Source organism: Apium graveolens, chromosome 5 (assembly GCF_009905375.1).
Source record: "Apium graveolens cultivar Ventura chromosome 5, ASM990537v1, whole genome shotgun sequence".
NCBI classification, from domain to species: Eukaryota; Viridiplantae; Streptophyta; class Magnoliopsida; order Apiales; family Apiaceae; genus Apium; species Apium graveolens.
Genome location: NC_133651.1, coordinates 199809825 through 199881913, shown reverse-complemented (window position 1 = coordinate 199881913; position 72089 = coordinate 199809825). Strand labels below are relative to the sequence as shown.

The 72089-nt window shown below is 34.0% G+C and overlaps 1 pseudogene; it reads left to right on the top strand.

Annotated features, from left to right (window-relative positions):
- The first annotated feature begins 31292 nt into the window (after positions 1-31292).
- On the top strand, positions 31293-55834 carry LOC141660563 (uncharacterized; annotated as a pseudogene).
- Positions 55835-72089: the final 16255 nt, after the last annotated feature.

Here is a 72089-nt window from a genome sequence, read left to right as displayed (position 1 = left end):
AGGAATTAAGTCTACAGAAAAATGAGGTCCATCTATTTCTATGTCACACGCAGGACACACACGATCCACTAGAACTTGGTCGTCATTCGCTAATTTTATAATTAACGTTTCGCCCAACCATTCGATTTCGCAATGTAATTTATCAAGAAATTCTTTAGAAATAAATGAACGGGTAGCTCCAGAATCAATTAATACTTTTGAATCTACGGAGTTCACCAAAAGCGTACCTGCGATCACACTTGGACACTGTACTACTTCTTTCATTGTCATGTTAAAAGTCCTTGCTTTGGGTTAATTCGGCTGCGGCGGCGGAGGTAATGCCAATACTTTTGGAATACTGGCTGCCATTGCTAGTCCTTTACAATTCCTAGCGATATGACCTTTCTTTCCATATTGGTAGCAAATGATTTCTGTTGTTTTATCCTGTTGGACATTCATTAGAATAGTGCCCTTTTTGCTTGCATTTAAAACATGCCACATCTGCTTTAATACATACGCCGGTATGCTTGTGTCCACAAGTTCTGCAATACGACACTGAACCTTAACAATTCCCTGCTGCTTGGAGGCTTGTAAACGATTACCTGCTTTTTGTGTACCCTGTCCTATCCTTTTGAAATTCAAATTTGCCCGGGCTTGAAATCCCGGCTTCCTGTTGGAACGGTCTTGGAAACTTCCATGTCCTCTGTCTCGTTGAGATCTTTCACTTTCTCCTTCGATGATCAAGGATTTCTGGACTACAGCGGTATATGTTGTTAATTCAAAAACTACAACTTGTCCACGGATCCACGGTCGTAATCCCTCTTGAAACCTCTGAACTCGTTTCTCTTCAGTGTCCACCTGTTTTGGGACGAACCTACCCAACACATTAAATTTGGCTTCATATTCTGTCACGGACATACTTCCCTACTTCAGTTCCAAAAACTTTATTTGCATCTGATTCCTTACGTAGCGAGGAAAATGCTTCTCTAAAAACAACTCCTTAAACCTATCCCAAGAAATAACATCTTCACCCTCTAAATCCTTTTTGGATTCCCACCAGTAATTTGCCTCTCCCTTCAACAAGTAACTAGCAAAATTAGTCTTTTGGTCCTCACATATCTTCACTAGTGCAAACGCTTTCTCTATTTCTTTTAACCAGGTGGTGGCTTTAATAGGATCAGTAGACCCATCAAATTCTGAAGGTTTGAGTGCCTGAAATTTCTTAAAAGTAACAACAGGTAATGCTGGCGGTAATTGAAGCTTAGGACGAGGTGGCTGTTGTAACATTTGTTGGTGGATTTACTATTGTTGATGTTGCATCTGCTGCTGCATCATTACCATCTGTTGTTGCATCAGATGGAACATTTGGTTCATGGTCTCATTAGTCTGACCTTCGGAATTGTTGTTAGAGGTCTCAGCCCTAGTCTTTCTTTTCTTTTCTCTTTTTTTTTCAACAGGAATTATAATATGAAAAGCTGTAAATCAATGAAGTGAAAGTAAATGCTGTAAAACTGTAGAGACTGAAATTTAAATAAAAGAAATTTGGAAAAGTTCAGTTCATATATATGTGACACCAGCCTCAAGTGTAAATGCTTAATATAAAAAGTCTCATGCTACTGGTAATCACTACGTCTACAAGTCATACTACCTCTATAGGTTAAAATCCTACTACAGGTTACTCTACTAATACACGCATATACACTACTCACTAGGTTATACTATGCTGCCTCAATATATATCTGTACTCTGAAATCACTATTTCAAACTGTCCCTGTCTCAAAACCCAGGCGGAATACGCCTAAGCTCCTCTCTAAGTGCCTGGACTAAAGTCTGTGCCAAGCGGAATATCCCATAGAACTCTGCGAAAGAAGGTGGTCCCTCATGGGTCAAATCATCAAGCTCCCAAGTAGCGCTCATCAACACCGACTGCAATCTCTGTCTCATATAGTAATCCGGCTGTAGGGCCGCTAAAGGTCCTCTATCCCTCTGGTCAAACAGATGCATGATCTCTCGACACTGTGCCCGCCAATACTCCACATCATCCCTCATAACTCTATACTCATGGTATGGTACCATATACGGCTGAGCAACCTGACCTACTGACTCCTGTGAAGGAACCCTCGGTATACCTGCACCCTGTTGTGGTAATCCTAACTATAGATCCACCTCATGCTGTCCCATCCCCACGACTGGAGTCATCTGAAACACATCCGGCTCGGGGGCATGCACTGGTATAGGAGGTAGTAATGGTGGTGGTGGTAACTCCTGCTCAATACCCGGTATAAATTGATGCTCAACTGGTAAAGGAACCATCGGCTTAAAGAACTCAAAAGGATCAAACATCTCTATGGGGTCATGAACTATCCCCTGTACTGGTGGTACCGGCTCCTGTGGTAATGGTGGTGGAGGTGGTAGAGGAGGAAACATGTACTCAGATACTGGAGGTATAATTGGTGGTGCTGGCCCGGTGACTGTCCTCTCGGAAGACGCAGAATAACCAGAAGATGCCATCTGATAATATACCAAAGAAAAGAAAAGGTCACTAGACAATCCTAAGATTTATACTTCCCTATTCTAACCTGACCTAAATCCTAACACTATTCTTCCTATTTGACTATTCCTATCCTATGTGATCTCCCTATCTTATCTTAATCCTAATGTTCTTTTTTTCAGGGACCAAACTTATAGCTCTGATGTCAAACTGTAATGCCCTCCAAACCCGGGATATAAGTCTGGGGGTTACGAGCTAATCACTAAACCTGTACAATCTTATTAATAAATAATAAAGAAATGAAACTAAACCCCTTTAACACTAACCAGGACCTTTTTAGGTTGAAATATGAAAACAAGAACCACTAACTACTTTTATTACAAACCAACTTTCAAAATCTCACAAACTCTTTTTTTATTATAAACCATTGTCTAATTCATTTTAAACTAAGTTCATCTATTATTCAAACACACATACTATCTATCAACACTCCACCTGCTCGGGCAACTCAAAGCTTTCTTCCTGGATTGGGATCAGCACCTTGGGTATGAGAGGATCCCGAGTCTTGACCCGCTTCTTTACCCCTCGAGTCATGATGGGTTTCATATTCCTTCATAACTAAAAACAATAAGGTGAATAACAACAAAAGGGATGAGCCAAAAATTGCTCAACAAGTCCATAAAATATAAATAGTGTTAAAGCAATTTAAATGAATCTGTAACCCATGTATATCTGCAAAAATATAACCTCACGAGAATAGAAACAAGACCATTACTGGCGAATACAAACGAACTAAACTGGACTCAAGTTCACAGCTATACCCTGTTGATCAGCCAGGATACAGTGCAGATCTATATCTCATTATATAGATCTCGTCGGGCACCCAGGCACTACAACCTATCTCAAGGATCCGGTTTTGTTCCGGTCCTTAAGATTAAGTGAACTTAATCCCCAAAGTAGTATTATCCAATCCCTGAAATAGCAACCGGAACAATCGGTATGGTTTGATATATTCTAATCACCAGAATATATCAATAATTGTTTAATGACAACTGGAATATGAACAATGAAATCAAATGAAGAGAATACATCAAGAATCGAAATGGAATATGAATAAGAGAATTAAAAGAGTACAAGCGTAATAAAAATTTGAAATGTATATTACTATTCTGAAAGTAGAATAGGGGAGAAACTTGCCTTCTGCACGACTTACTGCAATTAAATCACTTTCGTCTATCACCTACTTGACCTGCCTTGCTGGCTTAGCTTCTGTTAGCAAAATAGACTGGTTAAGTCATTTTGTACTTCAATTGCATCTTGAATTGACTTCATTTCATTCCTGTTATCTACCCATGCGCTCATGACTGACTCTTATATTACATATAAGCAAGTAAGACTCGATTAACCACATAATACATATAAGCACATAAGCACATAATCAATTTTTTATAGTTAAAATAAATTTTAGAATCAAAATTGACTTGCTGATTACTCCGCTGATCACCTTTTGCCTCATTTCCCATTTTTTCCGAAATTCTTCGGACTCGTCTCGGCACGCATTTCGACTGATAATTAAGTAATTAATAAAGTCAACTAATTTCTAGAAGAAATTAGGTCTTCATATTATTTTTAATGAAAATAATTCATTTTTCTGAGTAAAATGGCTTTCGCTTCGCTCAATTCGGACTAACGGTTGAATTATTATCAATTAAACACTGATAATTCAATATAAGTAATTATTACAAATTTTTAAATCCTAAAATCATTATTTAAGAAAAATCAAAGTCAAAAATAATTTTTTTATAATTTTTGGAGTTAAAATGAATAAGTTATGATTTATTGAAAGTTATTTGATTAATTATCGGAATAATTAATCACTTTTAATGATTTAATAAATAAATAACTAATAAATAATTATTTAATAATTAAAACTAATTAATCCCTAATTATTAGGATTAATCACAATTTATTACAAATATTTACAACTTATCGTTATTTATTCGATTAGATCGATTTTTTATAAATAAATAATCGATATTATTAACTGGTACGTTAATTATTGAATAAATGAGTTATTATTCAAATCATATTTCAACTCAATGATCCACTACTCGTATTTCTATGAGTTATTCGCGTTTCTCGCATAATTATCGAAACATTACGGTTATTATTATAGTTTATGCGACTTAAATTAACTATATGTATTTAATTACCCGCTACGAGTAATTATTACGATATTTTACGAATAATTAACTATTGTCTGAATAATAATAATAATATTAATAATGGAACTTTTCGTTCAATTACTCTTATAATTACGAGTTATTCGTTTTATTCCCCTAATTATCGAATCTTTAATCATAATGTTCGATTAATTTTAATACTTAATTATTAAATAATTACTTAATTACTAAATAATAAATAAATAAATAAATAAATAAATAAATAAATACTTAATTAAATCACTAAATTCGAATTTATAAATTAAGAAAATAATTTAGGAATTATTAATAATATTTTTCAGAATTTAAAACTGATTTTTAATTGATTTTCAGAATTAATAAAACAATTTTTTTTTATAAAAATATAATTAAACAATTAAAAATCCAGAAACATTTGTCAGAAACCAACCATCTGATAAAACAGATCAAAACCGGGTCAACCACAAGGGTTAACCGGGTCACCATCCGGGTCATGAAGAACATGACCGGATTTTTTTCCAGAATCCGGCGACTTCACCGGATTCCGGTGAATCAATTACAGCCCCAAATCAACACCGTTTGATACGGTTCTTGGGTGCTTTTCATTGCAAATCAACACAACAATCTAATCATAATCAAAACATCCCGGAATCATCCCTGGAACAATCAAAGCCCTAACCTTTCAAGAACCAACGATTCACAGAAATCATCGAGTTATAATTTGAAAATTCGGTATAAATCCCAATAATCGAACTTTGCTATTTAGGTATCGTTTCATCAATTAAACACCATGAATCAACTATAAATCACATAACCAAGCTATATCAATCATCAAAACATCAAAATAACCCTGAAATCATAAAGGCCTAATTCGAACATAAACCCTAGAAATCAAAAATCAAAAACTACGAATTAAAACTTGAAATTGATGCTAGAAATGGAAAGAACAGATCAAAACCTTTGATTTGGTTACTGGAATCACACGATTTGATGAAGAAATCAGGTGGAAATCACGGTTTGATTCTCGACCCGATTCAAGTTCTCCCCGAACCGAATTTCAGGGAAAATTCTGATTTTTAATGATTTATTAATAATAATTAATTAATAATTAGGCTATTTTTAGTAGTAAAATTAATACTCCTAAATAAAATTAAGGGGCTAATTATACATCTAATAAAAATATTTGGCCCTAATTTTCATAATTTTTGGGTATTAAAATTTAATTTCTAATTATTTTATATATACAATATATATGTCAAAATTTCCCAAAAATTGTTAATAATTCAAAAATATAAAGAAATGGTATAAATAAAAGTCCTATAATTCTATAAAAATAAAAATGTGATTTTTATGGGATTTTTAACACCCAATGGGGCCCGGAAAAGTCATTTTTCGTAAAACGAGAAAATTTATAAAATATCTAGATGTTCAGAATAATGCGATTGTAAAAGCCGTTTAATGATAAATAAGGCCCATTATTTTATTTGAAATACTGGCGTTAAAATCATTGTTTGGGTCGTACAACGTTTGAAATGAAAGTTATGCATGTGAAATAAACTATCTGGAAAATACCTTAAAAATACAGAAATGACACGGAATACACGTAACACATAACAATTAGGATTTAACAGATAATCATACATAAATGACACATTAACATACCACATTGATTATAAATATAATATAATACAGACGTAAATTTCCCAGTCGTTACAACAAGAGCCTTGCCTTTATCACTCTTCCCTTTTCTGCAATCAGGAGATATGTGGCCTCTCTCACCATAGTTGTAGCATTTAACATTTGAGTAATCTCCTCTGTCAGACTTTCCTCCTTGGCCTTCAGATTTTCTGAAACCTTTCTTATCAGAACTTGCACCTTTCCTGGAAAACTTCTTTCCTCTCCTGAATTTCCTTTATGCAATCTTTGTGATTCCTTTCACCATAAGAGCACACAACTTCATCATCTCTTCATCAGGGTCCATTTCAGGTATACTTTCAGTTTCTGAGTCATCATCACTATTAGAACTTGATGACTCAGTATCAGACTTTGTGATGAGAGCCTTGCCCTTGCCTTTCTTTGAGGCAACAACTTTAGGACTTTCCTCCTCAGCCACAAAAGCAACTGTCCTTGAATTTCTTCCATTCCTCTTGTTTTTTTGTTCAATCTCAAGTTCATGAGTCTTGAGCATCCCTTAAATTTCATCAAGAGTTGTTTCATCAAGATTATAGTTGTCTCTTATTATTGTGGCTTTCAAATCCGATCTTTCAGGAAGAGCTAACAGGAATTTAAGATTTGAATCTTCAATATCATACTCTTTGTCAACTAGTGACAAATCATTCAAGAGTTTGACAAATCTGTCATATAAATCAGTTAATGACTCATCAGGCTTTGAGTCAAAGTGCTCATACTCTTGAGTGAGTATAGTCTTCCTGTTCTTCTTGATTGAATCAGTTCCCTGACACCTTGTTTCCAAAGTATCCCATATCTCTTTTGCAGTCTTGCATTAAATTACCCTGTTTGACATGACCTTATCAATGGCACTATGCAGCAAGTATTTTACCTTTGCATTCTTTGCAATCGATGAGATATCTTCCGCAGTGTAATCTCTTTTATCCTTTGGTACAGATTTTGCTGGCTAACCTGCAACTTCCACAGAGAGTTTGGTTGGCATATGTGGTCCTTCATTAATCCTGTCGAGATATTCTGGATCTGTAGCTTCCAGAAACATAGCCATCTTCATTTTCCATATGGAATACTCAGAAGGTTTCAACATGGGAACTCTTATAGTCTCATATCGACTATGGGTTATGGTTTTTGGAGGTTCATCAGTTTTGATGGGCTTGGTTGGAGTTTCTTCTTTAGACATGATTATTTATGGATCTTAAACTGTATGTGTGTTGAATACAGTGTCACACACACTGTAGAAGGGGGTTGAATACAGTGTTTACTACGATCAAATCGAATATAAGAACTCAAGTAACAGAAAATAGATTTTATTCAACACAATAAACTCTGTTACAATATGGAACTGTCCTCTCTCAGTGATGAACAAATAATCACGAGAGCTGCTACAGCTGCTACGGTTACGAAGAATAATAACTTCGATAATGATAACACTTATAGTGTAAACCCTATGCCTGTGTTTATATACTACACAGTTACAAGATAAATTATAATTGATATGGAATCTAATTCTGCTTCCTAAAATATATCAACTAGTTATCTTTTCTTCCAAGTATTCTATTCTTCATAGAATTCTTTCTTCATGCATATTTCTTTCTGTCCTAGTCTCGATCTTCTTTCCTTTCAATCAGCCGCCTGCCTTATCTGAAAGTCATCTTAAGTCCTGATATTATCTCCTGATAAATATCTTCTGATAACTTAAGTTCTAATAACTTATGTTCTGATATATTAAGTTCTGTCTTCAGTATAAGTGTTGATTTCGAGTTAAGTACTGATTTGCCTTGTTAGTTAAGATCTAAAAACTAAACACAAATCATATTACAGATGACATTATCAAATATTTCTAACATAATGATACAACGATAAGGATGTTAAGTTCTATATATATTAGTCATATATTAAAATTTTAGAAAAAAAAATAAATTTATTTGGTTTATTATTTTAACAGTCAACTAGTAGTTCGACTAGTACTTCTTAATACTGTTTAGTCACATATTAATATTATGTTTTTTTTTCAAAATAACTTATGAATGGTCCAACCGTAAGGATGTGAAGATCTATATATATTAGTGATATGATAAAAAATTTAGAAAACAATTATTTGGTTTGCTATTTTGACATTAAACTAGAAGTTTGACTAGTACTTTTTAGTACTGTTTAGTCGCATATTAATGTTATGAATTTTTTCAAAATAACTTATGAATGATCCTACTGTAAGGATTTGAATATTTATATATATATATATATATATATATTAGTGATATAATAAAAATTTTAGAAAACAAAATAAATTTATTTGGTTTGTTATTTTAACAGTCAACTAGTAGTTTGACTAGTACTTCCGAACACGGTTTAATCCCATATTAATGTTATGATTTTTTCAAAATAACTTATGAATGATCCAACTGTAAGGATGTGAAGATCTTTATATATTAGTGATATGATAAAATTTTTGGAAATAATATTCTAATAGTCAACTAGTAGTTTCACTTGTACTTCTTAATACTGTTTAGTCCCATATTAGTACTATGATTATTTATAAATAACTTTCCAATGATCCAACCATAAGGATGTGAAAACCTATATATATTAGTGATATGATAAATGTTTTAGAAAAAAATAAATTTAGTTGGTTTGCTATTTTAACAGTGAACTAGTAGTTTGACCAGTACTTCCTAATATTGTTTAATACCATATTAATGTTATGATTTTTTCAAAATAACTTATGAATGATCCAACCATAAGGATGTGAATATATATATATATATATATTAATGATATGATAATGTTTTTAAAAAAATAAATTTATTTGGTTTGCTATTTTAATAGTCAACTAGTAGTTTGACTAGTACTTCTTCGTAGTGTTTAGTCCAATATTAATGTTATGATTTTTTGAAAATAACTTATAAATGATCCAACTGTATGGATGTGAAGATATATATATATATATATAAGTGATAAAATAATTTTTTATGGTTTGCAATTTTTACAGCCAACTAGTAGTTTGACCGGTACTTCTTAGTATTGTTTAGTCCCATATTAATGTTATGATTTTTTTCAAATTAACTTATGAATGATCCAACAATAAGGATGTGAAGGTCTTTATATATTAGTGATATGATAAAAAATTTAGAAAAAAGTAAATTTATTTGTTCTGCTATTTTAACAGTCAACTAGTAGTTTTATCGGTACTTCTTATATTGTTTAGTACCATATTAGTGCTATGATTTTTTCAAAATAACTTATGAATGATCCAACCATAAGGATGTGAATATCTATATATATTAGTGATATGATAAAAAATTTAGAAACAAATAATTTTATTTGGTTTGCTATTTTAACAGTCAACTAGTAGTTTGACGAGTACTTCCTAATATTGTTTAATCCGATATTAACGTTATAATTTTTCAAAATAATTTATGAATTATCCAACCGTAAGGATGTGAGGATCTATATATATTAGTGATATGATTAATTTTTATAGAAAAAATAAATTTATTTGGTTTGCTATTTTAACAGTCAACTAGTAGTTTTACCAATACTTCTTCGCATTGTTTAGTCCCATATTAATGTTAAGAATTTTTCAAAATAACTTATGAATGATCCAACCGTATGGATATGAAGATCCATATATATATATATATAAGTGATATAATAAAAAAATTAGATAAAAATAATATTTTTTGTTTGCTATTTTAACAGACAACTAGTAGTTTGACGAGTACTTCTTAGTACTGTTTAGTCCCATATTAATGTTATGATTTTTTCAAAATAACTTATGAATGATCCAACCGTAAGGATGTGAAGATCTATATATATGTCAACTAGTAGTTTGACCATATTAATATTATGGTTTTTTTTGAAAATAACTTATGAATGATCCATGTATATGGATATGAAGATCTATATATATTAGTGATATGATAAAATTTTTAGAAAAAAATAAATTTATTTGGTTTGTTATTTTAACAGTCAACTAGTAGTTTGACTGGTACTTCTTAGTACTGTTTAGTCGCATATTAATGTTATGATTTTTTCAAAATAACTTATGAATGATCCAACGATAAGGATGTGAAGTTCTATATATATTAGTCATATAATGAAAATTTTAGAAAAAAAATAAATTTATTTGGTTTGTTATTTTAACAGTCAACTAGTAGTTTGACTAGTACTTCTTAATACTGTTTAGTCCCATATTAATATTTTGATTTTTTCCAAAATAACTTATGAATGATCCAACCGTAAGGATGTGAAGATCTATATATATTAGTGATATGATAAAAAATTTAGAAAAAAAATTATTTGGTTTGCTATTTTAACATTCAACTAGTAGTTTGACCGGTACTTTTTAGTACTGTTTAGTCGCATATTAATGCTATGATTTTTTTAAAATAACTTATGAATGATCCAACTGTAAGGATTTGAAGATTTATATATATTAGTGATATATTAAAAAATTTAAAAAAAATAAATTTATTTGGTTTGCTATTTTAAAATTCAACTAGTAGTTTGACCGGTACTTCTTAGTACTGTTTAGTAGCATATTAATGTTATGATTTTTTAAAAATAACTTATGAATGATCGAGCTATAAGGATGTGAAAATCTATATATATTAGTGATATAATAAACTTTTTAGAAAAAAACAAATTTGTTTGGTTTGTAATTTTAACATTCAACTAGTATTTTGACCAGTACTTCTTAATATTGTTTACTCTCATATTAATGTTATGATTTTTTCAAAATAACTTAAGACTGATCCAACCATAAGGATGTGAAGATCTATATATATAAATGATAAAATAAAAAGTTTAGAAAAAAATAATTTTTTTGGTTTGCTATTTTAACAGTCAACTAGTAGTTTGACCGGTACTTCTTAGTATTGTTTAGTCGCATATTAATGTTATGATTTTTTCAAAATAAGTTATGAATGATCCAACTATAAGGATGTTAAGATATATATATATTAGTGATATGATAAATATTTTAAAAAATAATACATTTATTTGGTTTGTTATTTTAATAGTCAACTAGTAGTTTGACGTACTTCTTAGTACTGTTTAGTCTCATATTAATATTATGATTTTTTCAAAATAACTTATTAATGATCCAACCATAAGAATGTGAAGATCTATATATATTAGTGATATGATAAAAATTTTAGAAAAAAAAAATTTATTTGATTTGTTATTTTAACAGTCTAACTAGTAGTTTGACTAGTACTTCCTAATACTGTTTAATCCCATATTAATGTTATGATTTTTTCAAAATAACTTATGAATGATCCAACCGTAAGGATGTGAAGATCTATATATATGTCAACTAGTAGTTTGACCATATTAATGTTATGGTTTTTTTGAAAATAACTTATGAATGATCCATGCGTAAAGATATGAAGATCTATATATATTAGTGATATGATAAAATTTTTAGAAAAAAATAAATTTATTTGGTTTGTTATTTTAACAGTCAACTAGTAGTTTGACTGGTACTTCTTAGTACTGTTTAGTCGCATATTAATGTTATGATTTTTTCAAAATAACTTATGAATGATCCAACGATAAGGATGTGAAGTTCTATATATATTAGTCATATAATGAAAATTTTAGAAAAAAAATAAATTTATTTGGTTTGTTATTTTAACAGTCAACTAGTAGTTTAACTAGTACTTCTTAATACTGTTTAGTCCCATATTAATATTTTGATTTTTTCCAAAATCACTTATGAATGATGCAACCGTAAGGATGTGAAGATCTATATATATTAGTGATATGATAAAAAATTTAGAAAAAAAATTATTTCGTTTGCTATTTTAACATTCAACTAGTAGTTTGACTAGTACTTTTTAGTACTGTTTAGTCGCATATTAATGCTATGATTTTTTTTTAAAAATAACTTATGAATGATCCAACTGTAAGGATTTGAAGATTTATATATATTAGTGATATATTAAATAATTTTAAAAAAATAAATTTATTTGGTTTGCTATTTTAAAATTCAACTAGTAGTTTGACCGGTACTTCTTAGTACTGTTTAGTCGCATATTAATGTTATGATTTTTTAAAAATAACTTATGAATGATCCAGCTATAAGCATGTGAAAATCTATATATATTAGTGATATAATAAAAATTTTAGAAAAAAACAAATTTGTTTGGTTTGTAATTTTAACATTCGACTAGTATTTTGACGAGTACTTCTTAATATTGTTTAGTCTCATATTAATGTTATGATTTTTTCAAAATAACTTAAGACTGATCCAACCATAAGGATGTGAAGATCTATATATATAAGTGATAAAATAAAAGTTTTAGAAAAAAATAATTTTTTTGGTTTGCTATTTTAACAGTCAACTAGTAGTTTGACCGGTACTTCTTAGTATTGTTTAGTCGCATATTAATGTTATGATTTTTTCAAAATAACTTATGAATGATCGAACTATAAGGATGTTAAGATATATATATATTAGTGATATGATAAATATTTTAGAAAAAAATACATTTATTTGGTTTGTTATTTTAATAGTCAACTAGTAGTTTGACTCGTACTTCTTAGTACTGTTTAGTCTCATATTAATATTATGATTTTTTCAAAATAACTTATTAATGATCCAACCATAAAATGTGAAGATCTATATATATTAGTGATATGATAAAAATTTTAGAAAAAAATAAATTTATTTGATTTGTTATTTTAACAGTCTAACTAGTAGTTTGACTAGTACTTCCTAATACTGTTTAATCCCATATTAATGTTATGATTTTTTCAAAATAACTTATGAATGATCCAACCGTAAGGATGTGAAGATCTATATATATGTCAACTAGTAGTTTGACCATATTAATGTTATGGTTTTTTTGAAAATAACTTATGAATGATCCATCCGTAAAGATATGAAGATCTATATATATTAGTGATATGATAAAATTTTTAGAAAAAAATAAATTTATTTGGTTTGTTATTTTAACAGTCTACTAGTAGTTTGACTGGTACTTCTTAGTACTGTTTAGTCGCATATTAATGTTATGATTTTTTCAAAATAACTTATGAATGATCCAACGATAAGGATGTGAAGTTCTATATATATTAGTCATATAATGAAAATTTTAGAAAAAAAATAAATTTATTTGGTTTGTTATTTTAACAGTCAACTAGTAGTTTAACTAGTACTTCTTAATACTGTTTAGTCCCATATTAATATTTTGATTTTTTCCAAAATAACTTATGAATGATGCAACCGTAAGGATGTGAAGATCTATATATATTAGTGATATGATAAAAAATTTAGAAAAAAAATTATTTGGTTTGCTATTTTAACATTCAACTAGTAATTTGACCAGTACTTTTTAGTACTGTTTAGTCGCATATTAATGCTATGATTTTTTTTTAAAATAACTTATGAATGATCCAACTGTAAGGATTTGAAGATTTATATATATTAGTGATATATTAAAAAATTTTAAAAAAATAAATTTATTTGGTTTGCTATTTTAAAATTCAACTAGTAGTTTGACCGGTAGTTCTTAGTACTGTTTAGTCGCATATTAATGTTATGATTTTTTAAAAATAACTTATGAATGATCCAGCTATAAGCATGTGAAAATCTATATATATTAGTGATATAATAAAAATTTTAGAAAAAAACAAATTTGTTTGGTTTGTAATTTTAACATTCGACTAGTATTTTGACGAGTACTTCTTAATATTGTTTAGTCTCATATTAATGTTATGATTTTTTCAAAATAACTTAAGACTGATCCAACCATAAGGATGTGAAGATCTATATATATAAGTGATAAAATAAAAGTTTTAGAAAAAAATAATTTTTTTGGTTTGCTATTTTAACAGTCAACTAGTAGTTTGACCGGTACTTCTTAGTATTGTTTAGTCGCATATTAATGTTATGATTTTTTCAAAATAACTTATGAATGATTGAACTATAAGGATGTTAAGATATATATATATTAGTGATATGATAAATATTTTAGAAAAAAATACATTTATTTGGTTTGTTATTTTAATAGTCAACTAGTAGTTTGACTCGTACTTCTTAGTACTGTTTAGTCTCATATTAATATTATGATTTTTTCAAAATAACTTATTAATGATCCAACCATAAAATGTGAAGATCTATATATATTAGTGATATGATAAAAATTTTAGAAAAAAATAAATTTATTTGATTTATTATTTTAACAGTCTAACTAGTAGTTTGACTAGTACTTCCTAATACTGTTTAATCCCATATTAATGTTATGATTTTTTCAAAATAACTTATGAATGATCCAACCGTAAGGATGTGAAGATCTATATATATGTCAACTAGTAGTTTGACCATATTAATGTTATGGTTTTTTTGAAAATAACTTATTAATGATCCATCCGTAAAGATATGAAGATCTATATATATTAGTGATATGATAAAATTTTTAGAAAAAAATAAATTTATTTGGTTTGTTATTTTAACAGTCTACTAGTAGTTTGACTGGTACTTCTTAGTACTGTTTAGTCGCATATTAATGTTATGATTTTTTCAAAATAACTTATGAATGATCCAACGATAAGGATGTGAAGTTCTATATATATTAGTCATATAATGAAAATTTTAGAAAAAAAATAAATTTATTTGGTTTGTTATTTTAACAGTCAACTAGTAGTTTAACTAGTACTTCTTAATACTGTTTAGTCCCATATTAATATTTTGATTTTTTCCAAAATAACTTATGAATGATGCAACCGTAAGGATGTGAAGATCTATATATATTAGTGATATGATAAAAAATTTAGAAAAAAAATTATTTGGTTTGCTATTTTAACATTCAACTAGTAGTTTGACCAGTACTTTTTAGTACTGTTTAGTCGCATATTAATGCTATGATTTTTTTTTAAAATAACTTATGAATGATCCAACTGTAAGGATTTGAAGATTTATATATATTAGTGATATATTAAAAAATTTTAAAAAAATAAATTTATTTGGTTTGCTATTTTAAAATTCAACTAGTAGTTTGACCGGTAGTTCTTAGTACTGTTTAGTCGCATATTAATGTTATGATTTTTTAAAAATAACTTATGAATGATCCAGCTATAAGCATGTGAAAATCTATATATATTAGTGATATAATAAAAATTTTAGAAAAAAACAAATTTGTTTGGTTTGTAATTTTAACATTCAACTAGTATTTTGACGAGTACTTCTTAATATTGTTTAGTCTCATATTAATGTTATGATTTTTTCAAAATAACTTAAGACTGATCCAACCATAAGGATGTGAAGATCTATATATATAAGTGATAAAATAAAAATTTTAGAAAAAAATAATTTTTTTGGTTTGCTATTTTAACAGTCAACTAGTAGTTTGACCGGTACTTCTTAGTATTGTTTAGTCGCATATTAATGTTATGATTTTTTCAAAATAACTTATGAATGATCCAACTATAAGGATGTTAAGATATATATATTAGTGATATGGTAAATATTTTAGAAAAAAATACATTTATTTGGTTTGTTATTTTAATAGTCAACTAGTAGTTTGACTCGTACTTCTTAGTACTGTTTAGTCTCATATTAATATTATGATTTTTTCAAAATAACTTATTAATGATCCAACCATAAGAATGTGAATATCTATATATATTAGTGATATGATAAAAATTTTAGAAAAAAATAAATTTATTTGATTTGTTATTTTAACAGTCTAACTAGTAGTTTGACTAGTACTTCCTAATACTGTTTAATCCCATATTAATGTTATTATTTTTTCAAAATAACTTATGAATGATCCAACCATAAGGATGTAAATATCTATATATATTAATGATATGATAATTTTTTTAGAAAAAAATAAATTTATTTGGTTTGCTATTTTAACAGTTAACTAGTAGTTTGACCAGTACTTCTTAATACTGTTTAGTCCCATATTAATATTATGATTTTTTTCAAATAAATTATGAATGATCCAACCATAAGGATGTGAAGATCTATATATATTAGTGATATGATAAAAATTTTAGAAAAAAATAAATTTATTTGGTTGGTTATTTTAACATTCAACTAGTAGTTTGACCAGTACTTTTTAGTACTGTTTAGTCGTATATAAATGTTATTATTTTTTTCAAAATAACTTTTGACTGATCCAACTGTAAGGATGTGAATATTTATATATATTAGTGATATAATAAAAAATTTAGAAAAAAAATAAATTTATTTGGTTTGATATTTTAACAGTCAACTAGTAGGTTGACCATTACTTCTTAGTATTGTTTAGTCCCATATTAATATTATGATTTTTTTAAAATAACTTATGAATGATCCAACCATAAGGATGTAGGATGCCTCTCCTAAGTCTTTTATGGAGAAATTGATCCCTAACCAAGTCTTAACAACCTTTAGAGAAGGTATGTCATTCCCCATTAGTAGTATATCATCAACATATAGTACTATAAATGCCACATAGCTCCCACTAACCTTCTTGTAAACACACGGTTCATCTTCGTTTTGAACAAAGCCATACTCTGTGACTATTTCATCAAAATGGATATTCCATCTCCTAGAGGATTGCTTCAATCCATAAATGGATTGACGCAATTTACATACCTTGCCAGCATTCCTTGGATCGACAAAACCCTCAGGTTGTGTCATGTACACATCCTCTTCAAGGCTTCCATTAATGAAGGTTGTTGTGACTTCCATTTGCCAGATTTCATAATATGGGAATGCTGTAATGGCAAGTAAAATCCTTATAGACATGACCATAGCCACTAGTGAGAAAGTTTCATCATAGTCAATACCATGAATATGTTTGAAACCTTTTGCAACCAGCCTAGCTTTATAGGTCTGAACATTTCCATCCATGCATTTTTTTCTTCTTAAAAGCCCATTTGCACCCTATGGGTTTTACCCCTTCAGGTGGATCAACCAAAGTCCATACTTGGTTTTCGTACATGGAATCTATCTCGGATTTCATGGCTTCAAGCCATGTCTTAGAGTCTGGACTATTCATAGCATCTTGGTATGTAAGAGGCTCATCTTCATCTATGAGCATCAAATCCATACCGAGTCAAGAGAAATCCATATCTTTCGTACATAAAATCTATCTCGGATTTCATGGCTTCTTCCATGTCTTAGAGTCTGGACTGTTCATAGTATCTTGGTATGTAAGAGGCTCATCTTCATCTATGAGCATCAAATCCACACTGAGTCAAGAGAAATCCATATCTATCTGGCTCATGGAGAATTCTACCAGATCTACGAACAACCTGTGTTTGTTGAGCATTATCATTATTTTGCTCTTGTTCCACTTCAGGTTCAATGTTATTTTGTGGTTCTCGATCTTCATTGAGATATATAGTTCTCCCACTGTTTCTTACGAAAATAAAATCTCTTTCCATGAAGACAGCATCTCGAGCAATAAACACTTTCTGCTCAGAAGGACTATAAAAATAATACGCTTTTGTTTCATTAGGGTATCCCATAAAAATGCACTCTTCGGATTTAGGTCCAAGCTTGTCAGATTCTTGACGTTTCACAAATGCCTTACATCCCCAAACTTTCATAAAGTCATGCCTGACCGTTTCTCCTTACATATCTCATATGGAGTCTTTTGAACCTTCTTAGTAGGAACACAGTTAAGTGTGAAAGTCGCTGTTTCTAGAGCGTAACCCCAGAAACTTATTAGAAGATCTGCATGACTCATCATAGATCGCACCATGTCCAAGAAGGTGTGATTTCTCCTCTCTGAAACTCCATTCCATTGAGGTATTCCTGGAGGAGTGAGTTGTGATACAATACCACACTCTTTGAAATACTCTCTAAATTCAGTGCTTAAGTATTCACCCCCATGATTGGATCGTAAGATCTTAATACTTGCATCTCCCACTACGCCAATAATGGCTTTCTGCAACATTCCAAATAAGTTGCCAGAGGCCGAATAAATGTTGCAAAAGATTAAAAAAAATTAACGGCAACACTTTTCTGATGTTAGTATTTTTGATGTTGCCTTAGGGTTCAAAGGCAATATTTTCTAATTTAGGGCAACACCAAAAATTATGTTGCCAAAAACTGTGATTTTGCAAAAAAATGGTCCCACATGACATGTGGATTGTCATGTGGACGGCCATGTAGCTGGACACGTGGCTTGACACGTGGAGAGGTGGGTCCCGCTGATGGGGGACCGCATGACCACGTGGACTGACACGTCAGCATGTGGGACCCACATAGCCACATCATCATGTGAGTGGGTGTTAGAAAGGCAAAAGATATAATTTTATATAGATATCTCAATCAGTGCTAAAAAATCAGTAACATCATTTCACAGATCGATTCTTCAGTGTATGATATAACTTTGCTTTAGCAAACAATATATTCATTTACACAATTACAACAAATATATAGTACAGAAAATATGCATCATTTTTCACAAGAACTGTGTAGATATGATTATGTAACTTTGACAACAATTATATAAATAAAATTATGCACAAAGAACCCTAGCTTGAAATTTGAAACACCTACAACGTACAACTTTGAAATTATCAAAAGCATATTTCTTAACAACCAACTGTTAATTCAGCATGCGGCATCATATCTGGATTGGAGGAGTTTGTGAATGAGTCATTGTCCTAAACATGATTCTCTTCAGTTCCAACATCTGAACAATCCTTATCTTCGGAGGGGTTGAAGGGCTGTTTATTATTTTCTTCGACAAGTACTGCTCAATCTTTCTCGTTTGTAGGCTTCTGTGTTTACCTGTGTTCCTTGGGTTTTCTAGTTAATCCAAAAGCAGCAGCCTACAGATATTGGGATTCAATTAGAAACCCCAAACAAGAAAAAAGAACGCTCGATGATCAAGAAAGAGAGAAATTAGTCAGATAAATATACGCACCTTGCTCCTTGATGTGAGAGTTAATGTAAAAGTCTGGCCCTTCTTCTTTACAGACCTTTCAGTGGCCTTCTACCTGTTCAAATGTTTGTTCTCTCTATCTACCTCTTCGGTGTCTGGACTAATTATAATTATATCTTCAGACCTCGGCTTGGCAGTGACTTTCTTTTGATGACCAACAACCCTTTGTTTCTGTAAGTTAAACAATAATTGTGAACACAAGATTCGACTTATAAATGAATTAACAAGAATAGCTGTACTAATTAGTAAGTACCTACCTTGTTGTTTTCAACAACTCCTGCTTGTGCATTAGCAACTAATTGGGCACAAAACCCCCTAAAACAAAAATATAACCACAATCAATATAAACCATTCAAAAAGTTCATTGCAATATTAAAATGTACAGGTATGTTTGTGTGTTCCTCTTATACCTTGTGACAGGGCGGGAGACTTGAGGGATTTGGTGCTGCTTTCCCTCGATTCCATGGCCAGTAAAAAGATTTCCGATATCACCAAGCGCACATCGATTCCTCCCTTCTACAGCCTCCATGTTCATCTGCCTTATGGCTGCTCCTTCTCCTAATGCATCTGCTGCAACACATCAAATCAGCACCAGATAAAAAAACCCCCAAAATAGTAACTAATACTAGGTGTCACGAAATACCAGACCCGATCTCTAGACCTGCACCAAACTACCAGAAACTTGCTCGAACTTCATAGGAGCTACACTCGAAGAAAAAAGAAATCGCATCTGTAACTTCACTCGCCCCACCTTGATTCCACTCGAATAAATCCTCATACAACTCACCCTAGCCACCAAAAACATCGACTTAAAACCCCTCCAGACACAACAGAGCTCCCCTGTAAATTCGACCCCCCCAACACATAAACCATCTCGGGAAAAACCGAGAAAAGAATACAATCTCTCAAAAAAACCAAACACACCCGAAGGAACAGCTCCTTACCCTTCTGACATAAAACTCCTAAACCACCTCGCATAGAAACAAACACACCCCTCAAAATTCCAAAACTAAGAAACTCTTCCATAAATTCCAAAACTCAACCACACCAACAGACCCAACGGAGACATGAAAAACCCAGATTCGCGTTTCAAAATTTTAAAAAACCCAACAAAACTTTAAAATCAGAAAGACACAACACCTTTTCAACAAACCAAAATTAATCCCAGCCTCCTTAAACCACCACCCATAACGCAAACCATACCTCCAGACAAAACCAAGCATATCCAACCAAAACCATATTTTCCTAGACCCATAAAACCCCAAGCCAAATCATCCATCAGAAAATACTCCTCAAACAACGCAAAACACCACCCCTCCAACAAAATCAAACCAAGGAATCAACCCCAAACCATCTGTCAAAATTAACAACACCATCCTTTGAATTAAAATTCCAAACCTCACAAGGACCCTCAATTCTACCACAACTATGCACCCCAATCTCAACTAAAGCCCTAACTCAAAAACTGACCACCAAAACGATAATAATAATAATCAAAACATCGATTCAATACTTGTTTGAGAGAAAGAGAGAGAGAGGACATGTAGAGAGATCGAGAGAGGAGAAAGTGGAGAGGGCTTGAGAATCAATACTTGTTGGATTGTAAACGTGTATGTAGATTTTTGAGTTTATATGAACCAACGGTGAGGATTTACCCAAATTGCTTTTCTTTAAACTGATTAGACGGTCAAGATTAAAACTGAAGGTGGTGATCTGCGTGATGTATTCACCAGCCAATACTTTTTTGCCACATGGCGATCAAGTGGCTGATTTTCTATATTTTATTTACTTAATTAAAGACTAATTAAAAATTAATATAAAATAACATGAAAATTTTAAAAATTCCATAAATATTACTATAGACTCAAACAATTGTCTAGATAATTATAAAAATAAAAAATCATATTTGTATTATTTTTCCCCATTTTTTCAATATCTGTAAAAAAAATCTAATATATAATTAAAATATTTAGAGAATAAATTATATATAAATTATAAATATTTAGAGAATAATGGTACACCCCTAAAATCGAGAGTTTCTAAAATCTGTACAGATGGATTGTCGAAATTTTATCTTATAAGAATCGATACTTCATTGGGAACAATAGTACATACAGGGATTAGTTTATTCTCACTGCTTTGACCGCTATATTATCTGACAAAATAAATTAATAAAATCCTAAAAATGATGGTACACCCTTAAAATTGATAGTCCCTAACATCTGTACGGACGGATCGCCGAAATTTTAATTTAAAAGAATCGATACTTCATTCGGGATAGTAGCGCATACAGGGCATAATCTATTATGACTGCTTTGATGGCTATATTATCTGATAAAATAAATAAATAAAATCCTAATAATCAATGATGGTACACCCCTAAAATCGATAGTTCCTAACATCCGTATGAACGGATTGTCGAAAATTTAATTTAAAAGAATCGGTACTTCATTCGGGACAGTAGCGCATACAGGGCATAGTGTATTCTGATGGCTTTGACTACTATATTATCCCACAAAATAAATAAATAAAATCTTAATAATGATGGTACACCCCTAAAATCTATAGTTTCTAACATCCGTACGGATGGATCATCGAAATTTTAATTTAAAATAATCGATACTTCATTCGGGACGCATACAGGGCATAGTGTATTCTGACTGCTTTGAATGCTATATTATCCCACAAAATAAATAAATAAAATCCTAATAATGATGGTACACCCATAAAATCGATAGTTTCTAACATCCGTATGGACAGATCGTCAAAATTTTAATGTAAAATAATCGATACTTAATTCGGGACGCATACAAGGCATAGTGTATTCTGACTGCTTTCACTGCTATATTATCCCATAAAATAAATAAATAAAATCCTAATAATGATGGTACACCTCTAAAATCGATAGTTTTTAACATCCGTATAGACGGGTCGTCGAAATTTTAATTTAAAATAATCGATACTTTAGTCGGGAAAGTAGCGCTTACATGGCATAGTGTATTCTGACTGCTTTGACTGTTATATTATCCCACAAAATAAATAAATAAAATCCTAATAATGATGGTACACCTCTAAAATTGATAGTTTCTAACATCCATATGGATGGATCGTCGAAATTTAATTTCAAATAATCGATACTTCATTCGGGACAGTAGCGCTTACATGGCACAGTGTATTTTGACTGCTTTGACTGCTATATTATCCAACAAAATAAATAAATAAAATCCTAATAATGATGGTACACCTCTAAAATGATAGTTTCTAACATCGGTATGGACATATCGTCGAAATTTTAATTTAAAGTAATCGATACTTCATTCGGGACAGTAGAGCTTACAGGGCATAGTGTATTCTGGATGCTTTGACTAATATAAAATCTCATAAAATAAATATAAAAATCATAATAATGATGGTACACCCCTAAAATAAATTTATTTTAACATCCGTACGGACGGATCGTCGAAATTTTATTTTAAAAGCATTGATACTTCATTTGGGACAGCAACACAAACATACCTTGGTCTATTATGACTGCTTTGACTGAAATAAAATCTCGCAAAATAAATATAAAAAAACATAATAATGATGGTACACCCCTAAAATCGATTATTTTTAACATCTGTACAGACGGATCATCGAAATTTTAATTTAAAATAATCGATACTTCATTCGGGGCAGTAGCACAAACAAGGCTTGGTCTGTTTTGACTACTTTGATTGATATAAAATCTTGCAAAATAAATATAAAAAAATTATAATAATGATGGTACACACCTAAAATCGATTGTTTTTAACATCCGTATGGATGGATCGTCAAAATTTTATTTTAAAATAATTAAAGGAGTTAAAAGAGCCTTTACTTTAAGTAGAAATGAATTATTTCTATAAGGTTTTATTTAAATAATGTGGAATAAAACACATTCTCTTCCTTGGTGTAGTGGTTTGCACTCAACTTTGTTCTATAGGAGGTCTGGGTAGTGCAAAATTTTTGAAATTTTTTTATAATACTTCACCACTGCCACATCAGCAAGGGACCACTACCACATCAGCAAGGGACCACCGCCACGTTAGCAGAGTGGGGCCCACATGGGGGACCCCCTGCCACGTCAGCAGGGTCCCACTTCCACGTCATGGGGGACCCCCTTCCACGTCATCGGGGTCCCACTGCCACGTCAGCAGAATGGGGCCCACATGGGGACCCCCGACATGTTAGTAGGGCCCCTGCCACGTTAGCAGGGTGGGGCCCACATAGGGGACGTCAGCAGGGTCCACCTGCCACGTCAGCAGTGTGGGGACCCAGCTCTGCCACATCAGCATTTATTTATTTATTTTTTAATAAAAAATTTAATATTTTTATTAATATATGTATTGGCAACACTTTATGAGACCTATGCTAACATAATTAAAACATGTTATAGTATGGTACATTATCATATAGCTACTGCAACATTATATACGGCAACATCACGTAATTATGTGGTAGAAGGCCGTTTATGGCGTATCCGCCAATTTGCTTATCTACTTCAACCTTGTATTCTTTAAATTTTTCAAAAGAATAAGATTTGTTCTTCATAAGATATACATATCCATATCTATTGAAATTATCAGTAAATGTTATGAAGTAGTAGTAGCCTCCTCTAGCTATCACATGCATTGGGCCACATACATCACTATGTATTAGCCCCAGACGTTTAGTGGCCCTTTGACCCTTACCAGTGAAAGGGGCTTTAGTCATCTTACCAAGCAAACAAGATTCGCATTCTTGGTATGATTTAAAATCAAACTTATCCAAGTATCCATCCTTATGCAATTTGGATATGCGTTCCTCATTTATGTGGCCTAGATGACAATGCCAGAGGTATGTTTGATTTAAGTCATTCATTTTAAGTCGTTTGTTTTCTATATTATAGACAGGATTATCTAAATCAAGAACATATAAACCATTAAATAAATGCGCAACACCATAGGATAAATCATTCAAAGCAAAAGAGCAACTGTTGTTCTTTATTGTAAACGAAAAACCTTTCTTGTCCAAACAAGAAACCGAAATAATATTTCTGCGAATCGCAGACACGTAAAAACAATCTTCTAGTTCTAAAACAATCCCAGAGGGCAAAGATAAATAATAAGTCCCTACAGCTAAAGCAGCAACTTTTACTCCATTGCCTACTCTTAGGTCCACTACTCCCTTAGCCAATGTCCTACTTCTCTGCAAGCCCTGCACATTTATACAGATGTGAGAAGAACATCCAGTATCAAATACCCAAGATGTACAAATAGACAAATTAACTTCTATAACATAAATACCTGATTCAGAAATCTGAAATGCTTTCATTTTCTTCAAATCCTCCAACTAAATTGGACAGTTTCTCTTCCAGTGGCCAGCTTTCTTACAGTAGTGACATTCACCCTTGGCCACACCACCTTTAGGCTTTAAAGCCTGTTTCGGACCTGTCTTTGGCTTGGGTGTAGAATCAGATCCAATCTTCTTCTTACCCTTCCACTTGCCTTTCCCTTTGGCCTTACCTTTATTTCCCACCATCAGTATGGGAGTAGGTTCAGCTGTCTTCATGTTGGTCTCATATGTTCTCAACATATGCAACAATTCAGTAGGTGTTTTGTCAAATTCATTCATATTGTAGTTCATAACAAACTGAGTGAATTTGTTGTTCAAAGAATTCATGATTAGGTCAATACCAGTTTCCGGACCAATCGGGAAACCCAAAGTTTCAAGGTCCTCAATGTAACCAATCATCTTCAGAACATGTGGGCCAACTGGTTCACTTGCCCTTTGTTTGTAATTAAAAAGTGACTTACTCGTGTTGAACCTTTCTTGACGAGTTTGGCTTACAAACATGCTTTTCCAGTGCTCATTGATAGTATATGCATCCATATGCACATGCTGTCATAGTTCTCAACATAAGACATGCAACATCATTTGCATCATTCTCATCCCTTGTGCGTGTTGCTCGTTCATCAGCAGTAGCACCCTCAGGAAGGGGGCCTGGAGGAGGAATATCAATGACATGAAGCTTACGCTCCTGCTTGAGGACAATCCTCAAATTCCTCTGCCAGTCTAGGAAGTTGTTTCCTCCTGTCAGCTTGTCCTTTTCAAGGACTGAACGTACGGATAGTGTGTTTGTGTTGTTTACCATTAATCAATATCTACAATAATAAAAGCAGAAAATAAACATTAGATTATCTGAGTTAAAATTTTATGTTCATATGATTATGATATATTCATAATATATCTCCCACTATTTCTTATCAAATTAATAGCCCTAAATATTAATTCAGTAAATATATCCCATAAATCTTTCTAGTGAGCCAAGATCCATATTTCGTCATGTCCCAAGTCAACCACTGGTAGTCCTCAAAACATGATTATTTAGGTAGACAACAGTTGTCAATTATATCATATATAATTTTTGGATAGTTTGGTGAACAACAATTGATCTTATCTATCTAATAGATTTTTAACCAAACTCTATGCTTCAAAGTTCATAATAGTTGAATATAACTGTTTATATTCACCTTATTATGATGACTCAGTTAAGTTAGACCTAATGATACAACGTCCGAATATAATCGTTTATATTCGCCGCATTTCACCACGATAGATAGGAGTCCCCTGCCACTAACAACCCTTCCCCTTATCGATCTAGGATTCAATGAGTGTTCATTCATCGGAAAACATCTGATTAAAACTTAATATTTTTAGTTAGGGATTTTTAATTTAGAATGATCATGATCCCATCATAAAGAGATTCCCAATTTTTCCTTGAATAAAGTACTTCAAATCAATACTCGTCAATGGTTTGATTTCCAGGTAGTGGAGGAGTCATATCGGTCTCGCTTAAAACCCACAGCCTTACAAGTTCTATGAACCCGTTGTTGACAAAATCACCCCCTGTCAGAAATAAAGATAATTCGTATTTTATTCCGTGTTTCATAAACACGAGAATCTCATGATCGTTTGTTAATTTTAAATCTTGAGTCGTTATAGATTTTATCTTGTTTAAAGGCATGGCATGGGTGATGTATCTAATATATACATGCATCATTAATATAATTAAAACATGCATTTTCTACTCTACACATACTATTTATACATCATATGAAAAGTGCGTAAAGTAAATGTGCAATATTTATGGCCCAATCCTATGTGATCTTTTCAGGCTAATGAAAAGATCAAGGTCAATCTATGGTGTAAAAAATAACTATTACATATGTCTTCTCTATTACTTCCATTGTCTCTTTGGCCTCCATAGGATGCCTCCTTGTTCCCTTGTCCTTCTTGGATGTTACATTAAGAATTATACTAATGAACTTACAAAAGAACTCGAGTTACATTCGAGATAAAACAACTACAAATAGAAAACGACATGCAAGTCGTATTTATTACAAACCAAAAGAATAAACCATTACAACTAAGGTCTTAAGGCCATAACTATGCACCATGCTCAAGTAACCATTAAAGAACATGATAGATCATATAAAGATGACATACTATTTATAACTTTTCATGATCCAATCAAGAATAATAAATAAGTAAAGCATATGTCATAAGCATAAATTAAAACGAAACCCTAAACCGCAGCGAGCCCCCCGATGGCAGAAATTTTTACAAAATCAAGTATCAGAATACTAGCAAAACATGTATCATAATACTATTCCAGAAACATGTATTAGTATACACACGACCCATATCCCAGTTACCAAAAACATGTATCAGTATACATATTATAAAAAATCGCATATATATGAGTTATGGCAGATCTTAAACATAATAGTATGATCATATAGATCATTAACAGATTCATCATATCATTCATATAATATAACTGCTATCATGGAAAACTCATATAACATAACTGTTATCATGGTAGACTCATCACACATGCATACTTGTAAAAATACAATAAACACGTAACCAAATCAGCCCCTTATACACGTAGCTCTGATACCATTGTTGGGTTCCGAGGCAAAAAATGCAGCGGATAAACGTAAATAAAACAAAAAAATTTCGAAACCCAAGAACAGGTTCCATGTATAATTGTGGGCAGATTATGGAGATAACGAATCATACCTTTCAAGAGCTTAACTTTCACGAACTCAATGGAGATCCTAGCTATCACACTTTGTGTCTACCTCTCAGAGAAACACCTCTATGGTATCCACACGAGCACCTCCAAGAACGTCTCATGAACTTGACTATGGAATGGATGTACTAGCCTCCTTCTTGATGATCCGAATTGCCTCTGCCTCTCTTTGCTGCTAGGGTTTTCTCCAAAATGTTACAAGCCTCTTTAATCTATCATTATCTATTTATAATGACTGGTTAAAAGGCCCATAACAGCAAAGCCCAACCCTAGTAGGTATATGATTAAATAATAAAAATGAATTTCTATTGTTTAATTAATAACTAAGTCATACTTAATTATTATAGGCAAAAACATTCCCTTTAATTCGAATTTATATTATCTAAATTAAGTTTTACTTAATTATAATAAAATTCAAATAATCATCAATTAATTTAAATCCATAATTTAAATTAACTATTGCATTAAGTGCTCTATTTGTGTTACCCTATAGGGTATTATTTAATTGGCAATAATTTTATTCTCTAATAAAATTATAAACAATGAGAGGTATCTAGTAATAATTAAATCGTGATTAGATAAAACCTTTCGTGATTAATGTTTTTCGTGTAATATAATCCCTTTAACCATACATATTATATATTAAACTCGAGGCATGTAATTAGTCATCCTCTTCAATATTTAATCCGGGTTTACTTGATCCATGAGTAGACTATCAAGACAAATCATTATTTGAGCATCACCATGCTTTTTATAATCTCACTCAATCAAGAGGCCAATAATATCTCTCCTAATTATAGGAGGGTTAAATCCTTTATCTATCATTCATATTTCTCATACGAATGGTGATATACCCGATGCCCACTTTTATCATCACCCGATCAAAAGTAACTTTTAATGTAGTCAAAGTATATTAATCCTCGTATAGAAATATAATGATTTCAAGTCAAAGGATCGTTACACCATTATCACTGTGAGTCTTTCTTATGACTTTATTAAACATGAAGAATCTCACTGTGGGTCTGTCCAGTACCATGTACTTTCACATGTACCTATGTATTGACTTTAGTATCCCCATACTTATAACCAATGAGATGTTGTTATCTTGTCAAACAACATACTAGTCTATATATGTATTATTATTGTCCTATATAATAATACTCGGCTAGGGACCTTTAAGAATATGATATATTATATAATCTCAAGTTCAAGTCATGTACTTGAACTATACAATGTGTATCATGATTCTAAGGACATTTATTATGCTAACAAAATATCACAGTAATTAAGGTCATAATAAATACATTTATTGAATGATCAACTGACATAAAGATTTAAAAGAATAATGTATTGCCTCTAGGGCACCTACACTAACATAACAAGAGTATAAAATTAGTATATCGAAATGAGTTATTTAATCAAGTCTCCAATCATTATATTTTATAGATATATTAAAACAAATATCAAAGTAAATATATAGTAAGACACTCCATGTAAATAAATAAACTCTACCTCAATACTTGATGTTATGAAGACTTAAACAAATGCATCTCTAGCTCAAGTGGTTGTTATGAAAAATTTACAAATAGTTGACATGGGTTCGAACAGTTTTTAATATTTAGTAGAATATATGGGTAAAATAGTAATTATTAATAAAATATTTCTCCAAAACCTTGATGTTGTAGTATTGTATATATAACATATCATACGCTCATTGAGAACATGTTTCATAAATATGGTATTTGATAAATATTTGATAACTTTTAAAAATTCTTTTTAGTTTGGAATGACTCCCTTAAGCATAGAATTTGAATATATATATATATATTCTTATTTACATACTTTATATTTTTCGGGACCATGATATTCTACTCTAATCTTGAAAATACATAGTATAAATATTTAATTATACTATATGTTAAGAATGAGAATTGAATCTTAAACGTTATTTTAGTAAATATATAATATGAACATGAAATTACATTGTTGACACTAGTCAATAAAGACTATTTATTTAATATTACATGTAGATGTCTCATTTATCTATTTTTTTTATCGTAGGTAACCCGCAGCCGCTACCCTTCGGGTGCGCACTGGGTAAACCCTACGGGCTCACGCAATAGCCTGCAAACCACGTGAACCAAGGTAAACCGCATTTAAGCGACATGCTCTGACTCACGAGGCATAATCACAAATTCTCCTCCCGTGGGATTCGAACCTATGACCAAGAGGACAATTGTCATCACTTTAACCAACTGAGCCAACCCTTACGGGCCTCATTTATCTATTTTAGAATATAATGATAATTATTTATTATATCAACCAACAACCAACCAACTAACAAATTAATTATTTATGATATTGTTCTCAAATTAATTAATTTTGGTTGAAATTAGTTTTTATCTTGTGACAAATTTTTTTTATCTTGTGACAAAAAAAGGAACTTACTACTTGATCAAGAACGACGATTTTTTTCCATCGTAAATGGCTTAATTACGTCGATTTCAGTTCAAAAAAAGCTTCGTAAATGGCCAGATTCATTGTAGTGTGGAAATATTTTAGAATTTTATGGTGATGCTTTAGATGCTCAATTTATTATATCTAATTGTAGAACTCATACGGATTTTTATTTATGGATTAACAAATTTTTTTCATCTACTTGGACCACAAAAAATAGAAATTGACTAATTTTTACTTATGAAAAAAATCTTTATTAAAAAAAATGTTAAATTAAATTATTGAAATATAACTTTTGTACTTGAATAAGATTTTGTTAATGACACAAATAATTTTCAATTTTAGATCCAAAAATCTCACGTATTGATTTCGGGTATAATCTTCGATATTCTTTTATATAGACTATAAAACAGAGTGTAATATCATATAAATTGTTAATTTATGTATTAAATATTAATTATGATATATCATAAATCTTTGATTATATCTTTAAAATTAGTATTATTAGAATCTAATTGTAGTTTGGGGTTAATCTAAGCATAAAAAATATTTTATTATAAATTTATTGTAGCATTGTTTGTATAGAGGGTAAATATAAATAAAAATGATGAATACATTATATAATAAATAGGGGTATCTATAATTCTTGTATTCTAGCATGAGAATTGACTTTAATTTGTAAAATGTAACTGTTGTTGATATTGGTATACAATGTCAACTCTTTTTCACATAAAAGACATTTTCTCCGGTTGTCTTCCTCGACTATACTTTTCCATTTGACTCTATAAACTTCATATTTTCATTGTTCTTATTTTATATTAGTATACTTCATTGTTGAAATAGATTTCTGTTGAATTCTCTCCCTTAAGCTGAACTCATCTGAGCCCTCTGGTATGCATGTTATCCCTTATTTTACCAACTTCATATATATATATATATATGTATGAGAGATTATGACGTGTGCAAAAGAACTGTCCATTACTTGACTAGTTGAATACATCACTGTGATAATCATTGTGAAAATCATCCTATATCATTGTTACATAATTTTTTTATATTTTTCATAAATTTTATATATGATAAGTTGTGTTCCAATTCAAGATCTGTGATAAAAAATCCTTAATTTTTGTGCGAATGTCCAAAATTTCAAAATTTTTGCCTCTGCATGACCTTTAATTCCCATTTTTTACAATTTTTACCCATTCTTTTTAAGGTTTTTTTCCTCACTTATTAAATTGTTTTTGCTATACTACCCACTTGACTGTGGTCCTCTGTTTCCATTAAGCATGAGGTACACTTAGTCACCTATATTTGCCGGTAATTTTCTGCATTAACATATAAAAAAGATGAATTTGTTTTGTGGCATGTACTTTTAATTTTGAAGTATTTTATTTGTAAACTTTTTTGCACTACAATGTTGAAATGAAGAGTTTGATGGTAGAATAAGAATCTAATAAGCTTTTGATTTGAACAGATATCAAATGGAGAACAAGCACCAACAGATATTCTACAACACCAATGTTAACACCAATCGATCATTATCACCACCATTTCCCAGACAACAAATCATCAATCCACCAACTCATCAAGCTTCATCATCAGATATATTTGACATATCATTTAATACTGAGAGTTTTGGTTTAGCAGAAATGTTAAGAAATCGAGATTTTTATCTTCCTTACAAATACATCGATTTTCGATGTTGGAGCTCCATCGTCGGTTGTGCAGCTTCCTGGTGCACTTCAACCTCAACCAGAACCTTTTGTACCAGCTCCAGCGCTGGGAGTCATATCGCAGATTATTAATACCCCTACAACTCCTGATAGTTCCTCGATGAATTCTTCTTCTTCGAATGAAACAGTGATAGGGGATCAGATCAGTAAACAGATTTCTCAAGGCCTTAAAGAGGAGAAGGTCCAGGACAAGAATAAGAAACTGTAAGTTTATTTAACTGTACATAATTTTTTGTTTATGTTTTTCTTTTTCGGGTATTTACAAATTCAAAGCTCGATTTGATTTACAGACATGTTGCTCAGAATTTTACTTAGTGTGCATGTCTACTAATTTACTGAATTTATGTTTAATGAATGTCGTTGTCTTTGGGGTATGTTGATATGCAGGCTTAAGGCCAAGAATATGAGCACCAGAAAGCAAAAAGAGCATAAATTTTTTTTCCTAACTAGGACTGATATCGATAACATGGACGATGGATTTAGATGGAGGAAATATGGCCAAAAAGCTGTGAAACACACCCCTTTCCCAAGATTTAGAATCTAGATTTTGTGTCGGTCATGCAAATAATTTTTGTTTTGGAATAAACAGGAACTACTATCGTTGCACTAGTGATGGATGTGGTGTGAAGAACAGGGTGGAAAGGTCAACAGACGATCCTTCCACTATCATCACCACTTATGAAGGTACTCACAATCATGTCCGCCCGGTGATTGCACCACGTGAAGACATGGGAAACTATTTGAAAAGTAGTTATGTTTTTTTTCAATCAAGTAGTACTATTGTTGGTGGTAGAATTGGTGGTGGTAATTTTACTAGTCCAATGGGCGGCACTAGTTGATAGTACATATGGCTCCTGGGAGGCCTACTCCTAAGCTCCTAACTCCATACAGCTCCTGGGAGGCCTACTCCTAAGCTCCTAACTCCATACAGCTCCTGGGACGCCTACTCCTAGGCTCATAACTCCACGCAGCTCCTTGAGGGAGTAGTCCCGTACACCACCACTCCTGACCAGCCCGGTCCCGCAAGCAGAGCCTTGATAAACCCCGACACGTGAGACGTTGGCCCAAGCACGTGACGGGAACAACTGTCACACATCAATCATGGGAATAATCAGGGCATGTGTCAGAGGATCCTCAGAACATTCCTCGACCAGACCCGCGCCGACACGTGTTAAGCATCCGCTCCAGCCAGGTGCCCTCCGCTCCCAGAACCAATGGCTACGATTCAAAGGTACCAACCCCAAAACCCTATGCTTGAGCTATAAGTAGCCCAAGAAGGTGAGGTTTTGGGGATAATCATTCTCATACACTCATACACACACACAGCCACCCTGCATCCATATCCATCTTCATCTTCCCAAAAAGCTAGTTCTTACTCTCACGCCGGAGGCACCGCGGGACCATACCCCCCTTCCGGTGTTGTTTTGTAGGAGCCCCACAGGAGCTACACCACCACAACAGCGAAGGATCCAGGCACGGTGACGAAGGAGCAGCCCCGCCACCAGGAGTTATCATTTGGCGCTAGAAGGAGGGGCTCTTCATCCTTGGGTCTCGGTGCCCCTGGATTCACCTTCATCAACAAATTCTTCAAAGAGTCCATTTATTCAAACTTGTAAGAACTCAAGCAACCAACCTTTTCCGTAAGCATGAATGTTGTTTATATCGGCCACGTTTGTATGTGCTCGTTACTTTAGGCCACGTTTGTGTGAGCCCGTTTTGTTGATTTAAGCCACGTTTGTGTGAGCTATCGTTAGTTTTAATCATTATTGTTCTAGTTTGAATATAACATTTGCGTTGTACTTCATCGTTGAATAGTCCCATAAAATCGTTTGAGCTGCTCCCAGGAAGCTATTTGTTAGTATTTGTTGTTATTTTGGGTAGTTTCTGCAAATTTCATAAAGCAACCTTAGACCGATATTCTCTGTGCCATATTATTATTATTTGTTGTTGGTATTGTTGAGAAATGGCAAGACCAGGAAATAATACCTCTGGGAGGCCATCTGCTAGTGCTCAGGTCCAGGAGCCGGGCCACTCCCAGGCTCTTGACCCAGGAGCCGAGAGAGAAACATTCCAGGAGCAACCACTACACACTCCTGTAATGGAGAGAATTATAAACACAAGGGATGCCAGGACCCTCATTGAGCTCAATCAATACAAGTACACCAATGTCCCGGTAGCCGAAGAGCACATGGCTAACCTCACAAGTGATGAACTAGCAGAAGCAATCAGACTATACAGACATGAGCAGACCCGCCTCCAAGAAGAGGCAGAACTAGAGGAGGAGCCGGAGGAGTCCGGGGACTCCCAACAATCAAAGAGGTCTGTATTCGACCGCATTGGAGCCAAAGGAAAGAAAAGCAAAAAAGACCAAGGCAAGAAAGAAGCGGAAGCTTCTAAACAGAGAAAGTTCGAAGAAGTCCGGGAGCAAATCAGGAAAGAAGAAGAAGCAAAGCTCGAGCTAAAGATCCAAAAGAGAATGCAATTAGAAGAAGAGAAGCTGCTGACCAAGTCTAGGAGCAAAAGAGCCCAGAGAGACCCTACTCCGGAGCTAATTTCTGATGATGAAGAAGAAGAGTAGCAGAAGGACCTAAAAGACATGATCTATGAATTGCAGAGGAAGATGGACAGAGACTCAGGAGTGGAGATTGGAGAAACACTCACTCCTTTCAGCCACTCCTTAGAAGCTATCCCCCGGCAGCGGAACTTGAAGAATTACAACTTCGACTCCTTCGATGGTCTGGGAGACCCGGAGGAGCACTTGAACTACTTTGAGCAGATAGCGCAGATATACTACTACAATGACTTAACGAAATCAAAGTTCTTCGCTTCAACCCTTAAGGGAGGGGCCCAGAGATGGTTCAGCAGAATCCCCTCCCGCAGCATCCACTCATGGAAGGGATTTCGAGCCTCTTTCCTTAGGAGATTTCGGGCGAACAAAACGCACGAAATGCACATGTGTCACCTGGAGACAATCCGGCAGCACGACAATGAATCCCTCTCTGCATACATGCGCCGGTTCCAGGAAGCAATCAATAAAGTTTCAAATCTGGATGAGAGGGAAGCTTTAAGCATCTTTAGAAGAAACCTGGACGCGGAGCACAACGAAAGGTATATTGTGGAGCTAATCAATAAGGAGCCGCAAAGTCTGGCAGCAGCCTATTCCATGGCTGCCAGATTCATTAAGGAAACAGATGTGCTCCAGGCAATGAGAATGACCCAGAATGGGGGGTCCAGAAGTAAAAACACTGATGACTGACCGAAAGGGGGTTACCATCAGGACAAGAAATTCAAGCAAAGCAACTAAATCCAAGAAAGGCAAGCAAACCCGGTTTTCCAAAGACTTGGTCCTAAGCAGGAGTCGAACAGTGACCCAGGACCCGTGAAGCAAGCTCGGGAGCCGAAGCAGGAGCCAGACTGGACTCCTCTCAACATGACCCGGGAGGAAATCTTGAAAGAAGTCAAAGACAAGCCTTTCTATTATCCTCCGAAGCCGATGCAAACTCCTCCGGAGAGCAGGCCCTACAATAGCCAGTGTGATTATCACGAGACCCATGGCCACAAGACAGAGAATTGCTTATCACTCAAGTACTTCATTGAGGACCAAGTGAAAAAGGGGAATATGAACAAGTACTTGGTTCGGGACAACAGCAGAGGGGAAGCGCAGAAGAAAGGAAAGAATGTAGTCAATGTGGTCCTAGGCGGATCCTACTCCCCACCCCGGAACCCGGACTTCGGCGAAGAAGTACTTTCAATCCAATCACTCCCAGACCTGGTGATATCCTTCAGCAGCAAGGACTATGAAGGAGTCAACCATCATCATAATGCAGCTTTGGTTGTCACTCTAGATATTTTTGATAATGAAGTAAGAAGGATGCTCAAAGACAATGGCTCTTCAGTAAACATCCTCTTCAAGCACACAGTGGATAGAATGCAGTTAGGAAACGTCCACTCAAATTAATGTCGAGAAGACCCACTCTATGGCTTCGGCCACAACTTAGTCCCGATCCAAAGAACTTTATATCTGCCAGTCATCTTTGGATCTGCTCCTAACCAAGTGACTCATGTCATCAAGTTTTATGTGATCAACGCTCCTTCCTCATACAACGGAATTATTGGCAGATCAGCTCTAACCATGATGCAAGCAATAACTTCAATCTCCCATCTCAAGATTAAGTTCCCAACCCCGACGGGAGTCGGGGAGATTAAAGGAGATTACGGAGTTGCTGAAACATGCTACAACCAGGGGTTAGTTATGGCAGAAACCCATCAAGACAATAAGAGGAAGGCTACGGTCCTTTGCAAGCAACAAAGCATGAAGAAGCACTGACCCTGGACAAGGGAAGAAGCAAGCAAAACAAGTCCAGAAGAACTGGCAAGCAACCAAGTCATGGTAGTGGACAAGACAAATCGAGTCCTAGACCAACCTTGTCCTACCATGCAAGTAACCGAAGAACCTGAGAAAGCAAACAACTATCTAAAGAAGAACTCTGAAGCCCGAATTCATCAAATGATTTCAAACAAAGAACAAGCAAAAATTGAAGCAGCAGTCGAAACAGAAGAAGTCGAAGTAGATGAAAGCAATTCATGCAAAAAAGTGAGGATTGGGTCAGGACTCGAGGAGTCCTTCAAGGAGAGATTAGTATCCCTGCTCCGGGGGTATAAAGATGTTTTTGCCTGGAGTCCAAGGGACATGCCAGGACTACATGAGCCCATAGCAATGCACAGCTTGGTTGTCAACCCCAACAGAAAACCAGTAAAATAGAAGAGAAGAAACTTTGCTCCGGAGAGGCAGAGAGCCATTGACGAAGAAGTAGAAAAGCTACTTAAAGCAGGAATCATCAAAGAAATCAAATATCCGGAGTGGCTAGCTAATGTGGTCATGGTTAAGAAGTCCAACGACAAATGGAGAATGTGTGTGGACTACACTGACCTAAATGATGCATGCCCGAAGGACCCGTATCCTCTTCCAAACATTGATCAACTGATAGATGCCACCTCAGGACATGTAATGCTAAGTTTCATGGATGCTTTCTCCGGGTACAACCAAATAAAGATGAACCCGAAGGACATCCCTAAGACAGCATTCATAACTCACAGAGCAGTCTACGCTTATGTGATGCTACCCTTCGGGCTTACCAGCGCGGGATCCACTTACCAAAGAGCCATGAACAAGATATTCAAGTCCCAGATTGGGAGAAACTTAGAATGCTATGTCGATGACATGATTTCTAAATCAACAACTATACCAGGGCACGTGGAAGATCTGAAGGAGTGCTTTGAAAATCTAAGGAAGAACCAACTCAAGCTAAACCCGGAGAAATGCACCTTCGGAGTAGGAGCAGGCAAGTTCCTAGGATTCATGATCAGCAACAGAGGTATAGAAGCCAATCCGCAGAAAATTAAAGCAATCCAGGAGATGAAAGCTCCCAAGACCCAAAAAGATGTGCAGAAACTAGCAGGATCACTAGCAGCACTCAGGAGATTTGTCTCAAGACTAGCAGAGAGGTGCTTACCTTTCTTTGATTTACTCAAAGGAGCAACCAACAAGAAAGAGGTAAACTGGAGCCCAGAGTGCCAGAAAGCATTCGAGGAAATCAAATCCTACCTCTCTCACCCACCAGTCCTAACTAAAGCTAAGCCAGAAGAGCCTCTCTACTTATACTTGTCAGCAGGAGTACAAGCCGTAGGAGCTGCCCTAATCAGGGAAGAGAATGGAACACAGCAACCAGTCTACTATGTAAGCCAGGTCTTAAAAGATGCAGAAACAAGATACCCAAGATTGGAAAAGTTTGCCTTTGCTTTGGTTACAACATCAAGGAAACTCAGACACTACTTCCAAGGGAGGGAGATCAGAGTAGTGACAAATCAACCACTAAGGAAAATACTCCACAAGCCAGATATCTCGGGAAGACTTGTTAATTGGGCTTTGGAATTGAGCCAGTTCAACCTAAGCTTCATTCCCAGGACTGCAATCAAAGCTCAAGCTCTAGCAGATTTCATAATCGAATGCAACTTCCCGGAAGAAGACCAAGAGCCAATGGACACGGATCAGGAGCCAAAAAAGGAAATTAGTCTGGGAGCCTGGACCTTAAAGGTAGATGGTTCTTCAACAACCGAGAGGTCAGGAGCCGGACTCATACTCAGGAGCCCAGAAGGATTCAAGATTCAGACAGCTATATCCTTCAGCTTCCCAGTAACAAACAATCAAGCAGAATATGAGGCGTTGATCGCAGGACTAAAGCTCTCCCGGACTCTAAGGGTCCAGGACTTAAAAATCTACAGCGACTCCCAGATAGTGGTCAAGCAAATAAACAGAGAATACATAGCGAAAGACCCTACTCTGGCGAAGTACCAAGCGCTGGTTCAGAGCTACTTAGCCTCAATCCCAAGCCACCAAGTCCTCCAGATATGCCGAGAAGAAAATGAAGAAGCGGATATCCTATCCAAATTAGTCCGGAATTCATCAGATCTGGACTGCTCAGTCTACTTCGAAGAACTCCACAAACCATCCATTGACTCCGGGGACGTCTTGGAAATAGAAAGCACTGAAAATTGGATGACTCCCTTCATAAATTACTTGGACAAAGGGGAGCTCCCAGAAGATAAAGGAAAAGCTCAAAGATTGAAAGTAAAAGCAGCCAAGTTCTTCCTCGAAGAAGGAGTACTCTACCGCAGGACCTTCTCATCTCCAATCCTGAAATGCATCAGCCCAGAAGAAGCAAAGTACTGCTTGACAGAAGTACATGAAGGAATATGCGGAGACCACATGTCTGCCAAAGCCCTAGCTCATAAGATCGTAAGAAAAGGTTACTACTGGCCAACAATTCATCAGGATGCAATAGAATTCGTCAAGAAGTGCAAGGAGTGCCAGCTCTTCGGCACTGTGTCCCGGATAAGCCCAGTCCTACCATCCTCAGTCCTGTCACCTATCCCCTTCGCTGTTTGGGGTATTGAAATCATGGGACCCTTCCCTCGAGCAAAAGGAGACCTCAGGTACCTACTAGTCACCATTCATTACATGACAAAATGGGTTAAAGCAAAAGCAATGAGGACAATCAATCTGCAAGACTGCATAAAGTTTATGGACAACATTTTGATGAGATTCGGGATACCACGAGTCCTAGTATCAGACAATGGGCCCCAATTCATCGGATCAGAGTTCGAGTCTTACCTCCAAGAGCGCGGGATCAAGCACAAAAAATCATCAGTGGCATATCCCCAAGGAAATGGCCAAGTAGAAGTAACCAACAGAATCCTACTCCGAGGTATCGAGAAAAGACTCAAAGAAAGCAAAAGCAAGTGGTCAGAAGAACTACAAAGCGTACTTTGGTCCAACAGGACAAGCCCAAGGACAAGCACAGGAGAAACTCCATTCAAACTAGCTTACGGAACAGAAGCAATGCTGCCCATTGAAGTGGGTTCTCCTTCCCACAGAGCAATACACTTCGAAGAAAAAGCAAATGAAGAAGGACTCAAAACAAACATGGAACTAATTGACGAGGTCCGGGACCAAGCTGTGGAAAGAATGGAGAAATACAAGGAGAAAACAAGAGAGCATTTCAGTAGGAAGTCAAGAGTCAAAAACTTCCAAGTTGGAGACCTAGTCCTTCGAGACACTAATGCATCAGACCCCACAAACACCGGAAAGTTAATGCCCAAATGGGATGGACCATACAAGATCAAAGAAGTCCTCAGGCCAGGAACCTACAAGCTGTTGAACATGGATGCCTCAGAAATCCCAAACACTTGGCATGGACTAAGGCTAAGGAAATTCTATCAGTAGTAAAGCAAACAAAGCAACCAAAACACTTGTAGCCAATATTGGCAAGCAACCAAAATGTTTCTCATTCTATATTGTATGAATGATCAATGAAAAGCTTTCTCTTTAACTTGCATATTTTTAGAAATCCATCACTACTCAGGACAGCCTATTAAGTCAGGACTAGAGCAACCAAATTTTACTTAGAATTAATTTTCTAACTAAAAGCAACCACTAGTCCGGACGAGCCATTAGTCAGGACTAGAGCAAACAAATTTTACTTAGAATTAATTTTCTAACTAAAAGCAACCACTAGTCCGGACAAGGCATTAGTCAGGACTAGAGCATCCAACTTTTACTTAGAATTAATTTTCTAACTAAAAGCATCCACTAGTCCGGACAACCTATTAGTCAGGACTAGAGCCACAAACTTTTACTTAGAATTAATTTTCTATCTTAAAGCAACCACTAGTCCGGACATGCTATTAGTAAGGACTAGAGCAATCAACTTTTACTTAGAACCAATTTTCTAACTAAAAGCAGCCACTAGTCCGGACAAGATGATTAGTCAGGACTAACCAGCAAAATTATACTTGGAAAAATATTCTAAGGCAAAAACAAACTACAGAAACAAAATAAAATAGCATCAAGGAAAGAATTCATTACAAATTCACCGGACTCAACCAAGTCCGGAGCAAAGTACGAATATTACATACATCAAACGTATCAAAAAGTCTTTAACAAATAGAAAGTCAAGCGTCCGGAGCACTGGGAGGAATGAATCTGGGACAGGGGCCGTCAAATGGCTCCGGTTCCCCCAATCCGAGCTCAATGTCTTCCTTAGCCTTGATAAACTCGGAGACGAAGCTATCCCAATCGGCCTCCGGATTAGTCTTGATGTGTCACTCAGCAACCAGCCAGCAGCGAGCTATCTCCGGAGCACCAGCATTGGCAAGGGCCCTATCGTACTCCTCGGATCTTTTAAACTCATCTATAACCTCAGCCTCCGGACGAACAACAGATATTTGCCTCCGGAGCTCTGCCAATTCGGATTTTAAATCAGAAACCTCCCTCTCCGCTTTATCAGCCCGGATAGTCACTTCGTTCAGATTCTTGTTCAACCCGGACAAAGAGTTATCCTTCTCAATTATTTGGTCCCGGAGCCGACTAATCTCAGCATCCTTATCAGCAACAGCGCTCCAGAAACCTTTAATCTCATTATAAGCAAGAGAGGCGGATCCGGCCATATATCCACCAAGCTACAAAAGACAGAAAAACTTAGAAAAATATTCTAAGTCAAAATTACACAATAAACAAGAAGCAAGAACTGAAAAAAAATACCTGACCCAAGAGCCGGGAACACTCCTTCATTGTGGCATCGAATCCGGACCCATTCATCTTACCCCACTGAGTTTGAGTCAGAATCCCAGCCATGAAGCGAGCCACCCTCTCCTCCAGCACCGGACCATCTTCATCCGGACTATCAACATCAACTGCTTTCCCTTTGCCAGCTCCGGACCCAGAGCCAACTTCATAGTTTTCAGCCCTAGGAGGTTTCGACCCAAGAGTCCGGAGCCTCTTCCTCCTCCGCCCAGAATCAGCACCCGGAGCCTCCCCAATAGGACCTAAATTCTCAAGATTGTCAAACTCATTACCCATATCCAACTCAACATTGCGCTCCGGAGTGGATTGGTTCACAGGAACTTCGGGCCCCCGATTGGGGACGACATTACTCTGCGATCCCTCCTCAGCCGAGGCGTTCGATCCGGAGCCAGCAACAGCATTCTTCTTGGGCAACTTGAAAGCCTTGCCCAAACCTTTCAGAGCATCACTGTACGCTGAAGACGACATGTCCGGATTGTAATGGGGCAAACCTGCAAAGAAAACAAAAAACACAAGTCAAAATTAGTACAGAATCAAGGCAAATAAAGAAATACAAGAAACATATAGAAGGTCCGGACAAAAAGAAACTACTTACACCCTATTCTATGCATAGTCCTATACATCATAAACGTATCCCGGGTCATTTGAAAACCCAAGCATTCACAAAATGCAAAAATCATCCGGAGCGCATCTCCCCGGAGAACATCCCTTCGAAAACTAGTACGGACTCCTTCAGCAGCTATGTAGGGAAGATAAAACAAATCCAAGCCCCTCAGCATGATAAGCTCTCCATTCCAATGCTTCAGAGAAGACTGCTGAATCACTGGCCTATAAGAACCCCCATAACCGCACTCAGCAGCCCGGAACCGAAGCTCATAAAGAGGGGTCTGACCGGACCAGACCAAATGAAATAAGTGATGCCATAGTTTAAAAGTGGGCTGAACTTTAAACTTATTATAGGTGGCAATAAACCAAGTCATCCATTTTATTCCATTGAGCGTAATCTGCATCGGAGAAACCTTATATACATATTTGCACAAGTGCTTGAGAAACAAGTGCCAGTGCGGGTTCCACCCGGACCGAAGATGCTCCAGCCATACCGGAACAAACCCATCAGACGGCCTATGATAAATCCTTTCATCCGGAGTCGGCCACCTCCACTCAATCCATCGATCTAGTTGAAAGGCTGCCCGGACTGAAGAGTCCTGCGCCTCATGGTCCAAAGCGGCGTATTCCTCCTTCAACTCATAGGGCTCCTTAGCCACTATGCTCCGAACAAATTTCCTATCCAACTCTTCCTGATTGTAAGGCCCCAGAGCCGCGTTCTGCTGCCTAGCATATCCGGACCTAATGCTCCTATAGTAAAAGCTATCCTCAATTTCCTCACTCTTAGTCACAAAATACCAGAGATTATCAACCCACAGCCCCTCCGGACTACACGGTACCTTCCTGCAGGAGATCTTAGCAACCGAAAGCTTCGTTATGGCCTCGGAGTCCGAAGTAGAAGCTTTCTTACCCATTTCAACCCGCTCAGAATCACCAGAATACTCAGAATCCGAGCTAGATGGCCCCGGATAGCAAGTTATGTAGGCCTTGGCAAGAGCTTTAGTCCGGACCATAAACCTAAAATAAGTGACAAAGGTTAGTCTATAACCCTACAGTTTATTTATTTTCAAAGCTAGATGGTCCGGACTACCCTATTATCAATTTTATTACAAGTCAAACGTAGACAGTCCAGAGACCCAATCCAAAAGAAAACAAAACTCCAAAACTCAACAGGAGCTCCGGACTGCGAGAACCCCGAAGTTAAACACCCAAAACTAGCCTAAGACTCCGAAATCAAATGACACATTAACACAAAAACAACAACCAATTACGAGCTCCAAATCCTACCCTATCAGCCCGGACTAGTTATCCAAGTCCGGACCCAAACAGAAAACCCTAATTCCAGAAACACTATCAAAACAGAATCAAACACCAAATTATAGACAAAAACACACACATATACACATACATACAAGAACATCCAACAAAAACCAAACACAATAGCACAAATAAAGAATTCAATACACCAGCAAAATAAAAGAATGGAACAAAAAGCAGAAAAACAGGGGAAAAAGCTTACAAAGAAGAGATAACGGAGACGACCAAGAACCAACCACTGGCTAAACTACAGTGACAGGCGGCGACGGCAAGAACGGCAAAGCAAAACTCCAGAGAAAGAAAGAGGAATAGAAAAATTGAAGAAACAATAAAAACAAAATAAAGACCACAACACCTCCTTTTATAGGGGGTGAAAAACTAAACAGCCACACCACGTGGCACGATCCTAGCCGCCCATCACGAGCGGTCATTATTGGAGAGTCATTATTACAGCACGTCTTTTGAAAAAGATAACTGTAACAATTCAAATAATTGAGGGGAAATTCCCCAAAACCGTTTCAACTTCCAGGTCCGGACTATGCAACTCAAGTTAATCCGGACTGGGGGCAGAAAAGCTCAACTCCTGCTAAGGACAACCACCTTAGTCCTGATTCGCCGAACTCAACGAACTACGGACTGGAGGCAAGAAAAGCTCAACTCCTGCTAAGGACAACAACCTTAGTCCTGATTCGCCGAACTCAACGAACTCCGGACTGGGGGCAGAAAAGCTCAACTCCTGCTAAGGACAACCACCTTAGTCCTGATTCGCCGAACTCAACGAACTCCGGACTGGGGGCAAGAAAAGCTCAACTCCTGCTAAGGACAACCACCTTAGTCCTGATTCGCCGAACTCAACGAACTCCGGACTGGGGGCAGAAAAGCTCAACTCCTGCTAAGGACAACCACCTTAGTCCTGATTCCCCGAACTCAACGAACTCCGGACTGGGGGCAGAAAAGCTCAACTCCTGCTAAGGACAACCACCTTAGTCCTGATTCGTCGAACTTAACGAACTCCGGACTGGGTCAGAAAAGCTCAACTCCTGCTAATAACAACCATCTTAGTCCTGATTCGCCGAACCCAACCAACTCCGGACTAGGGGGAAAGCAAAGCTCAAATCCCGCTAATGACAACCACCTTAGTCCTGATTCACCGAACTCAACGAACTCCGGACCGGGGGCAGAAAAGCTCAACTCCTTCAAACAAAACAATAAGAAACTCATGTTCTAAAACAAACAAAAATAACACTCCCCCATCCAGAAAATCTACAAAAGGGAGTGGGGGGCACATGATAGTACATATGGCTCCTGGGAGGCCTACTCCTAAGCTCCTAACTCCATACAGCTCCTGGGAGGCCTACTCCTAAGCTCCTAACTCCATACAGCTCCTGGGACGCCTACTCCTAGGCTCATAACTCCACGCAACTCCTGGAGGGAGTAGTCCCGTACACCACCACTCCTGACCAGCCCGGTCCCGCAAGCAGAGCCTTGATAAACCCCGACACGTGAGACGTTGGCCCAAGCACGTGATGGGAACAACTGTCACACATCAATCATGGGAATAATCAGGGCACGTGTCAGAGGATCCTCAGAACATTCCTCGACCAGTCCCGCGCCGACACGTGTTAAGCATCCACTCCAGCCAGGTGTCCTCCGCTCCCAGAACCAATGGCTACGATTCAAAGGTACCAACCCCAAAACCCTATCCTTGAGCTATAAGTAGCCCAAGAAGGTGAGGTTTTGGGGTTAATTATTCTCACACACTCATACACACACAGCCACCCTGCATTCATATCCATCTTCATCTTCCCAAAAAGCTAGTTCTTACTCTCACGCCGAAGGCGCCGCGGGACCATACCCCCCTTCCGGTGTTGTTTTGCAGGAGCCCCACAGCAGCTACACCACCACAACAGCGAAGGATCCAGGCACGGCGACGAAGGAGCAGCCCCGCCACCAGGAGTTATCACTAGTAATCTAAGTAATGGAATTAGTGGTGGCATTGTTGGTGGCGGAGTTCATGCTAATTTAAGAGTCGTTGGTGGCATCGATAGTAATGACATCAATGGTGGTAGCATTGGTGGTAAATTGGGTAGGCTTAGTAGTGGCATTGGTGGTAGCATGGCTAGGAGTTTTAGTGGTGGAATTTGTGGCACCGGTAGCAGTGACCTTAGTAGCCGAATTGATGGTATTGGCGGTGGTGATAATAGTAGTACAATTGGTGGAATTGGTGTCAGTAATCTTAGTAGGGGATTTGGTGGTAGAGTTGTTGGTGTTGGCGGTGGAATTCGTGTTAACTTAAGTAGTGCCACTGGTGGCAACTTTAATAATGGAATTAGAGGTAGTAGCAATTTTGGTAGCTTTAGTCGTGGCATGGCAGGTAGCTTTAATGGTTGCATTGGCGGTGGAATCCTTTTTAAGGGGGTATATATGTAATATCCGTATTTTTATTTTAATTATTATCTATTTAATATTTGTATTAGTTAGAAATAGATTAGAATTAGTAATAATAGTAATTTTTAATACAATTTGATTTGGAATAGAATTAGTAATTATATTATTAATTAGATTAGGGATAGGATTCTATTAATTGTGGGCTTGTGGGCCTATAGTAATTTTTAATACAATTTGATTTGGAATAGAATTAGTAATTATATTATTAATTAGATTAGGGATATGATTCTATTAATTGTGGGCTTGTGGGCCTATAAATATATATATATACAAGTTATGTCCTATTCTATGTCTTTTTAATTGGAGCCGCTCTTAGAGGCTAGGGTTTGAGAAGACAAGAAGATCTTAGAAGTTTATTCTTGTGTTATTCGATTGATCAAGGTACGAGAATCGATCTTTTCTTCTTCATAATCATATCATGTTCATCTTCTTATTTGTTTGTGCTGAAATTCGTATGTGATAAAATCAGCATCTCGTATCTGTTGTAAAATCCATAACTTATTCGTTTGTACACGGAATTCATTGATTCTTGATTTTCTGGAAAGCTTGTTTCGATACCTACAACTTCCATGTTTACATATTTTGTGGAATCAGCCTCTAACTATGTGCAAATATCCATTCTTTGTGACCCTTCAGATTTATGACGTGAACAGTTTTTCATACCTTCTAAAATTCGTTATAAATCGATCTTATGTCGGAAAATTACTCATGATATCAATCTGGAAAGCTTATGAAATTCTATTTCATTATATGGTATACCCATTATATATTTAAATCTTTTAAATTGCCTAAATTGCCTTACAAATATTCTGGTCTGTTTATACTTATCAGCATAGTTGTTTCATGTTCAAAAATTCATATCTTCTTCATTATTCGTCATAAAATTATGATCTTTATAAATTATGAAACCTCTGAGAATTCTCTTTCATTGTCTAGTTATAGTCGAAGTGAGATCAGATTGTCTTTATTGTCTAAATTTGCCTTCTTTGAAATCTGTTCCTGAATAATTTCTGCTGTGATACCTGAACTTCAAAAATTCATAACTAATTCGTTATCAGTGCGTTTTTGATGAATCTTATCATTTTGGAATCCTTGTTAAATCTACTTTATTTCTCCAGTTGACCATTATTTCAAATCCTTAACTTATCTGCTGTTAAAATTCGAATTAGTATAAGTTGTTCACTTTCAATCGTATTTCAACAATCCGATTTAATGGTCCATCAGATGAGGTACGGATTCTATCCCCTTTTTATTCAGCGCTACTCATCTTAGAATTGAATATCTCTGATTCACTCAATTCCATATTTTATTTGCTCCGTTAATATTATCTGATCATTTTAACTTCCGAAAATTATTTTAAAATTTGATTTGGAAAATTTTAGATATCTGTTTATGCGATTTTCAAAAATTATTTATGACACCCTTTGTCCTGGAAATTTGAATTACCTGTATCTGGTGATTTTAAATTTGCGAGAATATTTTTATTTGAACCCTTAGAGATATAGGGTATACCGAGTTAACCAGCTGTAGGGGTACTACAGCCATGTCATTGCGGCACCAGTGACATGACACTTCCGTGACAGTGTGATTGGTCACGGCGTATCCTTCTGTTAGCTCTTGGGAGGAGCTTTTGCGCATTTGATATTTGTTCAGGATACGTGGGTGCACCCAGAGTTTGATTTGTGATTTGATTTATGGTGACGTTGTATATGCCGTACACGTTATCCATTTTGTTGCACGCATTAGGTACCCTATGATGTGTGTATTTGTATCTGTTCTGATATCGGTATGAAATATCCTAACCCCTCGTTGCTTCAGCCTTGCTTATTTTTAAAATTGTTATTGTATTGTAAACTGCAGATTATTTATTTTGATTCTCTTGTTTTATAAATTGTATTCCAAATCCGTACTGGGCGTTTGGCTCATGCCGTATTATTTTTCTGGCAGGTGCTTAGGGGAAATCTGGGATTGTGTGATGGAGAGCTACCCCAATTCGTTGATTAGGATTTCAGAATTTTATCATTAGTAGACTTAATTGGTTATTTAGAGAATTCAGCATTTATATTTTTTGGTTTAGACATTTTGGAGATTTAATATTATTTTGGAGATTTTAGACTGTTTAATTATTGTTAGAAATATATTAGCGCTCTGTTTGCAGGTTTTGGATTTTAAGTAATATCTCCCTTCTATTTTAATAAGGGGGTGTTACAGAGATGGCATCAGAGCTTAGGTTCTTTCTTGTAGAAAACCTACTTAGGTTGACCTGTGAGTTTGGGTAGATGATAGGATGGGTGTTCCATTTAATTTCGTTTCATTATGCTCTTTATCGTTTGTTCGTCATCTAGGCGTTGCACCTTCATTATTATATCCTCATATGTCTATTTCTACCCCGATGGGGAATTCTGTTGTTATTTCTGATGTGTATCGAGAGTGTCCGATAACTGTTGGAGATAGAAATTGTAAGGTTAACTTGCTTCCGATGGAGATGCATGACTTTGACATTATTTTGGGCATGGATTGGTTGAGTGAACATCGTGCCACAATTGATTGTCAAGGAAAAAGGGTGATCTTTGGGGATGTAGATAAACCAGAATTTGTATACCAAGGGTCTCAGCTCCAATACTTGTGTTGCCATCAGGGAGTGGAGGTTTTCAGGTGTATAGTGATGCTTCTAAGAGATGATTGGGGTGTGTTCTTATGCAACATGGGAAAGTGATTTCTTACGCTTCTAGGCAGCTTAAACCATATGAGGTGAATTATCCTACCCATGACTTGGAGTTAGCAGCAGTGGTCTTTGCTTTGAAGATCTGGAGACACTATCTTTATGGAGAGACTTGTGACATCTTTACTGATCACAAGAGTCTCAAATACATCTTTACTCAGAAGGAGCTTAACATGAGGCAGCGGAGGTGGCTTGAACTTCTTAAGGATTATGATGCAAATATTCAGTACCATCCGGGGAAGGCGAATGTAGTGGCAAACGCTCTTAGTAGGAAGAACTTGGGGAGTGTTGCATCTCTCATTACTCAGCCGCACCTTATTTCAGATTTGGAGCGCTTGGGTGTTGAGTTGTATGTTAGAGGATCAAGTGGTAGTATTGCAAATTTGAAAGTGGAACCGAATCTTGTTTCAAGGGTTAAGGAAGCTCAGAAGAGTGATACAGGTTTGGAAGCTATTAGATCCAAGGTGGCAGGTGGAAAGCAAACACAATTTCATTTCGATGATGAGGGTGTGATGTGGTTGGGTAGTAAATTGTGCGTGCCCGCAGACCCGACGATTCGTGAGGAAATTTTGAAGGAGGCTCATAGTTCTTCATTTTCTATTCATCCAGGTTCCACCAAGATGTATAGGGATTTGAAGAAGCACTTTTGGTGGAGTGGAATGAAGGGAGATATAGCAGAATTTGTGGGAAAATGTCTTACATGTCAACAAGTGAAGATAGACCATCAGAGGCCTAGTGGATTGTTGCAACAGCTAGATATACCAGTTTGGAAGTGGGAAAACATTACTATGGATTTTGTAACTCATTTGCCGAGGACCTTCAAGAAGAACGATGTCATATGGGTGGTGGTTGATAGACTCACTAAGTCCGCTCACTTCTTGCCTATTAAAGAGACTACTCCTGTTCATGAGTTGGCAGAGATTTTGCAGCGAGATATTGTTAGACTTCATGGTGTGCCGGTGTCGATAGTTTCTGACAGGGATACGAGATTTACATCGCGTTTTTGGAAGGGATTCCAGCAAGCTTGGGGTACGAGGCTTAATTTCAGTACAGCTTATCATCCGCAGACCGATGGACAGTCAGAGAGGACGATTCAGACATTGGAGGATATGTTGAGGGCTTGCGCGTTAGAGTGGACAGGTGATTGGGATAAATATTTGTATCTTGTTGAGTTTGCGTACAATAATAGTTGGCCCGCGAGTATTGGTATGCCACCATTTGAGGCTTTGTATGGTAGGAGGTGTAGGGCACCATCTTGTTGGGATGAGGTTGGTGAGAGAGTCATCGAAGGGCCGGAGTTAGTTAGAATTACTAATGAGAAGGTAGAGAAAGTTAAAGAGAGTCTGAAGGAAGCTCGATCTCGTCAAAAGAGTTACGCGGACCAACATAGGAAGTTTGGGGGATTTGAGCCAGGTGATCATGTGTTCTTAAAGGTGTCGCCTTGTAAGGGTGTGAAGCGTTTTGGTATGAAGGGAAAGCTTAGTCCGAGATATGTTGGCCCTTTTGACGTTATGGAGAAAGTAGGGGAAGTATCTTATAGAGTTGCGTTGCCACCACAACTATCTCATGTGCATAATGTGTTTCATGTGTCGGTTTTGAGGGGCTACAAATATCATCCATTACATGTAGTTCAGTATCCATTACATAAGATTAAAGAGGATCTTTCTTGTGAGGAGGAAGCTGAGGCTATCTTAGCTCGAGAGGAGCGAGTTTTGAGGAAGAACACCATTCCGTTTGTGAAAGTTTTGTGGAAAAATCATTCGGAAAGAGAGGCTACTTGGGAATTAGAAGAATCTATTCGTGAGAAATATCCGCATTTGTTCGATTCAGGTACGAGTTTTAGTTTCGTTCGATTCCGGGGACGGAATCCTTTTTAAGGGGGTATATATGTAATATCCGTATTTTTATTTTAATTATTATCTATTTAATATTTGTATTAGTTAGAAATAGATTAGAATTAGTAATAATAGTAATTTTTAATACAATTTGATTTGGAATAGAATTAGTAATTATATTATTAATTAGATTAGGGATAGGATTCTATTAATTGTGGGCTTGTGGGCCTATAGTAATTTTTAATACAATTTGATTTGGAATAGAATTAGTAATTACATTATTAATTAGATTAGGGATATGATTCTATTAATTGTGGGCTTGTGGGCCTATAAATATATATATATACAAGTTATGTCCTATTCTATGTCTTTTTAATTGGAGCCGCTCTTAGAGGCTAGGGTTTGAGAAGACAAGAAGATCTTAGAAGTTTATTCTTGTGTTATTCGATTGATCAAGGTACGAGAATCGATCTTTTCTTCTTCATAATCATATCATGTTCATCTTCTTATTTGTTTGTGCTGAAATTCGTATGTGATAAAATCAGCATCTCGTATCTGTTGTAAAATCCATAACTTATTCGTTTGTACACGGAATTCATTGATTCTTGATTTTCTGGAAAGCTTGTTTCGATACCTACAACTTCCATGTTTACATATTTTGTGGAATCAGCCTCTAACTATGTGCAAATATCCATTCTTTGTGACCCTTCAGATTTATGACGTGAACAGTTTTTCATACCTTCTAAAATTCGTTATAAATCGATCTTATGTCGGAAAATTACTCATGATATCAATCTGGAAAGCTTATGAAATTCTATTTCATTATATGGTATACCCATTATATATTTAAATCTTTTAAATTGCCTAAATTGCCTTACAAATATTCTGGTCTGTTTATACTTATCAGCATAGTTGTTTCATGTTCAAAAATTCATATCTTCTTCATTATTCGTCATAAAATTATGATCTTTATAAATTATGAAACCTCTAAGAATTCTCTTTCATTGTCTAGTTATAGTCGAAGTGAGATCAGATTGTCTTTATTGTCTAAATTTGCCTTCTTTGAAATCTGTTCCTGAATAATTTCTGCTGTGATACCTGAACTTCAAAAATTCATAACTAATTCGTTATCAGTGCGTTTTTGATGAATCTTATCATTTTGGAATCCTTGTTAAATCTACTTTATTTCTCCAGTTGACCATTATTTCAAATCCTTAACTTATCTGCTGTTAAAATTCGAATTAGTATAAGTTGTTCACTTTCAATCGTATTTCAACAATCCGATTTAATGGTCCATCAGATGAGGTACGGATTCTATCCCCTTTTTATTCAGCGCTACTCATCTTAGAATTGAATATCTCTGATTCACTCAATTCCATATTTTATTTGCTCCGTTAATATTATCTGATCATTTTAACTTCCGAAAATTATTTTAAAATTTGATTTGGAAAATTTTAGATATCTGTTTATGCGATTTTCAAAAATTATTTATGACACCCTTTGTCCTGGAAATTTGAATTACCTGTATCTGGTGATTTTAAATTTGCGAGAATATTTTTATTTGAACCCTTAGAGATATAGGGTATACCGAGTTAACCAGCTGTAGGGGTACTACAGCCATGTCATTGCGGCACCAGTGACATGACACTTCCGTGACAGTGTGATTGGTCACGGCGTATCCTTCTGTTAGCTCTTGGGAGGAGCTTTTGCGCATTTGATATTTGTTCAGGATACGTGGGTGCACCCAGAGTTTGATTTGTGATTTGATTTATGGTGACGTTGTATATGCCGTACACGTTATCCATTTTGTTGCACGCATTAGGTACCCTATGATGTGTGTATTTGTATCTGTTCTGATATCGGTATGAAATATCCTAACCCCTCGTTGCTTCAGCCTTGCTTATTTTTAAAATTGTTATTGTATTGTAAACTGCAGATTATTTATTTTGATTCTCTTGTTTTATAAATTGTATTCCAAATCCGTACTGGGCGTTTGGCTCATGCCGTATTATTTTTCTGGCAGGTGCTTAGGGGAAATCTGGGATTGTGTGATGGAGAGCTACCCCAATTCGTTGATTAGGATTTCAGAATTTTATCATTAGTAGACTTAATTGGTTATTTAGAGAATTCAGCATTTATATTTTTTGGTTTAGACATTTTGGAGATTTAATATTATTTTGGAGATTTTAGACTGTTTAATTATTGTTAGAAATATATTAGCGCTCTGTTTGCAGGTTTTGGATTTTAAGTAATATCTCCCTTCTATTTTAATAAGGGGGTGTTACAGGTGGCGGGAACTTTATAAGTGGAATTCGTAGTGGTAGTGGGGGTATTGGTGGTAACTTCAGTACTAGTAACATTGGTGGTGGTGGTGGTACCTTTGGTAGTGGCTTTGATAGCAGTTTCAAAGGTGACGCTGTTGAGGATATTGGTGGTACTCCAATGATAAGGGACAATGCATATAATTATACCAGTGCCATTGGTAGTACTAGCAGTAGTGAAAACTTTGATGGTGGTCGCATTGGTGGTAGTGCTATCAGTGGTGGTACAGATGACATTAACAGGCCTTACAACATTAACCAACTAGCTTCACATAGGCAACATGAGGAGCATTATCCTAATAATTCCTAGTGGCTCCCATCCTGATCGTGGTGAACTTGCTAGGTTACATTTCATAATTTATTTTTATGTTTCTTACGAAGGATTGAAAAAACCCCACCTCTTTTTAGAATATATATGTGGACTGCTGTTTTTTTTTCTTTTCTTTTATTTGATGTTTTTTCCTTATTTTTACAGAGATTTTTGTGTGTTTCTTTTATGCCTACTAGTACATTTATATATACATTCAAGTCTCTGATTTTATTTCCGTTTGTGGTTCTTATTCTGATATAAATTAGAATATATGTACACATATTTGCATCATCATACATTAAGTTGGATCCTAATTGTGATATATATATGAATGGCCTGTATTAACAAGTAAGTATGATTAGGGTTTATTCTCATGACCTTTCCAGCAAGTAGTGCTTCTGTTTTATGGGTGAAGTGTTTGCTGGGTGATTGAGAGTTGAGAAAATTTGACTATCATCATTTAGGCACTCTTGTTTTAGAACAATAACATTTATAAAGTTATAATAAACAGTTTTATTAATATATTATAACCTACATATATACTTATAAACTTTTGACTGGCATTTAAAAGGTCATAACATACTTTTAAATAAAATCAATTTTAACCTAAATACGTACTTCTAAATAAAACCAATTTTAACCTAAAAACCTACTTACTTTATAAAGGACATCTTTGTTACATTATCATTATTATAAAATTAGAACTTTAATCTAACATACAATACAATATTCATAAATAACCCAACTACATCTTTCTTTGATTTAAACAATCATTTTAATGTATTCAAAAATCTATATATAAACATTTACAAAACCAACTTCAAAAAATTAAAAAATCTACATACTTATAACATAACATTTATTTTTTAATGAAATGTATGGAAAGTTCATTTTAGAAAAGTATGATCTAATCTTAATATAGATTACTTTCAAGCCTGTTTTTAGTTAGAGTAGTTTTTAAAAATATTAATGTAATAAAGAAGTTATTGTTAAATTATTAACTAGGAAATTGTTTTTATTTTCAAAAATATTACTCTACAAACAAAATTATTCTTAATTTATTAAGAGATACATATACTCGAAAATTATTTTAGTTATATAATGAAACCCTTAAAAAAATGTAGATAACTACTTACATAAAAAATAAAAACTTATATTTCTAAATTATTAAATACCAATGAATTTAAATTTACTAAACATAACTTTACAATATTTCACATATACAATTAGGAATTTTAAATATTTTAATAATGGTGTTAAAAACTTATATTGAATACATGAAAAATTAGAGTTTAATTCAAAATTTGTTACTAAATTATATTATTAATTAGGTTTGGTAGAAATAACTCTAAATTATTAACTATAAACGTGTTACGTGGCTTTATAAGGTTTAGTTTGTATAACATTTCAAATGTAAATTATTGATCAAAAATAATATATAAAATCTCAAGTTATAGTATCTTTTTTTAAGTTTGTTTTGTTATTTTCAAATATAAGTTATTTTCAAATATAGGTTGTTTTGTTATATATATATATATATATATATATATATATATATATATATATATATATATATATAGGTTCATATCAAATAAAAACATTCTTTAAAAATAAGAACTAGAAACTAGATCTTAGCCATCCATTCCTCTCTTCAACTTTAAATCTCACCCATTCATTTAATTTAATTAAGAAATATAAAATACATAGATTCGATACAATGAAATCTATAAGTGCATTTGACTTTCTCTCCCCTCATAACCTATCTCTGTCTCCCTTGTTTTAATCCACTAAAGTTTGTTTTTCTAGCTTGGGAAAAGAATATCAGTTGATCGATTAGTGATTGTTGATCTCAAGACACAAATTTATTGATTGTTGATTTCTAAATAATTAATGGGCTTCTACATTAGTGTTTGAAAATGATTACAGCTGATTTGGATAAAATTAGAGGTAACCAAGGTGAATTATCTTGTTTTATAGCTTTTGATATGTTAAAAAGCTTGTTTTTTGAATTGTTTAATTTTTTGTTTCTTTATGTGATTTGAAGTTGTATAACGAATAATTTTAGCTGATTTTTTTAATTATATATGCGATTAATATTTACTTGTGATCTGTTTATCTCGTTTCCATATTTTAGTTATGGATTTAGTGTTTTATTTGATTATATGCTCACCTGTTAGTGATCGTTTGTGTTACACATCTCTTATTAGTTAATTATGTATTAGTGATTATTTGTGTTCGATATACATATAAATAAAAACTATAATAGCATAGATTATGTGATAAACAAGTAGAGAATGATATATTTTTAGATATATGAGAAATAGGCAAGAGATATAATCAGTTAGAGAAAGAAAAAAAGTAACATAATTCTAGGGAGAAGAAAAAATTTGTCAATTTGTTATAATCGTATTGGTGATGTATCATTGATTATGAAATTGCATTATAATAATGTATCAATGATTTTTTACAATGTATCATTGATTATACAATTTCTCACTCAAATAGTAGTGATGGTGATGTATCATTGATGATTTTTTATAATATATCATTGATTATACATTCTAAATTTGTTGTAATCGTATTGGTGATGTATCATTGATTTTTTACAATGTAGCCCAGAAGTTTCTTATAGAAATGGAAACATGAGAAAAACTATGGGATATGGCAATATTAATCTTGAGAATGTCATCATTGAAACAGTACCTCTTGTCTCAGGACTTAAACACAACGTGCTAAGTGTGAGTCAAATCTGTGACAGAGGTTATCATGTGGATTTCTTTGAAGAACACTGTGAAGTTGTAAGCAATTCTACAGGCAAAGTGGTTCTGAAAGGTTACAGGCATGGTAACATTTTATGAAGCCAGACTTTGAACAAGTACTGATGGTTCTGCAATCTGTCTGTTGAGTAGACCATCAATTGAAGAAAGCTGGAATCTGTGTCGGTAATCTTAGTAGGGGATTTGGTGGTAGAGTTGTTGGTGTTGGCGGTGGAATTCGTGCTAACTTAAGTAGTGCCACTGGTGGCAACTTTAATAATGGAATTAGAGGTGGTAGCAATTTTGGTAGCTTTAGTCGTGGCATGGCAGGTAGCTTTAATGGTGGCATTGGTGGTATATTGGGTAATCTTAGTAGTGACAGTGGTGGTCGCATGGCTGGTAGTTTAAGTTGTTGCACTGGTGGTGCTAGTGGTAGCATCAGTACTGATAGAATTAGTAGCTGTAGTGGTTGTTTTAGTTATAGCCTTGGTGGCGGGAACTTTATAAGTGGAATTCGTACTGGGAGTGGGGGTATTGGTGGTAACTTCAGTACTAGTAACATTGGTGGTGGTGGTGGTAACTTTGGTAGTGGCTTTGATAGCAGTTTCAAAGGTGATGCTGTTAAGGATATTGGTGGTACTCCAATGATAAGGGACAATGCATATAATTATAGCAGTGCCATTGGTAGTACTAGCAGTAGTGAAAACTTTGATGGTGGTCGCATTGGTGGTAGTGCTATCAGTGGTGGTGTAGATGACATTAACAAGCCTTACAACATTGACCAACTAGCTTCACATAGGCAACATGAGGAGCATTATCCTAATAATTCCTAGTGGCCCCCATCCTCATGGTGGTGAACTTGCTAGGTTACATTTCATAATTTATTTTTATGTTTCTTATGAAGGATTGAAAAAACCCCACCTCTTTTTAGAATATATATGTGGACTGCTGTTTTTTTTTCTTTTCTTTTATTTGATGTTTTTTACTTATTTTTACAGAGATTTTTGTGTGTTTCTTTTATGCCTACTAGTACATTTATATATACATTCAAATCTCTGATTTTATTTCCGTTTGTGGTTCTTATTCTGATATAAATTAGAATATATGTACACATATTTGCATCATCATACATTAAGTTGGATCCTAATTGTGATATATATATGAATGGCCTGTATTAACAAGTAAGTATGATTAGGGTTTATTCTCATGACCTTTGGAGCAAGTAGTGCTTCTGTTTTATGGGTGAAGTGTTTGCTGGGTGAGTGAGAGTTGAGAAAATTTGACTATCATCATTTAGGCACTCTTGTTTTAGAACAATAACATTTATAAAGTTGTAATAAACAGTCTTATTAATATATTATAACCTACATATATACTTATAAACTTTTGACTGGCATTTAAAAGGTCATAACATACTTTTAAATAAAATCAATTTTAACCTAAATACGTACTTCGAAATAAAACCAATTTTAACCTAAAAACCTACTTACTTTATAAACGGACATCTTTGTTACATTATCATTTTTATAAAATTAGAACTTTAATCTAACATACAATACAATATTCATAAATAACCCAACTACATCTTTCTTTGATTTAAACAATTATTTTAATGTATTCAAAAATCTATATATAAACATTTACAAAACCAACTTCAAAAAATTAAAAAATCTACATACTTATAACATAACATTTATTCTTTAATGAAATGTATGGAAAGTTCATTTTAGAAAAGTATGATCTAATCTTAATATAGATTACTTTCAAGCCTGTTTTTAGTTAGAGTAGTTTTTAAAAATATTAATGTAATAAAGAAGTTATTGTTAAATTATTAACTAGGAAATTGTTTTTGTTTTCAAAAATATTACTCTACAAACAAAATTATTCTTAAATTATTAAGAGATACATATACTCGAAAATTATTTTGGTTATATAATGAAACCCTTAAAAAAATGTAGATAACTACTTACATAAAAAATAAAAACTTATATTTCTAAATTATTAAATACCAATGAATTTAAATTTACTAAACATAACTTTACAATATTTCACATATACAATTAGGAATTTTAAATATTTTAATAATGGTGTTAAAAACTTATATTGAATACATGAAAAATTAGAGTTTAATTCAAAATTTGTTACTAAATTATATTATTAATTAGGTTTGGTAGAAATAACTCTAAATTATTAACTATAAACGTGTTACGTGGCTTTATAAGGTTTAGATTGTATAACATTTCAAATGTAAATTATTGATCAAAAATAATATATAAAATCTCAAGTTATAGTATCTTTTTTTAAGTTTGTTTTGTTATTTTCAAATATAAGTTATTTTCAAATATAGGTTGTTTTGTTATATATATATATATATATGTTCATATCAAATAAAAACATTCTTTAAAAATAAGAACTAGAAACTAGATCTTAGCCATCCATTCCTCTCTTCAACTTTAAATCTCACCCATTCATTTAATTTAATTAAGAAATATAAAATACATATATTCGATACAATGAAATCTATAAGTGCATTTGACTTTCTCTCCCCTCATAACCTATCTATGTCTCCCTTGTTTTAATCCACTAAAGTTTGTTTTTCTAGCCGGAAAAGAATATCAGTTGATCGATTAGTGATTGTTGATCTCAAGACACAAATTTATTGATTGTTGATTTCTAAATAATTAATGGGCTTCTACATTAGTGTTTGAAAATGATTACAGCTGATTTAGATAAAATTTGAGGTAACCAAGGTGAATTATCTTGTTTTATAGCTTTTGATATGTTAAGAAGCTTGTTTTTTGAATTGTTTAATTTTTTGTTTCTTTATGTGATTTGAAGTTGTATAACGAATAGTTTTAGCTGATTTTTTTTAATTATATATGCGATTAATATTTACTTGTGATCTGTTTATCTCGGTTCCATATTTTTGTTGTGGATTTAGTGTTTTATTTGATTATATGCTCACGTGTTAGTGATCGTTTGTGTTACACATCGCTTATTAGTTTATTATGTATTAGTGATTATTTGTGTTCGATATACATATAAATAAAAACTATAATAGCATAGATTAGGTGATAAACAAGTAGCAAATGATATATTTCTAGAAGAGAGAAATAGACAAGAGATATAATCAGTTAGAGAAAGAAAAAGAGTAACATAATTCTTGAGAGAGGAAAAAATTTGTCAATTTGTTGTAGTCATATTGGTGATGTATCATTGATTATGAAATTGCATTATAATAATGTATCAATGAATTTTTACAATGTATCATTGATTATAAAATTTCTCAGTAATTGTGTTATATGTATTCAGTAATTATTTTATATTTTTTTAGATTTGTTTTACGGTGATACTTCTAGGAGTGGCAGTGATGTTGGTATTGGTGTTGTTACCGATCTTTCTTCAAGAGAAAGTGAAAGTAGTGTGAGGAATTATATTATATCTGGTGGTGGTAATAGGTGTTATATTGTGTTGTTGAGAATGACCTACCTTACACTAATCAAATTTTTGAGAATGTAAATCAAGGTTACCTATTTTATAAGGGTTAAACTCGTTTGGGTGGTTTTCATGTTCACAAAATAACTGAAAAGACAGATGATGCTGGTACTGTTCTATTGAAACATTATGTTTGTAGCTCTGAAGTGTTCAATAATCCTAAGGATGATCCAAAAGTTTTGAAGAAGAGGCATTCTGTTACTCGTAGGTGTGGATCTAAAGGAAAGATGGTTTTGAAGTATATGACTCCGAATAAATATTTTGTGTACTTCTTTGTTGGGCATCACAATCATCCTTTGACATGTGAAAAAAGTCGTCATTTTTTGCGATATAGTTGTGAGATGACTACTAGTTTGAGGAATATATGCTATAATGGTGCAAAGGTTAATATTGGTGTAAGTAAGTCATTTAGTTTTACGAAGGAAATGTATGGCAGATATGCTAATGTTGCTACTTCGTTGCAAGATTTCCAAAAATTCAACAGGGATTTAAAATTGTTTATTGGTGATAAGGATGCACAGATAATGATTGACAAATTCAAACGTATGCAGGAGAAATCTGAAGGATTCTATTATGCTTATGATGTTGATTCTGAAGTCCGCCTAACAAATCTATTTTGGGTTGATTATATTATTTGTAGGAATTTTGAATTGTATGGTAAGGCAATATCATTGATGCAATATATGATACAAACAGGTATTTGACAGCTATTTACTCTAGTTTTATACTGAATTTTATTAAAAGGTCAAGAAATGCGGTATATTTTCCTTGTTTTTAATGGCATTGTTTCTTTTTGATTTTTAACTCTTTTTTCCTTCTTATTATTTATTTTCCAGGTATAATTTGATTTTTGCTCCATTCACTGGCGTTGACAAATATGACATATGTGTAACTTTTGCATCATGCCTTCTCTCACATGAGAGTATTGTTGATTAATGTTGGGCTTTTGGTCATCTTGTAAAGGCAATTGGACATAATCCTATTTTGATTATTACTAATCAATCACCTGCTATGAAGGTGTCTGTACGTGATGTATTTCCTGATGTCAATGGTCTTGTTCGTAATAAGCACCGTTTATGCATGTGGCATATAATGGAGAAATTCCCAATTAAGGTATTAAAGTGCCATTTATAAGTGATTAAGACAATAATGTTTAGTGATTTATGTGATATTTCTAAGTGATTAAAATAAATGTTTTAGTGAATTTTCATATTCCCTTGTGTTTTTCCATTTATCATTCTTCTTTCTTGTTATTTTATATTTCTCCATTCTTTTGTTTTGTATCGTCTTAATTTTTAAAGTCTATTATGTTTCAATAATTTGTTGTTTTATTATTGTTTTTATTTTTTTTACATCCTGGCAATGCAAATAGACAGACTTTATGGAGAAAATGAAAACTTATATTTGGTCATCTATTATAGAAATTGCAGAGTTTGAGAGCGGATGGGAGGCATTTATAAAGGAATTTAATTTAGAAAAGAATAAGTGGTTGTAAGATATATATGCTCTAAAGGCATTATGGATTCCTACAATTTTTAGAAATGAGCCAATGTTTGGGTTGCTAAGAACTACTTCAGGATCTGAGAGTTAAAACTCCTTTTTGGGTAGTTTCACAAACAAGGAGACACGTTATGTGAGTTTTGGTTGCGTTTTGAGAGTGCAATGGAAAAGAATAGAAATGAGACAGTTAGACCGGATCATTAGTCAAAGTCAAGTTTTCCTACAACATTGTCAAAATGGTTTATAGAAGATGATGTAGCCACTTTATACACACGTACTATCTTTTAGAAAATTCAGGAAGAAATCCTTGCTTCTTTTTTGGAAATGCAAATTAAGCGTATGAGTGAAGAAGTTGATGGTGTTACTCATTTTGAAATCACAAATGTGGGGGTAAAAGAGAAACTTTTAAAGGTTAGTCTCTCTTACTAGTCTATTACTTTTCACCTTTTATTAATGATTGATTTTATTATTTAGTGATTTGTTGTGTTTGTTTTAGTGATTGTTAATTGTGTAATTAGTGGTTATAATATGTCCATTATATTTTATGCAGGTTTGTGTTTGTATGAACCGTGTCGTGTGTATTTATGATGCATGGTATTGTTTGAAGACATATATTTTATGGTTTAAAGCAAATTGGGGTTACCATATTTCCAAAAAGCCCTATTCTTAATCGCTGGATGCAAACGGCTGATAGTGGAACTTAATTAAATTTAAATGTGGTAACCAGTGATTATTGTAAGATTGAACAAGTATCTTTAAAACTGACCACAATTTGGTTTGATTTTTTCCAAGGAGTTGACAAGGCTGGGGTAGAAATTAATAAGATTGAGCATGTACACAACACTACAAAGAAGTTAATAAAGAGTTGGATGATTATGATGGATCTTCTGTCAATTTTATAAGAAAAAGATCATATTGTTACAATGGTTGGGGAGCAGCCTAAATGAGAAGTTAACATTCTTCCACCTAATGTTTGTAAGAACAAAAGAAACTACTTTAAGAGGCTAACGAGTGATAGGAAAAAAACAATTACGCAATCCAAAAAAAAAGATTCGGAAGTGCGACCTATATGGTGCAACAACTTATTATGCAAGAAGATGTATAAAAAGGAAGAAATCCAGGGTTGAATAAAATTCATTGTGACTGCTGTTTAAAGAATTTAAAATTTTGCTTATATAGATTGTTGAACATTTATGGGACGAGTTACGACTTGTACTTGTATATGTTTGTATATTGTTACAAACTTTTTAAGGTTAATCTGTTTTACTAGTCTGGTACTTTTCACCTTTTATTAATGATTGATTTATATTTTTTAGTGATTTATTGTGTTTGCTTTAGTGATTGATAGTTATATAATTAGTGATTATAATGTGTTTATACTATTAGAAAAAGTAGAATAGACATCAGCTAAAAACTTGATGTCTATGAACAAAAAAATCCGATGTCTTCGTAGGTGATGTTAAAGACCCCCCATTTAACATCGATTTTAAACTGATGTTAAAGAAGACATATAACATCAGTTTTTAAAGATGTAAAATTTTTAATGCATATATAATCTTCCTATATTATCATAAGATGATATTTTTATCAATTTAAACATATGTGAGATAAGAAAAATATTTCCATTTACCCATTAAATTGATATTACTAATACCAGTAACATCGATTTTCAACATAAACCGATGTAAACATAACTTTTGACATCGGTTCTTTATTTCAAACCGATATCTATTGGTGACAAACCGATATCTATAGAGCTTAATAACATCGGTTTCTGTTTTAAGATTTTTGTTATTGTAGTATTTAACATCAGTTTTATTTGATATTAGTGATGTCAATGTTCCGGTAAAACTGATGTATTAGGTTTTTATAGACATCAGTTTTTTATTAATAAACATTTTATAAATATAGATGCCAAAAATTTGCCAAACCAATAAACTGATGTTCTGATTTTTTCAAAATAACTTATGAATGATCCAACTGTAAGGATGTGAATATCTATATATATAAGTGATATAATAAAAAATTTAGAAAAAAATAAATTTATTTGGTTTGCTATTTTAACAGTCAACTAGAAGTTTGACCAGTACCTCTTAATACTGTTTAGTCCCATATTAATGCTATAATTTTTTTAAAATAACTTATAAATGATCCAACTATAAGGATGTGAAGATCTATATATATTAGTGATATGATAAATTGTTTATAAAAAAATATATTTATTTTAACAGTCAACTAGTATTTTGACCACTACTTCTTAATACTATTTAGTCGCATATTAATGTTATGATTTTTTCAAAATAACTTATGAATGATCCAACCATAAGGATGTGAAGATCTATATATATTAGTGATATGATAATGTTTTTAGAAACAAATAAATTTATTTGGTTTGCTATTTTAACAGTCAACTAGTAGTTTGACCAATACTTCTTAGTACTGTTTAATCCCATACTAATATTATGATTTTTTCAAAATAACTTATAAATGATCCAACCGTAAGGATGTGAAGATCTATATATCAGTGATATAATAAATTTTTTAGAAAAAAATAATTTTTTTGGTTTGCTATTTTAATAGTCAACTAGTAGTTTCACTAGTACTTCTTAGTACTGCTTAGTCCCATATTAATATTATTATTTTTTCAAAATAACTTATAAATGATCCAATGGTAAGAATGTGAAGATCTATATATATTTGTGATATGATAAAAAAATTAGAAAAAAATAAATTTATTTGGTTTGCTATTTTAACAGTCAACTAGTAGTTTGACCAGTACTTCCTAATATTGTTTAATCCCATATTAATGTTATGATTTTTTCAAAATAACTTATGAATGATCCAACCGTAAGGATGTGAAGATCTATATATATATATAAATGATATTCAAAAAAATTTAAACAAATTAAATTTATTTAGTTTGCTATTTTAATAGTCAACTAGTAGTTTGACCAGTACTTCTTAGTAGTGTTTAATCCCTTATTAATGTTATGATTTTTTCAAAATAACTTATAAATGATCCGACTCTATGGATGTGAAGATCTATATATATAAGTGATATAATAATTTTTTAGAAAAAAATAATTTTTTTTGGTTTCTTATTTTAATAGTCTAACTAGTAGTTTGACCAGTACTAAGAAGTACTGTTTAGTCCCATATTAATGTTATAATTTTTTTCAAATTAAATTATGAATGATCCAACCATAAGAATGTGAAGATCTTTATATATTAGTGATATTATAAAAATTTTAGAAAAAAATAAATTTGTTTGGTCTGCTTAATACTGTTTAGTCCCATATTAGTGCTATGATTTTTTCAAAATAACTTACCAATGATCCAACCATAAGGATGTGAAATCCAATATATATTATTGATATGATATATGTTTTAGAAAAAAATAAATTTATTTGGTTTGCTATTTTAACAGTCAACTAGTAGTTTGACTAGTATTTCTTCGTATTGTTTATTCCCATATTAATATTATGATTTTTTTAAAATAACTCATGAATGATCCAACTGTAAGCATGTGAAGATCTATATATATTACTGATATGATAAAATTTCTAGAAAAAAAATAAATTTATTTGGTTTGCTATTTTAACAGTCAACTAGTAGTTTGACCAATACTTCCTAATACTGTTTAATCCCATATTAATGTTATGATTTTTTCAAAATAACTTATAAATGATCCAACCGTAAGGACGTGAAGATATATATATATATATATATATATATATATATATATATATATTAATGATATGATAAATTTTAGAAAAAAATAAATTTATTTGGTTTGCTATTTTAACAATCAACCAGTAGTTTGACCAGTACTTCTTAGTAGTGTTTAGTCCCATATTAATGTTATGATTTTTTGAAAATAACTTATAAATGATCCGATGTGAAGATATATATATATAAGTAATATAATAGCCAACTAGTAGTTTGACCAGTATTTCTTAGTACTGTTTAGTCCCATATTAATATTATGATTTTTTTCAAATTAACTTATGAATGATCCAACCATAAGGATGTGAAGATCTATATATATTAGTGATATGATAAAATTTGTAGAAAAAAATAAATTTATTTAGTTTTTTATTTTCACAGTCAACTAGTAGTTTAACCAGTACTTCCTAATATTGTTTAATCCCATATTAATGTTATAATTTTTTCAAAATAACTTATGAATGATCTAACCGTAAGGATGTGAAGATCTATATATATTAGTGATATGATTAATTATGATATAAAAAAATAAATTTATTTGGTTTGCTATTTTAACAGTCAACTAGTAGTTTCACCAATATTTCGTAGTATTGTTTAGTCCCATATTAATGTTAAGATTTTTTCAAAACAACTTATGAAGGATCCAACCGTATGGATCTGAAGATCTATATAGTTATAAGTGATATAATAAAATTTTTAGAAAAAAATAAATTTTTTTGCTTGCGATTTTAACAGACAACTAGTTGTTTGATCAGTACTTCTTAGTACTGTTTAGTCCCATATTAATGTTATTATTTTTTGAAAATAACTTATGAATGATCCAACCGTATGGATGTGAAGATCTATATATATATGTCAACTAGTAGTTTGACCATATTAATGCTATGGTTTTTTGAAAATAACTTATGAATGATCCAACCGTAAGGATGTGAAGATCTATATATATTAGTGATATGATAAAAATTTTAGAAATAAATAAATTTATTTGGTTTGTTATTTTAATAGTCAACTAGTTGTTTGACCGGTACTTCTTAGTACTGTTTAGTCACATATTAATGTTATGATTTTTACAAAATAACTTATGAATGTGTTAGGTCACACACACTGTAGAAGGAGGTTGAATACAGTGTTTACTACAATCAAATCGAATATAAGAACTCTGTTAGAATATGGAACTGTCCTCTCTCAGTGATAAACAAATTATCACGAGAGCTGCTAGGGTTACAAAGAATAATAACTTCGATAATGATAACACTTATAATGTAAATCCTATGCCTGTGTTTATATTGTTAGGTCACACACACTGTAGAAGGGGGTTGAATACAGTGTATAGCACAATCAAATCGAATTCAAATAACACAAGTAATAGAAAATAGACTTTATTCAATGCAATAAACTCTGTTACAATATGGAACTGTCCTCTCTCAGAGATGAACAAATATCACGAGAGCTGCTAGGGTTACAATGAATAATATTCTCAATAATTATAACACTTATAGTGTAAATCCTATGTCTGTGTTTATATATCACACAGTTACAAGATAATCGCTAATTGATATGGAATATAATTTTGCTTCCTAAAATATATCAATCAGTTATCTTTTCTTCGAACTATTCCATTCTTCATAGAATTCATTCTTCATGCATATCTCTTCTTACGTTTGTCTTGATCTTCTTTCCTGTCAATCATCCGCCTTCCTTATCTGAAAGTTTCCTTTAAGTCCTGATATTATCTCCTGATAAATATCTCCTGAACCTTAAGTATTGATCACTTAAGTTCTGACTTCAGTATAAGTGTTGATTTCAGTTAAGTATTGATTTGTCCTGTTTAAGTAAGATCTAAAAACTAAACATAAATCATATTAGACATGACATTATCAAATATATCTAACAATCTCCCCCAACTTGTAAATTAGCATAATATACAAGTTTAACAGATATTTGATGATGTCAAAAACATTAAGTACAAATGCATGAGAAATTGACTAGATAACCTCAACTTACAGTCCTTAAAGCTTTAACAACTTTAACTTCTGATAACAACTTCAGTCTGTATACATATCAGAATTTGAGCAGTTGTAGATCTTGACTTGGCTTCACTTTCTGATCTCTTTGATGTCAGGAGTTATTCTAAGATAGTTCTTTAACAAACATCTCTCAGCATATCTGAGTTCATCAATCATCCTCCTCTTAGCATCTTTGAGTTCTGCAGTATCTTCACCAGTTTGGAAGATAGCATATCTGAGATCATTAATTTTTGGATTTCTCAACTCCTGATCTAGTCTTATGACATAGGCTTTGTCAGACTCTAGATTGAATTCAAGTCCCGTAATACCAAGATATGTTCTGATCTGTGCAGTATTAGACTTCATATCAACAATATCACCCTTGTGATCTCTGTACTTTGGACAGTATGTGCTGTCAGACTTTACAGAATAAAGCCTTTTATGTCTCTGAATTTGAGTCTTCAAATAGTTTGCAGCACTTTCTGTTATTCTATCATTCAGTTGAATTAAGAATAAAACATGTTCTAGTTCTTAAAAATACTTCAGTGGTATAGCATTTTCCCTTATATGGTAAACCCTACCCTCTGTCATATTATATAACAAGATGTGTTCTTTTAAGAAGGTATGATAGACCATCCGTACAGATTCAAGTTGATTCAATCTTTTAGGAGTTGCTCCAACACCTGGTTCACTTAAGGAAGTTGGATCGTTGGTTGTGTTCTGCACTCTTCTTTCATCAACACTACCCAATCCAGATTTATCTCTTGCTTCCTTTCCAGTAACCACTCTTACTTCAAAACTACTTGTTGCAGTCTTCAAAGGTTGAGTCTATTTGGCTTTAGTGAAACCTGGTAGGAGTAACCTTGAGGATTTAACATGAGCAATGTCAGAGGTTTCCTTTGACTTATCTTCTGATATCAAGTCAACTTGAGCTATGTCAGAGGTTGTGTTAGAAATCTTCCTTGAAGTCAGAGTAAGATCAGCATCTTCAACAGAAATTTCTTCATCCATAGGAGGCACATAAACCTTTATAGGTTCACCAACTTTTTCTTTCCCTTTGGACCTTGGATCTATCTGTAATTGTGATTTGGCCTTGGTTGCCACAGGATTTGTCCTTTCTTTTATCACAATTCCTTTAGCCGTAGAAAGTTTCATTTTACCAACAGAAGCTTCATATTTGGAGTTGACTTTTTCTGACTTAAGTCTAGCATCTTCTTCCATCAGACTTTCAAAGTCCATTCCTGGATTTTCTTTCAGAAATAACTGTCTTGAAATTTCTTTATCAAGATCCAAAAGTTCATCAGAACTTATCCTTTTACCACTATCAGAAGTTATTCTTCTCCCAGTATCAGAACTTGTCCTATGACTTGTAGTTCCAGCTCTTCTTGATGAGAGACCTCTACCTTGACCATGACCTCCACCCATTCCAGAGTTTCCCGGGTCATCTTTTCCATCATCCTTTCCCTTCAGTGTCTTGATAGGTTTGCATTTGGACTTAATTACTTTCTCCCCCTTTTTGGCATCAGCAGGTAAAAGAAGAGACAAGCAATTCCACTAAGGATTGGATTTCATTGAGTTAAGATTGCTGAGAAGCTTGATTTTTCAATATTTCATCAATCTGAGATTGTTGCTTCTCTTGGATTTTCTCAATGTAGGCAACTCTGTCAAAGGTAGATTTGAAAAAGCTTTTCTTTTCAAGTTTCATAGTTGTTTCTTGTTTGAGTAAAGCTTCTTGAATTTTATGCACCTCGGAATGAGTTGTTTAGTGTTGACCTTGAAGATGTGTAGTACTCAAAGCAGTAACTCTCAGCTGTGTTTTGAAATCATCATTAACTAACATCTCATCAGCTTTTGCCAAGTGATCATCAAGAATCTTTTCAGAAGGAATAAAACTGACTGAGTTCCATTCCTTAGTCCACTCCTGTCCTCTAGGAGTTTCACTCCAAGGTACTGGTGCATCTCCTCGAACAAACTTTTTAACTAGTTCATCTTTTGAAGGAGCTTGTAGAGGTGAATGGCCAGAAGGACCAGCTTCATCATCATCTGCATTTGTAGCAGCATCACCAGTATCATCAGTATTTACAGCATCAGAACTTACAGAGTCAACATCCTCTGATAAAAGAACAGTATGAGAGACTATAGAGGCTTCAACATCATCCTCTAAGTGCTGATTTGTTTCCAAGTTCTGATCAACAACCATATTCTGATGCTCACCTATAGTCTGATCTTTAATGTCTAGATGCAGAGAAGGTGTTGTAGACAATTCTGGAGTTTCATTAGCATCAGGAATTGGTGTTGTTGATGGATTGGTTGGAGCTGGTGGAGCTTCTAAGTAGAGAACCTCTGGCATAATTAGGTTGTGAATATCAATCTCAACACTTGTGCCTGGGTCTGCAGTTGATACTGGTTCATTTACAGGAGTTACAGGTGGTGTAGATACTTTATCTTGAGCAGTTTCCTGAGTTGGTGATAATGGAGGAGTAGATTCAGTAGCTTCAGCAAATTCTGGCTCTTTTGAGATCAGAGATTCCTGATCTCCTTCCTTAGCTGCTGCTTCCTCATCCTCTGAAACGGACTCATCCCTGTACCTTTGTGCTCTCTGTTTCTTGTATCTCTTTGAAGGTGGAGATTCCTTGGGAGTTTCATCAGAATACATCCTTCTGAGCCTTTTGAGAAGCTTAGAACCCCCAATTCTAATATCCTTCTGAGAAGAAACCTTCTCAGCTTCTTTGACAACAGGTTCTGACACAGGAACCTATTCCTCACTGTCTGACTCATCTCTCAGAACAATCCTCATTCTCTTCTATTGTGTCTGAGGTACAGTCTTTGTCCTCTTGGGCTTTGAAGATTAAGTCCTCACAGTATGTGCTGGTGATGAGGTTGAGATATTTGTGAAGGTTTGATATATGTTCTGATAGAGGGTTGAGTAGGTTAAGGTATATATGTGGTATGTTCTGATGGTTGTTGTGGTGTCTGGGTTGTGCTGGGGGTTGAACATCAGGGTAAACAGATCTGTAGGTTTGAGGATCAGCATTTACCAGGATCTGTTTTACAGACTGAGGTATCTGTAAGGTTCTAACCACCTTTTTCTTAAGGTCAGCATTTACCAAGTCATTAAAAGCCCGTTTTGCAAGCTTAAAGGGTGGAATTAAGTCAGTGGTAGGTTGGGGTTCATCAGCACAATAGAAGTTATATATAAGCTGACAAAATCTAGCAAAGTACACTACATACCTATCTTCTGTCATCCTATCCCCTATAAACCCTAGCACAGCACTTGCAAAATCAAAATGAGTTTGGTGAATAATAGCATACCTGATGTGTTAACTCATAATTGGAATGGCATCAAAGTTGGAACACTTATTGGCGAATGCCTTTGTGATGCAGTCGAAGAAAAAGCTCAATTCCTTCCTGATATGTGCCATTTTCAACTGTCCAAGCTTGGCCAAACTCTTCTCATACCCCAAATTGGCCATGAGCTGCTGTAAAACAGGTTCCTCCGCTGTTGAAAAAGTGCAGCCTTCTGGTAAGTGGAGAGCTTTACGAACTGCTCCAGGAGTTACCACATGCTCAACATCATTCACTTCCAAAATAATGCTTGGAGTGCCAGTAGTACCACCATTATCATAAATGCCCAGTCCGCCAGAACATCAAAACTTGTTGGCTTGAAATGACTTAAGGTTGGGTCAACGCATACCCAATCTCACTGTGTGCTAGAAGATCTTGCACAAAGTGCAAATCAGATGGAGCTTCAGCATTGTTCAAGATTGCAGCATAGTTGTTGGGTATAAACTTGGCTCCATCTATATTCAAATCCTTAGGTGCCATGAGAAAAGTTGAGAAATTAGGTTGCCTGTAAGGTGTTTGATAAAATTTCTGTATGAAAAAATGTCAGGAGATGAGAGAGAATAGAAGTAAAGAGAGAGATAAAATGTGAAAGTAAATAAAAGATTTTACAATCTTTTCTCTCTTTTATTTATGCACGGCAGAAAAAGTAACTGTTGGGACACCTGGCAGACATGCAGCAGTAAAAGATAATTATTGGGCACGGGAATTCAGTAATGATTACTTATCACATGCAGTTTTTCAAGGAAAAACAGTTCCACTTACCAAGTAATCCCATTAATTAAGGTAGTTCAGTTTTATTTTAGAATTTAAAACTGTTCCCACTTAGTAAATTATTTTCACTGTGAGACCAATATTCTGTAAAAATATGACCAATGAGAGAATGTCCATAAAGAAAACAAGTAAACAAATACTGCCACGTCAGAATCAGAACTTGATTTGTATCAGAGCTAAAACGGTCATCAAAATATAGGTAAATCAGGATTTAAAAATGCATCAGAATATCAAACCACTTAGAGACAAAATCTTGCATAAATATAAAATTTCATTAATATATTGAGCAAATACATTTCATGAAATTTCATTAACATCAACAGCTTTTGTCCTAAGCTAAGATGCCAGACAAAGCTGACGGTGAAGAGAAATAGGTAGGAGAAATTATTTCTTCTTTCTACTCTCAACAAAAAGAATAGCAAGACGAATAATACGCTCCTGCTAGTGGAGAGCTTCCAACCGTTCCTCTTTCAGTCGCTCAAGATGGTGATGGTAGTCCATGTAAAAGAACAAGAGGTCTGTAAGGACCTCTTGGGGAACCGAGTCCGAAATCTCATCAGGAATGGCAGTGATATGCCATTCCTGCTGCCATTCTGTACACCTCATGGTGAGAGTGAAGGTATCATAGTTTAGAGCTAAGTCGTAATGAACCATGGTTGCGATAGGAGAAAAAGAAATGAGTTGGAGGGTTTGAGAGAAAATGAGAGATGGGATTGCTGGAAATAAGTTGTTGGTTTATATAGACAATAGAATGTCAAGAGACGCAAGGAAAATTGAATAGTGATAGGTAAAATTAATTCTACCTCGTCTCCCTAGACTGATGAGAAGAAAAACAGCCATTGGAAGTGTAAAACATGGTTTAATGCGCACAAGAAACAAGTAAAAATTACTATGCATAGACGTGTAACACTATCCCTAATTGTATTGACTGTTAATATCTCACCCAAACATATTCTGATTTTAAATAAGACTGTTTCAAATTTTAACCACAAATATGCCAAGTAAAGAATCAGAATTTAATATCAGAACTTAGACTTATATCAGAACTTAACAGTCATCAGAACATGATTTCTTAACTCAAAAAATGAATGCCTATTTCTGCAATTCTTCACACAAATTCTGATTTCATTTCTTCAGAACCTAATCATCAGAACTTCCATCATGACTTGTCCTCAGAATTTATGCAATCTGACACATAAACTGTTCATCTAAAATAACATTTGTCACCACACTAATTTTCATCATTCATATGGAGTGTATGTGTGTGCAGTAAGCTAAATATCAGATAAAGATTAAAGTCTAATTCACTTCAGTGCATCTTAAAAATAAGGCATAACTAAGAACTTTGCTCAAAATCTGTCATAATTCTGAAGTTTACTTTAGAATGAGTTCATGCATGAGTCCACCTCAACTGTTTTGTGCTCATTTTATGCATCTTTTGAAATTCCATTTTACAGTGGCTTCTCAGTGTAAGTGAGTCACGACTGCTTATCAGAATTTATGCTATTATCAGAGTATTTCTCCAGTAATCATAGAGTGTGAAAAGTCAACAAGAAAAATATTTATTTTGCTTTTCTGATGCATATTACTTAATACCAGCAATGCACTTGGGTCTTCCCTTCCACAGTTCTTACTCTAGATCTCAAAGGAGAACCTGATTTTTATTTCTTTTTCTTTTCCTTTTCTTTTGACAAGTGAGGCTTATCAGCACTTAGTACATTCACCAGATTTACTAACATCGGAACTTAACAGATGAGAAGCACTATTCTAGTTGTTGACTTAGTAATAAGATAGAGAAAGTAAACTTAACTAAGCTCAATATCATAATTTGCTTGTGTCAATAGATTTCCACATAAATAATTACTTCAAACATGGGATTTGTTAGTATTTTAAAGACTACTAGGTCAGCATCTAGCATATTTATCCTCATTGGATTGAATAATCAGAAACACTCATATCACTATCAGAGTTTAGAAATTCACATCAGACAATAATCAGTACTTAAGCAATTTTCAATTAGGCACAGAATACACAAAGATAGTAATATATGTAAATACTGATCATAAAGTTTGATGCATCAGAACAAAAGCTAAGCAGATTTAGAGAAAGAACCTGAAACCATTCCAAGTTCATTTACCAATCTTGTAAAAGTAGCTTCACACAGTGGTTTCGTGAAGATATCTGTTAGTTATTAATCTGTTGGAACAAAGTGCAATTCCACTGTACCTTCATCCACATGTTCCCT